The sequence below is a fragment of the Schistocerca nitens genome, chromosome 2, assembly GCF_023898315.1.
Source record: "Schistocerca nitens isolate TAMUIC-IGC-003100 chromosome 2, iqSchNite1.1, whole genome shotgun sequence".
Classification (NCBI taxonomy): domain Eukaryota; kingdom Metazoa; phylum Arthropoda; class Insecta; order Orthoptera; family Acrididae; genus Schistocerca; species Schistocerca nitens.
In genome coordinates, this window is record NC_064615.1 from 167,750,733 (window position 1) to 167,822,821 (window position 72,089).

A 72,089-nucleotide genomic window follows, 5' to 3' on the forward strand; every position below is an offset into this window, starting at 1 on the left:
TGGAGACTTATTTCGATGTCAGCCTTTTTTCGTTCCTGCGAGGAATTAAAGAGAAGGAACTACAGTTCGGTCTTCCTCTGTGAAACAGCTTTGGAAAAAGGTGTTTAGTATTTCAGCTTTATGCATGTCATCCTCTGTTTTAATGCCATTATCATCACAAAGTGTCTGGATATGCTGTTTCTTTCCAGTTACTGATTTAATGTAAGACCAGAACTTCCTAGGATTTTCTGTCAAGTCGGTACGTAGAATTTTACTTTCGAATTCACTGAACACTTCACGCATAGCCCTCCTTACTCTAACTTTGACATCGTTTAGCTTCTGTTTGTCTGCATTTAAATTTGGTGTGAAGGTCTCTTTGCTTTCGCAGTAGTTTCCTAACTTTGTTGTTGAACCACAGTGGGTTTTTTCCGTACCACACAGTTTTACTCGGCACGTACCTGTCTAAAATGCATTTTACGATTGCCTTGAATTTGTCAGTGTCGGAACAGAAATTTTCGTTTTGATCTGTCAGGTAGTCTGAAATCTGCCTCCTATTACTCTTGCTAAACAGATAAACCTACCTCCCTTTTTCTATATTCCTATATAGCCTACTTCCATATACAGGGATGCTGCAACGGACTTGTGATCACTGATTCCCTGTTCTGCACATACAGAGTAAAATAGTTCGGGTCTGTTTGTTATCAGTAGGTCCAAGATGTTATCTCCAAGAATCGGTTCTCTGTTTAATTGCTCGAGGTAATTTTCGGATTGTGCACTCAGTATAATGTCACTCGATGCTCTGTCCCTACCACCCGGCCTAAACATCTGAGTGTCGCAGTCTATATCTGGTAAATTGAAATCTCCACCTAAGACTATAACATGATGAGGAAATTTATGTGAAATGCATTCCAGATTTTCTCTCAGTTGTTCTGCCACTAATGCTGCTGAGTAGGGAGGTCGGTAAAAGGAGCCAATTATTAACCTAGCTCGGTTGTTGAGTGTAACCTCCACCCATAATAATTCACAGGAATTATCCAGTTCTATTTCACTACAGGATAAACTACTACTAATAGCGATAAACACGCCACCGCCGGTTGCATGCAATCCATCCTTTCTAAACACCGTCTGTGCCTTTGAAAAAATTTCGGCAGAAATTATCTCTGGCTTCAGCTAGCTTTCCGTACCTATAACGATTTCAGCTTCGGTGCCTTCTATCAGCGCTTGAAGTGTCGGTACTTTACCAACGCAGCTTCGACAGTTTACAATTACAATACCGATTACTGCTTGTTCCCCGCATGTCCTGACTTTTCCCCGCAGTCAGTCCTGTCGACGATGCTGCAGATGATGAGCTCTGCTTTCATCCCGCTAGCGAGACTGGCAGTCTTCACCAAATCAGATAGCCACCGGAAGCCAGAGAGTATTTCCTCCGATCCATAGCGACACACATCATTGGTGCCGACATGAGCGACCACCTACTAACGAAGGTTAAAGCCCAGATGTTGAATTGGCCAGAGATAACATTTACCATAGAAGGTAGTTGTAGCCGCATCGAAAAGGAAGTTCGATGTGACTACAATGTAACTCGGAAATGGAAATGTTAGCTTCAGTTGCTATCTAGTCCCTCTCTAGTACTATTGCGATCGTAGCATGCATGTAAGCGCTACTAAATTGTTTCAAGATAATCGGAAGTTTGAAAGTTCTGCGATATAGACTGAAGTATTATTCAGAAGTCATACTAAAGCAAAGTCATCTTTACCCTTAGCAAGATAACGTGATACGGAGATTCGTGACGAATTAAATCGTGTGAGATTTGTGATGAGACTTAGCCTTCGTGACACGGAATAAGCACGAACATTCAAGAACATTGAAAAGGAAAGATCGCCGACAGAAAAACAATTATTAGTCTCGAGTATGGAACAGACAAACGCAAACACGAAGAACTTACAATTGCACCGAGATGTCAGAAGTCGTCGTCAACGACAGGATTACTGATGCAAACGGAAGCAATTCCCTGAGTGAGAAATCGGTGTGCGTGCTCAGCGTAGGGACAATTCATTAGAAGGAACAATAAAATTGGATTCAAACTTTAATTATCCGTGTGGCCTACATAACTGAATAGACATTATCAATCATGTAGTGAAAATTGACTATTAGAATATTATGAAGTGAAAGTGAATTCACGATTATTTGACAGTGAACAGTCATCGATTTGTCCCAAGATTACGACACATTCTGAACATCGCTTAAGTGTATGTTATCTCTGGTATTACGTCATGTAGTTATTGAACACGCGACGTAGCGACGTCTTGACGACGGAATAACAATTTATTAACTTAACATCCTCGCAATTCCATAGTGTGGCCATGATTTGGGTTATGGATTGAAGATTCATGACTTTATATTAGTAATATTCAACATCCATTATCTAACCGGGCATAATAAAAAGAAGAACTATAGTTAGGCAGTTCGCACAAGCTGAAAAGTCTGTCGTGGACTCACAACAATAGAAAACTGGTGGTCCTCATTTCAGGTCAAGGGAGTCATCGCGTCATCGAGGGTTGGAATTGCTGCGTTTATTAGTGAAGGCGCAATAGCTTCTTGCACATTCTGACGTGCTGCTCTATCGAAATATTGGCATTAACCACGAAAGACGGTATCTGAAATATGACTAAACCACACCAGTAGTTTGCGTTTTTCTACTAGTTACAGAGTGGCGTTGTCGTGAACGACAGACGCCGTTCCACGCCATACCGACTGGGACAACCATCAGCACCGAGTCGTGTCAACTCTAAGGAGACGCTGACGTCATACTAGCAGCAGGGACCCAAACGTATGTTTCAGGCTTCTGCAAAAGCAGTCACACATGCATGTACAATTCGCTTCAACGTTCCCCGTGATTAAAACTGAAACTGTCTTACTCTCTTTACAAATTAAGCTGTAACACTGGGCGCTGGATGATGGAAGTGATTGTAAAAGGGAAAAATGCCTATACGGTCCCTCTCGTCAGCCACTGCGCGACGTATCAACTTACGAGTAGTTTGTGCAGACAGTATATACTGATACGCTCAATAAAGATCCTAAATGTAACATTCATATTTTAGGGGGAAAAAAAACACTCAGTATAGTGAAGGACTAGGCACAGCGACAGACTAACGGGGGGGGGGGGGAGGGTTAAAAAAGGGAGGGGGACAGAGCAGGAAACTCGCCCAGGACTTCTGGTTGTCAGGGGCCTCCAAATATCGACATCCTCGCACGACAAGAGCATTTTTAATAAAAAATCCCATTAAAGCCAAAATTTATTGAGTAAATAAGATGCATTTTTAGTTCTGTGCCAGATATCTATACAAAATATAAACATAACTACCCTTACCTATTATCAGGTCACGACAATTGTTATTGGGTGTGTTCTGAACTTTTAGCGCTTTTTCGCAAATGTTGCATTAATCTTAGAAACTGTAGAATGGTGACGAGTTGCCTGTTGGACGAAATTATTGTGTATGAAATGTTTCTTCAATACCTACGCCATCAACACAAGTGTACAGTAAGTACAGTTTAAGAAGACGTGCATTACTTAACGATGAAACGAAGAAATGGAGAAACACCTAACCGCACGGTCTAGGGCGCTTCGTCACGGTCCGTGCGGTTCCCCCCGTTGGAGGTTCGAGTCCTCCCTTGGGCAAGGGTGTGTGTGTTGTCCATAGGGTAAGTTACTTTCAGTGACATTAAGTAGTGTGTAGGCTTAGGGACCGATGACCTAAGTAGTTTGGTCCCATAAGACTCTACCACAAATTTCCAGAAAAAATTTTTACATTTCATTTTAAACATTACACTAATGTGAGCACCTGTCAGAAGCCTTAATAACCAAGTATTGCAGCGCGGACTGAGACGAGACATGCGGAAAGACAGTTAGTGACGTTCTGGAATGCACCGACGGGGATGTGGAGCCACGCCGACTCTAGTGCCGTAAGCAGCTGCGCTACATTTCCCCGTTGGGCATCTATGGCGCGAAAGGCCAGATCGAGGTGATCCCTCAGATTCGCGATTGGCTTTAAATCCGAGAATTTTGGTGACCAGGGGAGTACGGTAAACTCATCCTGGTGCCCTTCGATTCAAGCAAACGAGGTGTTTGAGACGTTGCATTGTCCTGCCAGTAGATGTCAACGTGCCGAGGAAAAACAAACTGCAAGTGGGGATGGACACGATCCCGGAGGAGAGATGCGTACTTGTGCTCGTCCACTATGGACTCCAGAGTGAAGAGAACAACCAGGGAATGTCACGAAAACAGTCCCCAAACCATAACGCTCCGCCCTCCGGCCAGGACGCCTCCGACGACTGTTTTCAGTTCACTGCAGCACAAATCGTGATTCATCTGAAAAGGCCACCTGCCGCCACTCAGTGGACGTACAGATGCGATTTCATGCAAATTCCAGTCTTCATCGCCGATGAAGAGCAGTCAGAATGGGTCCGTGAGCCAGGCTCCTCCCGCGGAGGCCTATACTTGCAATGCTCGCTGAACGGCGCTTGGGAAGACTCTGCTGGTAGCCCCTTGGTTTATGTGGGTAGTTAGTTGACCAGAATTGCACGTATATTCGACCGGTCACATCTCCGCAGCCGTCATTCACCCCTGTTATCTATGGCCGGTGGCGCAGCACAGTTGTCTTAGCGCCGGGTTTGCATAGCGCTCTTTTGCTACGCACGGTATACTTTAAGCACGGTGTCATGAGAACAATTTACAAAATTAGCCGTTTCAGAGATGCTTCTACCCTTCTACCGAATTCGAATGTTGACGCTCGTTTGGGTAATTTCCAAGAATGATCGCCTATCGAAGTCGCGGACCCCAAACGATACGTATCGAACGTGCGATTCTAAATCGATCATGCGACTCTAGTGGCGGGCGTTGTGAGTATCTTTACGCTGGTCAGTACCGCAACGACAAAATAAGAGCGTTACAAAAATACTTGTAATTACAGAGGTGACAACTTACCTTACTTGTCGCTGGTTTTGTCGTCATGTGAAAGGCCATTACGCTGGTCTGGATGGATAATTTGGAATAGTCGAACCATGTAATCTTTCTGATACTCGTTCGTTTCCCGCACTGTCCGCAAAGAAATTGTAACGGTATTTCAGCATCGAAACTACTCTTACGACATTTTACACACCTCGCACCACCACAATCTACACAGTCCCTCCTTTCGTCGTCCGGTAGTACTCCATATTTGCGACAAAAAGTTGAACAATTTTCTGTGGAGGATAAGCATGGAATTAGATTTTTTCCATGTGAGAGAATCCGCCAAAGAAACATCAAGAACACCAGACACTCCACTCATTACCGACATAAATCGTCTGGATTTTTTTTTGGTCATCAGTCTACTGACTGGTTTGATGAAGACCGCCACGAATTCCTTTCCTGTGCTAACCTCTTCATCTCAGAGTAGCACTTGCAACCTACGTCCTCAATTATTTGCTTGACGTATTCCAACTCTGTCTTCCTCTACACTTTTTGCCCTCTACAGCTCCCTCTCGTACCATGGAAGTCATTCCCTCATGTCTTAGCAAATGTCCTATCATCCTGTCACTTCTTCTTATCAGTGTTTTCCACATATTCCTTTCTTCTCCGATTCTGCGCAGAACCTCCTCATTCCTTACCTTATCAGTCCACCTCATTTTCAACATTCGTCTATAGCACCACATCTCAAATGCTTCGATTCTTTTCTGTTCCGGTTTTCCCACAGTCCATGTTTCACTACCATACAATGCTGTACTCCAGACGTACATCCTCGGAAATTTCTTCCTCAAATTAAGGCCGGTATTTAATATTAGTAGACTTCTCTTGGCCAGAAATGGCTTTTTTGCCATAGCGAGTCTGCTTTTGATGTCCTCCTTGCTCCGTCCGACATTGGTTATTTTACTGCCTAGGTAGCAGAATTCCTTAACTTCATTGACTTCGTGACTATCAGTCCTGATGTTAAGTTTCTCGCTGTTCTCATTTCTACTACTTCTCATAACCTTCGTCTTTCTCCGATTTACTCTCAAACCATACTGTGTACTCATTAGACTGTTCATTCCGTTCAGCAGATCATTTAATTCTTTTTCACTTTCACTCAGGATAGCAATGTCATCAGCGAATCGTATCATTGATATCCTTTCACCATGTATTTTAATTCCACTCCTGAACCTTTCTTATATTTCCATCATTGCTTCCTCGATGTACAGATTGAAGAGTAGGGGCGAAAGGCTACAGCCTTATCTTACACCCTTTTTAATACGAGCACTTCGTTCTTGATCGTCCACTCTTATTATTCCCTCTTGGTTATTGTACATATTGTATATGACCCGTCTCACCCTATAGCTTACCCCTACTTTTTTCAGAATCTCGAACAGCTTGCACCATTTTATATTGTCGAACGCTTTTTCCAGGTCGACAAATCCTATGAAAGTGTCTTGATTTTTCTTTAGCCTTGCCTCCAATATTAGCCGTGACGTCAGAATTGCCTCTCTCGTCCCTTTACTTCTCCTAAAGCCAAACTGATCGTCACCTAGCGCATTCTCAGTTTTCTTTTCCATTCTGCTGTATATTATTCTTGTAAGCAGCTTCGGTGCATGAGCTGTTAAGCTGATTGTGCGATAATTCTCGCACTTGTCAGCTCTTGCCGTCTTCGGAATTGTGTGGATGATGGTTTTCCGAAAGTCAGATGGTATGTCGCCAGACTCGTATATTCTACACACCAACGTGAATAGTCGTTTTGTTGCCACTTCCCCCAATGATTTTAGAGATTCTGATGGAATGTTATCTATCCCTTCTGCCTTATTTGACCGTAAGTCCTCCAAAGCTCTTTTAAATTCCGATTCGAATACTGGATCCCCTATCTCTTCTAAATCGACTCCTGTTTCTTCTTCTATCACATCAGACAAATCTTCACCCACATAGAGGCTTTCAATGTATTCTTTCCACCTATCTGCTCTCTCCTCTGCATTTAACAGTGGAATTACCGTTGCACTCTTAATGTTACCACCGTTGCTTTTAATGTCACCAAAGGTTGTTTTGACTTTCCTGTATGCTGAGTCTGTCCTTCCGACAATCATATCTTTTTAGATGTCTTCACATTTTTCCTGCAGCCATTTCGTCTTAGCTTCCCTGCAGTTCCTATTTATTTCATTCCTCAGCGACTTGTATTTCTGTATTCCTGATTTTCCCGGAACATGTTTGTACTTCCTCCTTTCATCAATCAGCTGAAGTATTTCCTCATGTTACCCATGGTTTCTTCGCAGCTACCTCCTTTGTACCTATGTTTTCCTTCCCAACTTCTGTGATGGCCCTCTTTAGATATGTCCATTCCTCTTCAACTGTACTGCCTACTGCGCTATTCCTTATTGCTGTATCTATAGCGTTAGAGAACTTCAAACGTATCTCGTCATTGCTTAGTACTACCGTATCCCACTTCTTTGCGTATTGATTCTTCCTGACTAATGTCTTGAACTTCAGCCTACTCTTCATCACTACTATATTGTGATCTGAGTCTATATTTGCTCCTGGGTACTCCTTACAATCCAGTATCTGATTTCGGAATCTCTGTCTGGCCATGATGTAATCTAATTGAAATCTTCCCGTATCTCCCGGCCTTTTCCAAGTATAGCTCCTCCTCTTGTGATTCTCGAACAGGGTATTCGCTATTAATAGCTGAAACTTGTTACAGAACTCAATAAGTCTTTCTCCTCTTTCATTCCTTGTCCCAAGCCCATATTCTCCTGTAACCTTTTCTTCTACTCCTTCCCCTACAACTGCATTCCAGTCGCCCATGACTATTAGATTTTCGTCCCTCTTTACATACTGCATTATCCTTTCAATATCCTCATACACTTTCTCTATCTATTCATCTTCAGCTTGCGACGTCGGCATGTATACCTGAGCTATCGTTGTCGGTGTTGGTCTGCTGTTGATTCTGATTAGAACAACCCGGTCACTGAACTGTTCACAGTAACACACCCTCTGCCCTACCTTCCTATTCATAACGAATCCTACACCTGTTACACCATTTTCTGCTGCTGTTGATATTACCCGATACTCATCTGACCAGAAATCCTTGTCTTCCTTCCACTTCACTTCACTGACCCCTACTATATCTAGATTGAGCCTTTGCATTTCCCTTTTCAGATTTTCTAGTTTCCCTACCACGTTCAAGCTTCTGACATTCCACGCCCCGACTCGTAGAACGTTATCCTTTCGTTGATTATTCAATCTTTTTCTCATGGTAACCTCCCCCTTGGCAGTCCCCTCCCGGAGATCCGAATGGGGGACTGTTCCGGAATCTTTTGCCAATGGAGAGATCATCATGACACTTCTTCAATTACAGGCCACATGCCCTGTGGATACACGTTACGTGTCTTTACCGCAGTGGTTTCCATTGCCTTCTGCATCCTGATGTCGTTGATCATTGCTGATTCTTCCGCCTTTAGGGGCAGTTTCCCACCCCTAGGACAAGAGAGTGCCCTGAACATCTATCCGCTCCTCCGCCCTCTTTGACAAGGCCGTTGGCAGAATGAGGCTGACTTCTTATGCCGGAAGTCTTCGGCCGCCAGTGCTGATTACTTATCAAAATTTAGGCAGTGGCGGGGATCGAACCCGGGACCGAAGACGTTTTGGTTATGAATCAAAGACGCTACCCCTAGACCACGGGTCTACCTTGGATTTCCCTAGCAACTGACAAACAATTTCTTGGAGTTTTTTACTTTACTTTAGATCACTGATAGTTGATCATAACGCCTGCCGCCACGGTCGTATGATCGATTTACGATTTACGTTTGATAGGCAATCATTCTTGGGAATTGCCCTCCTTGGATGTCAGATATATCGCTCCGTTTCGTTAATACGAACAGTTTTTCGTGTCCCTCCGGAACGATTTGTAAACATTCCACTGCTAGTGCTGCCACCTATCGTCTGTGAGTGATGGTTTCATGTTGACGTCAAACGTAGGTGGTGGTCACATTAATTTGACTGGATCGTTTATATAATATTTCTCATAATTTTAATTTCTTTAAGAAACTAGTTGTTGATTCGTGTGTAAGCACTTAATTTCAGCTTAGCTTATTCTTATAAATACTTAGCTGCAGTGAGACTCAAAACTAAATATGAATACATACGGTGTAAGCAAATTACTGTGACCACCGTCTATGTTCCATGTGAGGGAGGTGGCAGCACTCCGTCCATGTTTGTCTCAATGGAAAATGCACAAATCAGTATCCTCTGAGATTGCTGTTCTCATTTAGGTAGTGAGAACCACAAGAACGAGTCGACGTTCCAAACAGCAGCAAAAGAAGGACATGTACATTTCAGCAGAGTTGGCAGAAAGGGAAGAGTCATAATTTTTTGTAGTTATTTTCATATCATCGCTCTGACCTGTGGTCTGCCTTCATTGAGTGTCATACACATAATTATTTACTTCCACCCGTAACATAAAATTACTATCGAGTCCTCAAGACGTTAAAGGATGAGACATGATATCTTTTGAAAATTGTTTCTTGGTTTACGATAATCTTCCGCAGTCCCGGACCGTGTTATAAATCTCACGTCTACGACGGATCCCCGTCAGGAGCGCGTACACCTGTTAATACGTTTCCAGTAAGTACTGAACATCTTAATCTATTGGTATTGAGTACATCTTGCAGTGATGTGTTTCAGTTTTCTCATGTTAGAAATGAGAAGAAGCGATCGGTTTCAATTTGTGATGTGTTGGCAGAAGAGACAACACCGTGTTGCTAAAGGAGGCTGAAATGCACGCGTTTAAGCTCACGCAGACTGGCGTGAGGTCTGGAACAATTAAAGGAGTTGAGTCTAATAAATAAAGTACGAAGCTCTTGGAATACTTAACTTTAATCCATAATTGGATAACATCGCCCTTGTTGATACATGAATTATAATCTCAATATAAACTGGTAATGGCGCCTTGCTAGGTCGTAGCAAATGACGTAGCAGAAGGCTATGCTAACTATCGTCTCGGCAAATGAGAGCGTATTTGTCATTGATCCATTGCTAGCAAAGTCGGCTCTACAACTGGGGCGAGTGCTAGGACGTCTCTCTAGACCTGCCGTGTGGCGGTGCTCGGTCTGCAATCACTGACAGTGGCGACACGCGGGTCCGACGTATACTAGCGGACCGCGCCCGACTTAAAGGCTACCACCTAGCAAGTGTGGTGTCTGGCGGTGACACCACATTCCTCCGCCGCAAATCGGCGGACGGTTGTGTTATAAGGCTTCCGCCCGCCGTGGGGAGGACCCCATGTTGACGTATGCGAAGAGGTGGGGAGCGTAACAACAGGCGAGTCTGTGCCACCCGCACCCTGCCATTCGGTCCGAGGGGAGCTAGGAAACGCCTGAAAACCTAGTCCAGGGTGCACGCCAACATGCGGTGTATGCGCCCTTAGAGAGACTGGAGGGGCCGAAGAGTCGACCTCCATCGGGTCAGGGCACCCGACGGGCGAAGACGACATCTGGTCCGGAGCGGGCAAGAGTTCCATGTCGGAGGACAGCTGGTCACGGGAAGCGATCGGCGGTGCGTGACCCAGGGAGGCACCCGACGGTTGCAGCGACGCGTCCACGTCGGGCGTCGCCGGCGGGAGAACAGGCGGCGGCGGCGGCGCGTCGCCATGGGGCAAAATGGAAGGCAGCGTCGGTAACACCTGGGGATGAGGCGAGCCAGTAGATGGGTCCCCAGGGCGCTGACCGGACGGCACCGTCACTGAGAGCAGACGGGGAGCGAAAGAACCCAGGCGACGACAGAGGCGCAGCTGATTGAGATGCCGACGCACCTCACCAGAGGCCCCCAAAACCAGATACATAGCGTGGCCGAGGCAGCGAAGAATGCGCCCTGCGAGCCAACGCCGTGAACCTCGATAGTTGCGATAGTATACAACGTCGCCTGGAACAAAAGCAGGTGTCTGCCGCTGCACAGGAACCTGATGCGGCGGATGGAGCAAAGATATCAAGGTTTGATGAGGACGACCGTGGAGCAACTCAGCCGGCGAGCGACCATCTCGGGGCTGAGAGCGATACGAGGATAAAATGAGCAATAACGCGTCCTCCCGAGAATGCGACTCTTTCAACTTCAACATCAGTGACTTGAGAGTCCGAACCAATCGTTCAGCGGCACCGTTTGACTGAGGCGAAAACGGCGCGGATGTCAGATGCTGAATACCATTGGCCTTGCAGAATGACTGAAATTCTGCGGACATGAATTGTGGGCCATTATCGGAAACAATTGTCTGTGGAAGACCTTCAATGCAAAAGATAGCGGATAACGCTTGGATGGTGGCAGAAGACGTCGTGGAAGACATCCGGAAAACAAAAGGAAAATTACTGAATGAATCTGCCACAACCAACCATCGAGCATTCCAGAATGGACCAGCAAAATCGATGTGTAAGCGTTGCCAAGGCGAAGTGGCTTTCGGCCATGCAAAGAATTTCCGCAGTGGGGCGGATTGTTGTTCGGCACACGCCATGCAAGAAGAGCACATATTCGTAATCGCAGCATCGATTCCGAACCAAGTACAGTGCTGACGAGCAAGTTGTTTCGTTCGCACTATACCCCAATGTCCTTGGTGGAGAAGCCGTAAGACAAAGGACGTGGGACCACGACCCTGGACTGATCATTATCATAACGCAACAGCAAAACACCACGTCGCACAAAAAGTCTCTCCTTGTGAGCAAAAAATCGGCGAACCAAAGGAATCCTCGATCCGTGACTGTGACAAGGGCCATTGACTAGCAACAAAACGCAAAACGGTTGCAAGGACAGGGTCAGCAGCCGTGGCTGTAGCCACACGACGAAAATCGATCGGAAACGATTCGACCACGTCATCGGTTTCCGCATCAATGAACATGCAAGCAAGTTCGGAGGAATCGAATGCTCTATCCTCAGCAACAGGCAAACGGGACAACGCATCGGCGTTTCCGTGCATAGCAGTGGACCGATACAAGATATCGTAGCGGTACTGCGAGAGAAAGATAGACCAGCGAATGAATTTCTGCGCTGTACGTGGAGGTACAGGCTTGTTCGGATGAAAAAGCGACGTCAAAGGTTTGTGGTCTGTGGTGATGGTAAAGTGACGACTATACAAATGGTTCAAATGGTTCTGAGCACTGTGGGACTTAACATCTGAGGTCATCAGTCCCCTAGACTTAGAACTACTTAAACCTAAGGACATCACACACATCCCTGCCCGAGGCAGGATTCGAACCTGCGACCGTAGCAGTCGCGCGGTTCCGGACTGAAGGCCTAGAACCGCTCGGTCACCACGGCCGGCGACGACCATACAAGAAATCATGAAACTTAGTAACACCAAATACGAGAGCCAAAGCTTCTTTCTCTATCTGTGAATAATTTCTTTGCGCAGACGAGAGCAATTTGGACGCAAAGGCAATAGGGCGATCATGCGATCCATCATTGTGCGCTAGCACAGCGCCGATCCCGAAATCCGATGCATCTACCATCAAGAAAAGGGGTTTCTGGGGATCGAATGACGTAAGGCAAATATTGGAAAGCAACGCCGATTTCAAATGGCGAAAGGCGCGTTCGCATTCCGTCGTCCAGACGAACGGAACACCTCTACGGCGTAAGCGATGAAGCGGAGCTGAAATGGAAGAGGCGTAGCGCACATATTTGTGGTAGTAATTGATTTTTCCCAGCACACTCTGTAGCTGCTTCAAATTCTGCGGCGAAGGCAAGTCTCGTATGGCACGGAGGTGCTCTGGACTGGGATGTATGCCTTGGGCATTGAGTACATGGCCCAGATAGGATAAGTCACGAGCAAAAAACACACATTTGCCCTTCCGCAAGCGAAGACCATTTTGTCGCAAAACCTGAAATAATGTTCTGAGATTGGCTAAATGTTCTTCTTCCGTCTTTCCGGATATCACAATATCGTCCAGATAGTTTTCTGCAGTAGGGACCGACGCACAAACAGTTTGTAGATATTGGTGAAACAATGCAGGGGTGGATGCACACCCGAATGGCAGTCGTTTGAATCGGTACAAACCAAGATGCGTGTTAACCACCAAAACGTGCTGGGATTCTTCGTCCACCGGTATTTGCAAGTACGCATCTGCTAGGTCCAACTTCGAAAAACATTTTCCCGTGCACAGTTTGTCAAAAAGATCTTCCGGGTGGGGTAAAGGAAAAGTTGCAATCACTAGTTGTGGATTCACTGTTGCCTTGAAGTCCACACAAAGTCTCAATTTTCTGGAAGGTTTTTGCAATATTACTAAGGGTGATGCCCAGAGAGAAGCCTGCACACGTTCAATCACACCTTGTGATTCCAAATCGTGTAATGTTCTTGCGACCTCATCACGCAATGCGTGGGGAACATTGCACGCTCTGAAAAATTTCGGTTGCGCGTTGACTTTCAGTTCCAAATGTGCTTTATAGTTCTTAGCGCAACCAAGGCCCGGTGCAAAAATGTCTGCAAACTCTTCACATAGACGAGAAACACTGGCTGAAGGCACAGTGTGGTTCACTGATAGGACCTGATTTACTATAGACAAGTTAAACAACTGAAATAAATCGAAACCAAACAAGTTCACTGCAGAAGAAGAACGAAGTACGTAAAATGACAAAAGTTTTGTTTGTCTCTTGTATGTTGGAAGAAGGCTGCGCTGTCCTAACACAGGGATAACTTGTCCTGAACAACTATTTAACTTAACATTTGCCCAGTTGTTTGCACGTGTCCTTATTGATCAGTGAAACTGCAGCTCCGGTATCGAGCTGGAATGGGATCACGTTGCCATTAATGACCAAATCTACAAAAAGTTTATTGTCCTGCTGACGACAAGAGCGACTGTCTCGTGCAACGTGAACAGACACTGGTACAGAAGCACTTGAGACTTGACGCGAATTCCGGCGATGTTGACGCACACTATTTGTGGGACAAACACAGTCACTGTTAGAAAGAGTGGCACTGGGCGGAGTGGAATGAACTACATGAATGTCCATGGGCGACGTTTCACGAGCCTAAGTATTCTTGGTACGATTCCGGCGCGAAGCAAAGGGCCTGGAACGGTTGTGAGTGGCCGATCTAAGCTTTTTCTCGCAAACGCTCTGAACATGTCCTTTTTTACTACAGAAAAAGCAAATAGCTTGGCGTGACGGGCAATTCTCACGCAAATGTCTAGTAGCACACCGCGGGCATGATTTTAGCACTGCATTTGCTTGCTTGCGCGGCACACGTAGCGGAGAGCTTGGCGGCATCTGCGCGGACGGGCGTGAGGGCTGTTTACTGTTCCGTGCAGCTCGCCCGGCGGGCCGGATAATGTGACACACGACTGGCGAAGTTGCAAGTGATTCCTGAGCAAAGTCAAGTGTGTCTTGCCGATCCAATATGTCTATCACTTGTTGAAGGGAGGGATTGACTAGTTTCAAAATCTGTTCCCTTATACGAACATCAGAAACGTTCTGTGCAATCGCATCATGCACCATAGTATCTGAATAAGGGAGTCCACATTCACACTCAAAAGCACAATCCCGAGTAAGGCCTTGCAAAGTTGCAACCCACTCCTGATTAGTTTGACCGGCCGTACGTTTTGTACGAAAGAACGTATACCTTTTTGCAACGACATTGACTGATTCTTTGAAATATGCATCTAATGCAGAAAAAATTTCGTCGTAGGACAGAGTTGCTACGTCGCATCGGGGAAACAATTTCATTATCACACGGTAGGTGGACACTCCTACAAAAGAAAGCAAAAAAGGCTGCCACTCAGTACCTTGAATTCTGTAGGCGGCGAGATGGAATCCAAATTGGCGTGACCACTCCGTCCAGCTTTCCAGTGCCACATCAAAAGGACGAAAAGGTGGTGCAACAACGCTGTATGGCTGCGGTAGCGGTGGAGCGGCGGCTGCTGCATCGTTTTGCATTGCACGTTGACCCTGGACGAGCTGTCCAAGGGCATCCAATAAGGCCTGCGTCTGCTGATTCTGCAAGCGATAAAATTCGGACAGTACATCTGGAGATTGTGGCGAAGCCATGACACAAGTAATTTAAGCAAGTATAAAGAAGAAGACCGTTTTTACACTCGTCGCCATATGATGTGTTGGCAGAAGAGCCAACACCGTGTTGCTAGAGGAGGCCGAAATGCACGCGTTTAAGCTCACGCAGACTGGCGTGAGGTCTGGAACAATTAAAGGAGTTGAGTCTAATAAATAAAGTACGAAGCTCTTGGAATACTTAACTTTAATCCATAATTGGAGAACATCGCTCTTGTTGATACATGAATTATAATCTCAATATAAACTGGTAATGGTGCCTTGCTAGGTCGTAGCAAATGACGTACAGAAGGCTATGCTGACTATCGTCTCGGCAAATGAGAGCGTATTTGTCATTGATGCATTGCTAGCAAAGTCGGCTGAACAACTGGGGCGAGTGCTAGGACGTCTCTCTAGACCTGCCGTGTGGCGGCGCTCGGTCTGCAATCACTGACAGTGCCGACACGCGGGTCCGACGTATACTAGCGGACCGCGGCCGATTTAAAGGCTACCACCTAGCAAGTGTGGGGACTGGCGGTGACACCACAATTTGCTTTTTAAAAGTTCTTTTTTTGTCAGTATCTGTGCACCTACTTGTGATATAAACTGAAGCTTTTTCTGTAAGGGATGGATTGATGAACCTGTACACGCAAGCGAGGAAAACACGTCAGAAGCAGAAATCAGATTCCTGGAACTTAAATACAGACTGGACATACATGCGACACTACTAGCCTCCCATTGTGTCTTTCCTTGGTCATATCTGCTGGAGTGCTCACTTCTCGTGTGTTTCTAGTGTTCTTTTTTTTTTTTCGTATAGTGAACGTGTTTGCTTGATATGCGATGAATTGCAGAAAACTAACGGATGCAGCTTAACGTTAGTATTTTTTCATATTAAATCCTTAATTCTTACTTGAGTGGTATTCTACAAAAGTTCATAATACCATATGGGTCAATGGGCTGTGATCCTTGAGGATGCAAGATGACGAAGAGTGGATCATGGCGGTGAGGGCCTGTCGGGCACCACGGGCACTAATAAGACAGCGTTAGGGAATTAGATGTTTATTGCATTTAGCTTACAATCTGTTGCCTTCTCCGTGGGTGGCAGCAAGGGGGAAGGCTGCTGACACAGCACGCAGAGTGAAACGGGCTGACCTGGACGCTCAGCAGTCTCTGGACGCTGTCGCTGAGGTCACTGCAGATTACTTAGCGGACCGGTGCCACGCAGGGTAGCCGGGTCAGCGGACTCAAGGCGCTGCTGGAGCGGCGTCGACGACCGACAAATCAACTACAACTCACGAGGGAACCAAGTGTACAGCTGTACTGGAAGCCAGCACATGCGGTCCCGTTGATCCAGGTCACATTCCAAACAATCTAGCCCGCAGAACCGACGTGATAGACATAGCTATTGGGAAAAGTCTAAGGGTCGATTTGCGCCTTTACAGCACTTATGATCTTACTGAACAGTGTATTTACTTTCAAAATCTTTTCTTAAAGAATTTACTTTATTTACTAGCGATTCATCAAGAACATTAACACATTTAATCACACTACGTGAGCGTGGAAGTAGTTGCCAGTGGGTAACTGATGAACACAAATGCTTTCAACAAATGGAAATTATATTACTAAAACCCTTCTCTTTTTTTAAAAAAAAACATATTTGAAAATTATAATCAGAAAGCACCCTCTAAAACCACACTGGTGCAAATCTGCAACACACCAGATCACTTAAAACTAAAAATTTTAAGAACTCACACAAACACATAAACTATGCACCTCGTAGGAGGGATGGAAATGGTACAAAACACTCACATTAAAAAAATTACTTGCCACCGAAAGAGCAACTTATTTTTAAAAGAAAACTCCTATGGTGGAAGGGTGGCAACTTTATATACTAAAATAACCATTTAAATAAAAACCCATGAAATGCAGTCTTACATAAAATGTACAAACATGCTCTACATTACACATATACCGCCTCTCAAGATGATAGGCAAGATAAAAACATATTTCAGGAATTCGGCCTTTACGTCTTAAGCAATAAATTCGTTAACACCGGATCCGGCAAACATGACAAAAAATGTTCAAATGTGTGTGAAATCTTATGGGACTTAACTGCTAAGGTCATCAGTCCCTAAGCTTACTCACTACTTAACCTAAATTATCCTAAGGTCAAACACACACACCCATGCCCGAGGGAGGACTCGAACCTCCGCCGGGATCAGCCGCACAGTCCATGACTAGAATGCCCTAGACAACTCGGCTAATCCCACGCGGCCAAACATGACAGAGGCAGCTATTAACGTATGGCAGATTGACAGGGGGATTTCTGAACAACCCGAGCCGGAGATTGACTAACCGGCCCCTACTGCACATGGGAAAAGCAGAACACCCAATTCATAAGTAACCACCTTTCTGCAGGTGGGCAAAGGGAGAAGAATGGTGGGACGACCCCAAAACAAAGCGGCTGGTGACCTCACCAAGAAAAGAAGTAGAATTTAACAAGTAAATGACACAACATATCTCCAATCACTTAACTTCTAATAAACTGCGATTTCTGGCGAAGACCTGGCGCAGCGCCCCGAACGCTCTCCCGAACCGTCCGCTGCCAGCCACTTCAACGGACTCAGGAAGGCGCGCCGATGTCCCGTCTCACGGCGTCGCAGCTCGCACCGGCCAGCCCGATGTCGTGGTTTGACTCCTGTTGCTCTCGTGTCGACCGAGAAGGCACTACCCCTTTCTATACGGCACGGCCCGCTGGACTCACGTGGGGACCTCACATGCACCGACACTCAAGGCGGACAAGTCATCTCGTGTCTCAGTGCGCGACCGACCAACCGACCGATCCAACCGCCAATGAGCGTTGCCCGAGCAACTCGACCAGACTGGCGGCCTAACGCGCAGACTCAGATGCAGGAACTCAGTCCCGACCGGGCGACCACTAGCTGAGTCCTGTTACTGGCGGAGTGGCAAGACTCTAATTTTCTGGCTTTAAAGTTTGATCCAAACGACAGACATACTACCCAGCCTCACTCCGACTGACCAACTGCCCCTGTCGAGCATATAGCACCCCTTAAGTGCACGTCAGCAGGCAACCTTTCCCCTTTTCCACCAGAGGGAGACACCAAAGCTGCGATTGCCATAGCGGCGCCACCGCCAGAAACAGAGGGCGACTGCTTCACACTACGCGTTGCGGCGCGCTTTTCAAAACAGCAAATTTTACCACGGCTCACTTACGTCCGATCACAATGTGGTTGTCGGAATCATCACACTCACGCTAGAACATCTACGCCCTCCGCTACAGGAGACGACGCACCGGGACGTTCCTTAACAACAACGTTGGTCCCACAACAGACGTATAGACAACTGTCCTCATTGACGAGGCAGTCTCCGCATTGGCTGGGAAGATGCGAAGGGCCTACTGTCAGGCTACGGCCACAACTGAGCGGTGTGCATTCTATAGTAAAGAATTAGCAGCACCGCTCCTTGCCTTGATGAACCTTAAAAAAAGGACAAAAAAAACATATCTCTAGGGAGTTACACTACACAGCCGTTTAATTCCTCCAAGAAAAGTGGGAAGATATGATGGCTGTTCTCACCTTGTTGATTTGACCCGTTGAGCAAGGCATAACTTTTTTCCATGACAAAAAAAAAAGGTTCAGATGGCTCTGAGCACTATGGGACTTAACATCTGAGGTCATCAGTGCCCTAGAACTTAGAACTAATTAAACCTAGCGACATCACACACAGCGTTGACCGAGGCAGGATTCGAACCGGCGACAGTAGCAGTCGCGCGGCCACACCGGCCGGCATTCCACGAAATTTGTGATAAAAAATGTCTTGGCACATAAGGACACCGCCGAAGAAGGGGGGATAAGAATACGACGCCAGGCAGAAGACACCCGACGGATGGCACCACAGACGGAACCACTACTAACCACTCCGGTGGAAGTTCTCTGATTGTACGACGACCCGGCAACCACTCAGCCCCCGGAACTGTTGTCCCAGAAACCACTGGTGTTGATAACCCGCATTTTTAACACTTTCCTCCTGCTAGGATACTTCCCGTCCGACTGGAAGATTTCTCTTATAGTATAACGTACCTATACTCCATGTTATACGTAAGGTTTTATTGTGACACGTGTACCTAATGTTCCGCTATTTGTGAGAATGAAACATATAGCCGAAAACCAATGCTTATCGACAGAATGTAGATAGAATCAGATCGCTACCGCAGGAGTATTTGTTACTGCGTAGAACGACTGAAATGTATAAGATGGTAATGGATTAAATTTCACTGCAGTTAGCCTTAATTTTGAGATTAACTTAGAATGCAATGACAGTAATCACCATAACGATCACCAATGATAAGCAATGACAATCAATACTTAAAGGAAACTGAACTGAGTTACATAACTCACGATAATGCTGTCCGTTTGAAAATGTTCTTAACCGTGGCAAAAACTGTTTATCACTCTCTACTTATTACTTTGCAAAAGATTGCCTCTCATATTAATGCCGTAATAACTCTCACTGATGGCAAAAACTATGTTTCGGTACTAAAGTTACGTAGACGTACACACATGATATGATTTACAAAATACAAAACAAAATTGTAAAACTACTTTGACCTTATGAATGCAAGAATTATTTCGCCATTGAATATGAATTTCACTTTAAATCACATAATTGTAACTGATTGTCTGCAGTAGTAAAGAAATACTATGTGAGCAACTATAGTTACAACTGCATTTATTTACAATAATCACTCGACTGAAAATTAACTGCAGATTTTGCTAGCTTTGGCTTCTTTTGTCTATTTATTTCAATTGTAACTTTTTCGGAATTTAAGCTGAAAGGATAGGACTCTGGCGATGATTATGGACAAGTTTGTTCTTTGACTAAACACATCATAATGCGCCAAAACCAAGACACTGGTATGAGTACTACGCAACTGCAAAACTCTCGCTGGATCTTACTTTGCGATACGTTGTTTGTCGTGCGAAGTTGTGCTTATTATGAGATGCATTAGTGGCAACAGGCTCTTTTTGGTTAGCGAGCTACTTGGATAAATTTTGGGCCTCACAGTATTCTTCATTACTTCCAGATTCTTCTGGAACATGAAAGGAAATGAGTAGTGATGGTACAAGCTGTCCTCTGGCAAGCTTGCAGGGATTGTATGCAGATGAAAATGTAGATGAAGTTTATTGGCTGACATATAATGCTCCTTCAGAAAAAAATACACAGCTTCTAACAAAATAATATTATGAACAAATAATTCATTTTAATATTTCTGTGACCAGTTTAGTGTATCACGTGGGATCCCATACAGTCACGTAAATACCTTTGCAAATTTCTACGTGGGTAATAATACCTGTCGAAAAATAATTTACGAGCGAAATACAGCCCGTCCTATCGATACGGGTGCGTACGTCACCGCACAGTATTAACGCACTCTCAACAAAAATAATAATAATAATAAAAGAGAGGCTCCTGTCACAAATGTAGTCTCATTTTATCGAAACATTTTCATTTCCAATACGTCTGCCGGTGAGTACTCCATTTCTTGGGCGCATATTGCGTTTTGATGAATAATACATCTGAAAATTTCGATGCGCCGTGCATAAAGAATGCATGGGGGGAGGGGAGGGGGCGATGGAAGGGAGGATATCGCGTTTGAGGCGCGTGTCCTGTGCCCTCCCGGCGCCACTGTGCGGGTACGAAGCACTCTGCCCGCTGCTGGCCGCGTTATCTGCTCGGCCGCAGGTCCCTCCTGTACCGTGGCGTAATGCTGCGGTAAAAGCCGCTAACGTACACGTCCGGCCGGAATTTATTACGCGCCGGCATAAAGCTCTCTGACCGCGTTGCGTTAATGTCGTGATAATAATGTTTCTTCGTGTCCGCTTTGTCCCGCTGTCGGGTCGCCGCCGACCCAGATACGGGGCCCAGAATATGGCAGCGCGGAAAAACACAAGTCGGGAATTTCCTGCTTAATTTCGGATGGCCACAGCCAGTGCTGAGCTGTTACTATTTTATACGCTTTAGTTTCGACTGTAGTATTTGTCGTTTTTTGTGCTGCTAATGGGTAGCAACACCAGTGTAATCACCACGATAATTCATGTAGTGAGTTCTGTAATGTTTTCTCTCTGTTAACAATTACAGGCACTGTGTTCTATGTTTTGAACGTGAATAAATTATTAAAAGCTACTTGGACATTAACTAATTACATCTGCGCATTCATAGGTGCTTAAAAATTACTAATAAGAAGAATAAAATGTTGAAAGGATTTAGGATTTTATACTAATAGTATCATTCTTGTTCTAAAAGCAATAGTGGAGCATGCTGTAACTCTGTATAGGGAAAGAACGACCACCATGACCCCCTTTCCTTGCAGTGGTCTCCAATCCTTGATTGGATCCAGGGTCACGTGACACTTTCGTGCGTATTGGACCTTCCCGTTTCATCTGTGGTGTCGTAAGGGCTAAGTATTATTAACTTTTTAGACAAGTACTACTCCGACTGTGATTTTGGATGGAGTTAAGACATTAAACAGTTGATGATCTAGTAGTGATAGATGATTAATGAATTGTTAATTATCGATAAGTATTATTATCTGCCTCTGTTATGTGCTGTAACAACCAGTTTGAAATATCGAGAAGATTAGAATAAAAGCCGGGTTCACGAAACCGAAGGCGAGGCAACTTGAATTCTCTGACTTTTTATTCCATTCTTCTTACACACTGAAGAGCCTAAGGAACTGGTACACCGGCCTGCTATCGTACATGATATCCGCGAGCACGCAGAAGTGGAGCAAGACGACGTGACACGGACTCGACTAATGTCTAAAGTGGTGCTGCAGGGAACTGACACCATGAATCCTGCTGGCCTGTTCATAAATCCTTAAGAGGAAGAGAAGATGGAGGTCTCTTCTGAACAGCACATTGCAAGGCACCCAGATATGCTCAGTAATGTTGACATTTGGGGAGTTTGGTGGCCAGCGGAAGTGTCTAAACTCAGAAGAGTGTTCCTGGAGCACTCTGTAGCAATTCTGGACTTGGGGGGGGGGGGGGTGTCGCATTGTCTTGTTGGAACTGCTCCAGTCCGTCGGAATGCACAGTGGACATGAATGGATGCAGGTGATCAGACAGGATTCTTACATACGTGTCACTTGTCAGAGTCGCAGCTAGACATATCAGGGGTCCCATATCACTCCAACTGCACGTGCTCCACAAGATTAAGAGCCTCCAACAGCTTAAAAAGTCCCCTGGTGAGATGCAGGGTCCATGGATTCATGAGGTTGTCTCGATAGCAGTAAACGTCCATCCACTCATACAATTAGGAACGAGACTCGTCTGACCAGGCCTCGTGTTTCCAGTCATCAACAGTCCAATGTAGGTGATGACGTTCCCAGGGGAGGCACAAAGCTTTGTGTCGTGCAGTCATCAAGGGTACACGAGTGGGCTTTCAGCTCCGAAAGCCCACATCGATGATATTTCGTTGAATGGTTCGCACGCTGACGCTCCGGTTGATGGCCTAGCATTGAAATATGCAGAAATTTGAGGAAGGGTTGCACTTCTGTCGCGCTGAACGATTCTCTTCTGTCGTCCTTAGTCCCGCTCTCGCAGGATCTTTTTCCGGCCTCAGCTATATCAGAGGTTTGATATTTTACTGGATTCCTGATATTCGCGGTACACTTGTGGAAAGGTCGTACGAAAAAATTCCCACTTCATCTCTACCTCGGAGATGCTGTGTCCCATCACTCGTGTACCGACTATAACACCGCGTACAAACTCACTTAAATCTTGATAACCTGCCATTGTAGCAGACGCTTGTCTTATACAGGCGCTACCGACCGCAGCGCCGTATTCTGCTAGTTTTCGTTTCTCAGTTTTTGAATACGTAAGCCTATACCAGTTTCTTTGGCATTTCAGTGGGGAGACTGAAGTACATAGAAACGCAGTGGTAAGGTGCTTAAAAGCTGCGACCGAGACTACTGTCCATTGTTTATGCATGATTCTAGCTTCCACAACGAGCTACAAGCTTCGATACTTAAGAGCCCGCATAGTAGCTCGAGGTGCTCACAGATTGAGTTATATTTTTCCAGTTTTCTGGCGACTATGAACATCTGCGATTAATTCTTCAATTTGTTGTAATAGCATATCACTGCAGACTTTGCTTAAAACATTACAAAGTAAGTTAGAAATTACAACTTACGTAGTGTATTGATACGCAGACCTTATCCTTACTATGTGTTATAAATTAGTCGAGTACTATGACTAGCAGATGTAATTAGTTTGTTCTGTATGTGGGTAGATGTGGTGTTGCTGTGAATGTTGCACTGATCTACCAGTGCCGGCAGTTACGCATCTCATGACTGAAAAATAGTAACAAATCAGGGATTAGTTATGTTGCCTGCCCACTTGTGCACAAATAGGAGGAAGATCAGGACTAAAACCTATTAGTGTGAGGGATTACACATTGTAAGTTAAAAAAAATTAAAACAGCAAATTAATATAACGCATAAGTAGGCATGCGCATAGCAGCACGTGATGGCAAATGATGTAGGCCAGAAAAAGGAGAAAGAGGAGTCTCACGCTAGCTAACTGATACACAGGTACCCTGGAGAGAAGATAAAAGATACAAAATGTTCCAATATGTGTGAAATCTTATCGGACTTAACTGCTAAGGTCATCAGTCCCCAAGCTTAACACTACTTAAATTATCCTAAGGACAAACACACACACCCATGCCTGAGGGAGGACTCGAACCTCCGCCGGGACCAGCCGATAAAAGATACATTAATTAACATCCCAATTTAGAGAGTATGGCACCCGTTGGCAACCCGTTTTGCAAACACAGGTAAATCGTATTAAACAACCCCGCCTCTTCCCTATTAGGCTAAGTTGATTAAAGCTGTGAAGGACCCAAGCGCTGTGCCCTGTGCAGTTATTTGTTGGTCGTATTCTACACGGAATGACCGTGTACACGTTGTGGCATGTTGATGTTACTGTGTTTGATCACACACAAGGGACGGGCCATTTCCTTCAAGTGAGACCTATGTTACTTTCGGCTGTTATTATCGCTCTGTGAATGTAAGCGGAGCTTTATATCCTTCTGTACAAAGAACTATAACTGCTAATTCTCCGAGTTAATACATAGTGGGTTTGTAGTAATAATGAATAACTGTGTGAAAGTTGTGGTTAGTACATCTAGTATGTACAATTGAGTCAGAGGGATGCTATCTGATTGTTGTTGTATGCAGCGTTTCTGTGTGAAAGCTATTTTCATTTCATGATTGTTGTATTTCTTTCTTTGCCTTAGACTCTATGTTGTGAACAGTCTGTGCTCTTGTTGTTGCCCCAAATTTTAGTTGTAATGGTGTGCTGTACATTTCAACTTTTTAATCATTGTGCTGAACAACTTGTAATTAATTTATCGTGTTGATCTAAACCCTGGGTCATAGGATCTACAACCAGACCGCATATTACGTTCAGTTTCTTACTTGTCTAGTAAGAATTTTTTCGTTTTATAAAAAATGTTTGAAAAGTAAGCCACACCTGCACAACCTCTAGCCTGAACTCCACCCCATCTAAATACTATGCTAAAATTTGTAGCAGTGTGCTGTTGTGCACTGTGCTGACATGATGCCCACCTGACTGTAGTATTAGATTATAACTAGAAATTTGGTATTGTTTTCCTGTGTGCTGTTGCAAGTATGGTTGCCACTAACATTTGGAGCGTAGTGTGTCTGCATAAGGAGGAGCTGTCTTATGTAGTAACTATTCATGGGCAAGCCTCTATGACATCAGTGGTAGAGCTTTCTTAGCAACTATGGCGGTGGTGTGTTTGCATTTATTTAGATAATGTCGTCAATTGTAGTCGTTGCTTTGAGGACCACCTTTTTCATATCTATACGTCATCGTTCAGCCGGTTTGATTGTTAAATCTTCCAAGGTCACCCTTACCTGCGAGCAGATTTGGTTCTTAGCTCCTCTGGTTTCCAGGGACGGTATTCAGACAGATCAAAAGCGCACCTCTGTATTGAGAAAATTTGTCAGTCCTAGGAATAAAAAGGAGGTTGCCAGGGTTATTGGCATGGCCATTTGTTTTAGAAAATTCGCTCCCCACTTCGCTAGCTTTCTGCTCCTCTCAACAATCTTTGTCAGAAAGGGGAATCTTTTGTCTTGGGCCATAGTCAGCAATCCGCTTTTGAAGCCATAAAGACTGCTCTCGTTGAACTTCCTGTAATGGTAGTTCCGGATTTCCAGAAGAAGTTTATTGTTTAAACCGATGCGTAAAATGCTGGCATTGTTGCTTTTCTTTCCCAGAAATATTCAGGTGAGAGGCGCCTCTTAGCCTTTGCATCCAAGAGATTGGAGTATTACGTTTAAGAGTGTGAGGCCTTGGCTGTCTTGTTTGTTCTCAATAAATTCAAATCATATCTCGAGCACAGAGAATCTGAATTTGGCACTCAGGCATTGAGATGGGTTTTGTCACGCTCTAGGAAAACGGGCAGGATAGCCAGGTGGGATAATGACATATCCGCGTTCTGGTATAAAGTTCGTCATATTAGAGGCACCGACAATCTGTTGGTTCACACGGACAGATGGTTCAGATGGCTCTGAGCACTATGGGATTTAACTTCTGAGGTCATCAGTCCCCTAGAACTTTCAACTACTTAAACCTAACTAACCTAAGGACATCACACACATCCACGCCCGGGGCAGGATTCGAACCTGCGACCGTAACGGTCGCGCGGTTCCAGACTGTAGCACCTAGAACCGCTCGGCCACTATGGCTGGCTCACACGGTTACTCGCGTTTTTTGATGAGGGGGACTAGGAAATGGCGGTGGATCACTTGTCAGGCAGTCTGCCTCTATGTAGTGTTTTGATTGAGGTATACCAGCTCTTCACCGACCTCAGTTTTAAGCAGGATCAAAATCACCATTTCCGCCCAGTTAGGAAGCGACTCTTAGCTTGCGAACTGATTCCCGGTTATGTCTTACGTAAGGGAATATTGTGTTATAAAGTCGGTAAGAGTGCTGAGCCTGAAATGTGTTTTCCCGTTGAACTCGTTCCATCCATCTGTCATTATTTTCATAATCCCTTGGTGGGTGGACACCTGATTATCTGCAAGACATTGACTAAAATTCGAAAATATTTCACCTGGCTAACATTGTATAAGCATGTTCACCATTGGGTTAATGATTGTAAGCTTTACAATATTGGTAAAACAGATTTCGATTCTCTTAAGGGACTGCTACAGTCCGAAAGGGAGCCGGCTCCCATGGATGAATTATTTACTGCTTATGTGATTCCTCTTCCCCGTACTAAGGCTGGGACCCGTTAAGTTCTAGTGGTTGCCGATGTTTTTGTTCTCCCTCGTTTCGTTCGCTTGATTCCTAGTAGTGGAGTGACTGCCTCCCTTACTACACGCAATTTATCTGGTATATTTTCTTGGTCTGGAGCCCCTAACGCCCTTGTGAGAGGTAATGCTCCAACATTCCTTTCTAGTGAGTTTAAGGGTTTCTGTTTTAAACTTTCCTGACAAATTAAAACTGTGTGCCCGACCGAGACTCGAACTCGGGATCTTTGCCTTTCGCGGGCAAGTGCTCTACCAACTGAGCTACCGAAGCACGACTCACGCCCGGTACTCACAGCTTTACTTCTGCCAGTACCTCGTCTCCTACCTTCCAAACTTTACAGAAGCTCTCCTGCGAAACTTTCAGAACTAGCACTCCTGAAAGAAAGGATATTGCGGAGACATGGCTTAGCCATCTCACTCTGGAAACATCCCCCAGGCTGTGGCTAAGCCATGTCTCCGCAATATCCTTTCTTTCAGGAGTGCTAGTTCTGCAAGTTTCGCAGGAGAGCTTCTGTAAAGTTTGGAAGGTAGGAGACGAGGTACTGGCAGAAGTAAAGCTGTGAGTACCGGGCGTGAGTCGTGCTTCGGTAGCTCAGTTGGTAGAGCACTTGCCCGCGGAAGGCATAGGTCCCGAGGTCGAGTCTCGGTCGGGCACACAGTTTTAATTTGCCAGGAAAGTTTCATATCAGCGCACAGTCCGCTGCAGAGTGAAAATCTCATCCCGTTTCTGTTTTAATAATGCCGTCCAACATGTTACCACTACCCAAAATGGCCTTAGCTTTCCTTTTATGAACATGTTAATAGGAACTTAAAGGCCGCTATAATAATTTACTATGCACAGGCTCAAGCCAAATGAGATGCGTCCTTACAGTGGATTGACTTTGCCTTTAACTCGGCGAAGCTACAGGCCTCAAAGGTAGTCCCAGCGACATTGATGTTTGCTTGCCTTTTAATACGCCAATTTCTAATCTAGGAAAAATAATTAGTTGATCTTCTACCTGTGTAAGATTCTCATGTATGTATACACCCAAAAACTTAGTATGCTCAACACTGTCTACTGACTTTTGTTGACATGTTATATTTATTGAAGGAACTGTACTTTTTGCAGCAGAAAATTGGATGTACTGTTTTCTTTTTCAAAGTTTAGAGCAAACCCATTTGCTGAAAACCAATTAAAGACTTTTCCAAAGACCCTATTTGTATCATTTTCAATTGGAGATTCTTTTACTGGATTAATAATGATGCTTGTATCATCAGCAAACAGTCTCAGTTCAGCTTCTGTTTCAGATAGGGAGGGAGGTCATTCACGCGTATCAAGAACAGAAGGGGACCCATGATTGAACCCTGTGGAACACGTAATGTATTTTCATCCCAGTTAGATGAAGTGGCAAACTTATTTAAATCACTTGACCCACATAAGGAAACTTTTTGCTTCCTATTCTGTAGGTACGACTTAAACCACTCATATGCTATTCCATTTATACCATAGAACTGTAATTTCTGTAACATAATGTCATGGTTGACACAATCAAATTCTTTGGACAAGTCACAGAAAATTACTATTGGTGACGTTTTACTATTTAAAGACTCTGTTTTGTGAAGAGTGAAATTGTAAATTGCTGTCTCAGTCGAACAGCATTTTGGAAATCTGACATAATTATTGACATCTGTCGTGTCCCAATTTTTGTAGAGAGGCCTGACATAGCATATTTTAACCTGACAGGGAAAATACCTTGAGTTTGTGATGCATTATATATATGACTCAGAACATCAGCGGTAATTGCTTCACATTGTTTTAATATCTTACTAGAGATGTCATCTACTCCAACAGAAGATTTATGTTTCAAAGATTTAAAAATTTTACTTATTTCATAAGAGGTTGTTAGGTTAAACTTAATCTGACTAAATTTTTTCAAAACAGACTCTTCCATGTTCTGCCTGGCTTTTTGAACTGTTCTCAACAATTTTTTTCCTACACTTAAGAAATGGTTGTTAAATACATTAGGTACTTGTGTGCTGTTGGTTGGATGGTCTCATTCTCCTTAATAGTAATACTACCTACCTCAAAGGTTACTTTTCCTGTCTCCCTTCTAACAACATTCCATATTGATTTTATTTTACTGCCGGAGTTGTCAATTTCTTCTGTAATATACATATTTCTTGATTTCCTTACAATGTTTCTCAGTATGTTACAATTATTTTTATAGTGTAGAACTACTTCTGGATCTTTACTAGTTCTTGCTGTCTCATAAAGTTTTCTTTTTCTTTCTGAAGACAATGTAATACTTGTAGTAATCCAAGGTTTCTTTGAAAAGTGTGTGATGTTACTTTTAGTATTTTTCTTTAGGAAACAGTGATCGAAAAGGGATATAAATTTATCAAGAAATATGATGCATTTACCACTAGCATTGGCGCATTATATACATCTTCCCAATTAACATTTCTTAAGCTTTCTTTGAAGTGCTCTATAGATAAAGTGTTCAGCGACCTCACACTTTTACTTAATGTTTTCCAAACTGTACACCCTGCTAGGTTTTGTAAGTTAATCAGTTGTGCATCATGGTCTGGCAATCCATTTACCACAGAGAAATCATGTGTTTGTTTTACATCCTCTTTCTGTACTAATACATTAACTCTTCTATTTCACATTTTCTCTCAGAATTATTTATAAAGTTTACATTGAAATCACCACAGATTTTTAACTTCTTCTTCTTGTCTGACAGACAGCGTAATAGGGAGTCAAACATTTTTATGAATAGCTCCCAATATCCTAATAGGGACTTCTACTCTGTTACTAATATCAATACTACATTATCTAGCTGAAGTTCACATGCACCAATCTCAAAGTGCTGATGAACACCAAATTTGCTTACTTCTACAGTTTTGCATTTATACCCTTGTTTTATGAAAATGGCAACTCCCTCTCTACCCATCCCAGATCTACAAGTGAAAGATGCTATATTATACCCACATATACTGAAACTATCCATGCCCACAGTTATATGGTGTTCAGACAGACAGAGTATATCAATCTCATTCTTGTTTTGAGATCATCTAAACACACTAATAGCTCATCTACTTTATTTTTTATTCCCCTGATATTTTGATGAAGTAAGTTGATACTGCCTTAGCTTTACCCCTATTTAATCTACATTAAGTTTCTTTTATTCTATTTATCTTGATTGTCATCGCTCTGGACTTTGGCTTTAACCTAAGAAACCTGTCTGCCTGGACCCATTAACCACAGGGATCACCCCTTGTGTGACTGTGGACCCTCTTACCGTTTCTGCTAATAGAGAAGATAACTTATTTTTCCCTGTAATATGGCAGGCCCTATGTCGCTGACGATCTGTATCAGCCATACCATTTAAAATGTAGACTTTCTCGATTACAGTGGCAGCTTTTCGTCGTCTATGAGTAAGTTTCATTAATTTGAAATACTATATGGTACTTGAATCAGATGTGAACATTTTAATTAAACATCTGAGGGAATAGCAGTTCCACACAGATGTTTATCAACGAAAGTACACATAACAGTTGTTGTCTACAGTTTAGTACCACATTCTTTTAGTAACTCCTCAGTTCAAAATTAATAGGTCTGACCAAGAGTTAAAAAACCCATAGCCAGCAACTCTCTCTCTCGTGTCCAGAGAGTCCAGTATTTCGTGACCCCCTAAAGAAAATTATTCCACATTCACTCTATGACACAGTCTGACAACATTTACATAAAACAGTTCAGTTCTTGAACACATTACATACCTTCCTTGCTGCTTGAATAGCTGCTGTCGACCGAACTCTAACAACAGATCACACCTCTTCCATTTTCTCGTAAGTCACTTACGTGTGAAAGTGTAAATTATAAATTTGTGGCATCATGTCAGAAAGTGCATACGTTTTGAGATATTGCACAAATGCAAACCAAGAAAATAAGGGATGAATTTACTGAAACAATCTCTACTTTGATTAAACAGGCTTCACTAACTACAGCAAATTATTTACTATTGGTGCAGAAAATTCTTAGCAGTAACCTACACAGTTTTGCAGAGAAAGCGCGGGATCCTGTGTACTAAGTATGTGAGACGTATTTTATTTATGTGTGCATTATACAGGGTGTACCAAAAAGAGTGACTCGATTTTAAATAGACTTATTTATTAGGAAGAATGCCTTAAAACCAACCAATTGCATACTAAATTACTCACAAAAGAGAAAAGCTTATAAAAATGCACCATAAATGTTCACCATGTCCTCCATTGGCTGCACGGACGACATCTAGCCTATAGCGGAATTCATCCCAAACTGAGCATAAGGTGTGTAGCTGTCACTGTAGCTACAGCAGCTGATATTCTGGTTTTTCTTCAAACTGTTTTTAACACTGTCTAATGTTCTTTGGTGATGGTGGTTTAGCACGAAATCGAATATAAAACGCCAGCAGAACCGCGATCACTGATTAAGTACGACTAAATTCAATAACACAATACACCTTCTGTTGCGCGGACGCCATATTGCGCGAGACTGGCTGCACGCTCCAGGTCAGCGCTTGTCGTGACATCTAGCGGTTTTTTTCTGAAACTCTAGACCATACCGATTACATCTAGCGCTGTTTCAGTTACCTAATGACATTTGTCTCAATATTATTAGAAGTTAAAATCGGGTCATTCTTTTTGGGACACACTGCACACACATCAAAGAAAGGTTTGCATCACCCCAGTTCCCAGAACTCCTGAAGGTAAACATTGATTGCGGATATTGTATCACGGACACAGTCCCTTTACTGCGCAGAGGTGACACTAAACCCGCCCAAAGACGTAAACAACCATGTATGAGCAGCGCCTACTGGACAGAGAGGGTCCGCCAGCCGATCAATTCCAGTCATTCCACAAGGAAGGAGGTACATGGCTCATGCTGTCTGTAGTTCAGCCATGCCTAGACGGTCAATATGGCGGTTCGATCGTGTCCACATTGTCACGTTGTGACAGGAAGGGCTCGCAACAAGGGAAGTTTCCAGGCGTCTCGGAGTGAACCAAACCAATGTTGTTCGGACATAGAGGACATACAGAGAGACAGGAGCTGTAGATAACATGCCTTGCTCAAGCCGCCCAAGGACTGCTACTGCAGCGGATGACCGCTACCTACGGACTATGGCTTGGAGGAACCCGGATAGCAACGCCACCATGTTGGCTAAAATGGCTCTGAGCACTATGGGACTTAACATCTGAGGTCATCAGTCCCCTAGAACTTAGAACTACTTAAACCTAACTAAGGACATTACACACATCCATGCCCGAGGCAGGATTCGAACCTGCGACCGTAGCGGTCGCGCGGTTCCAGACTGACGCGCCTAGAACCGCTCGGCCACACCGGCCGGCGCCACCATGTTGAGTAAAGCTTTTCGTGTAGTCACCGGTTGTCGTGTTACAACTCCAACTGTGCGCAATATGCTGCATGATGCGCAATTTCACTCCCGACGTCCAGGGCAAAGTCCATCTTTGCATCCATGACACCATGCAGCGTTGTACAGATGGGCCCACAACATGTCAAATGGACCGCTCAAGATTCGCATTATGTTCTCTTCACCGATGAGTGTCACGTAAGTCTTCGACCAGACAATCGTCGGAGACGTTTTTGGAGGCAACCCGGCCAGGCTGAACGCCTTTGACACACTGTCCAGCTACTGCAGCAAGGTGGAGGTTCCCTGCTGTTTTTGGGGGACATTATGTGGGGCCTACGCACGCTGGTGGTCATGGAAGGCGCCGTAACAACGGCGGTACGATACGTGAATGTCATCCTCTGACCGATGGTGCAACCATATCGGCAGTATTTGGTGAGGCATATGTCTTCATTGAAGCCACCGTCGTGCACTTCTTGTGAATGACTTCCTTCAGGATAACGACATCGCTTGAGTAGAGTGTCCAGCTATGTTCTCCAGACATGAACACTATCAAACATGCCTGGAATAGATTGAAAACGGCTGTTTATGGACGACGTGACCCACCAACCAATGTGAGGGATCTACGCCGAACCGCCATAGAGGAGTGGGACAAACTGGACCAACAGTGCCTTGATGAACTTGTGGATAGTAAGACACGTGGAATACAGGCATGCATCAGTGCAAGAGTACGTGCTACTGGGTATTAGAGGTACCGGTGTGTACAGCAATCTGAACCACAACCTCTGAGGGTGGTACAAAATGAATTTGTGTTTTTCATGAGCAATAATAAGGCCGGAAATAATGTATATGTTGATCTCTATTCCAATTCTCTGTACAGGTTCCGGAACTCTCGTAACCGAGGTGATGCAAAAGTTTTTTTGATGTGTGTAACTTTTCGTCTTTAAGGATCGTAAGCGATCAGAAGGAACACATGCGTTGAAAGTGTAAAACGGATATATGTCGTAGCTAATGCTATATACATTGTAAGGCACAAATGCAGAACGTATTTTTCGAATAATGAATCCGCTACGTTTTTGAAATGATGTGACATGAATATGCTGGCCAATCACAAGATCAACAGATTTTTGTTGAGGTGCACTATGTTGATATCGTGGTCAGAGACGGCAGTTTGCATATTACAGTGTAGTATGTGGGTTGCGAAGTTTTTAAAAAGATCTATCATCTGATGCACATACAAGGTGTAAACAAACGGTTTGTAGGAAGCCGTCACTGAACTAAGATCGCGTAATAAGCGTGCTCCCGCTGGCAGCTTTCAGTCTATGGAGCTGGCGAGGAACGCGCATCTCCGATTATAAGAGGTACGCGCGCCACACGCAGAGGCGCAGTATTGCGCCGCAGGAAGCTGTCAGTAGCCTGTCATGTGCAGAAGTATTTGGATTGTTCATCATGTTAAAATTTTGCATCCAAAAAATGTGGACGTTGCGTAAATTATTGTTATATTCAAAACATTTTCGAACGGTCGCTTGGATGTTTTAATAACGCTATATCGTAATCAACGTTCATATTATGGACGTCAGTTAATTATATAATTAATACTCATAGAAATAATGCTTGTAGCTATACAAAACATTTTGAAAAGTACTGGGGGACTCACTGCTGTTGCCAATGCATTTAACTCTCAGCATGACGTAACATGACACATACATGCCGATTAGGCATCGGTTAGCCTGAACTTACTCGCTATACATTTGGAATCCTCAACTTATCCAAGGAAAACACAAACGCATTTTGGTCGAGTCGGCATTATATGATTCGCTTGATGACTGCGAAAGTGTTGACCCTCTTAGAACTATCGGTTGTCGAAACTTTTCGGCAATTGCAATATCAGCAGGAAATTGTGTACTACTAGGAAGTAAGTCACTGATGTTGCTGCTGCTTCTGTCCTCTGTGCATGCGTCAAAGAATTATCAGAATTATAAAATAGTGGTCTCTAATACGCACCACTACAAATGCAATTTATGTTTGCTTGTCAGTTGCCTGGTATAATGCGATAAAGCATCCGTTTTTGTTGCGTGTTACGTATGCGACTATTCGCTGATCTGTTTTTCTTTTTCGGAAACATATACAACTTCGCGATGAGATTTTCACTCTTCAGTTGAGTGTGCGCTGGTCTGAACTTCCTGGCAAATTAAAACAGTGCCCCGGACCGTGACTCTAGAGCTCTAGAGCACTTGCCCGCGAAAGGCAAAGGTCCCGAGTTCGAGTCTCGGTCCGGCTCACAGTTTCAATCTCCCAGGAAGTTTCATATACAAGTTCGTCTTTGATTGCCAGAGACTCTACATTACAGACAATCGATTTGTTCCAGAGGAATTTCCATTTCGGAATTTGAATGGTGCTCGAAGTAAAGTACTTGCTTCTGGCATTTTCGTTCTAGAGCAAACAACGCCTACTATAACATGGATACAGCTTCTGCGAACTGGTTAACAGACAATCACCACCGTCACATTTTCGACTCAGCTGGGTGTCATTGAAGACGTCACTTAATAGCATACGCTCAGCTACTCTGCCTCAGTCGCGTGTTTTTATGAAGGGTTTAGACAATTTTTTTCTTATTTTAATTTGCTGGCTTTCGGAATATGCCCACACAGCCGTCTCAACCGAGGGAATCTTATACTACAGATTGTTTTGACGATTGATGGCAGACATTTCAACTGATATCCTCGAGGTGTTTTACATAGAATCAACAAATGACTGATTCGACGTGAAACAAGATTTATAGGCAGAGGATACAAAAATGAGTGAAAAAGACGAAAATGTAACAGAGGATACACAGTGGTAGAATACTACTAAAACTCTTACTTCTAACACAATAAGAAATGATAACTCACCGTTGGTTCGCATTTGGGATCCTACTAATTCAATCCATATTAATGAATATATACCCGAATTAACAATTACATTTTCTCTGTGTGTCCTCTGAGAAATGTTTTAAAAGTGAAGACGGAGAATCTAATGTATGTGTAGGTGTATAAGTACCATCTAGAGAGAACAGGAGAACAGTTTACAACACCCAGAGTTGTGTATTATAGTCACATGTATAGATGCTCCACTTTTAAGAGGACACAGAGGATGCTACACTAAATACGAGTAATTTGAGCTAGTGAACCTGGGGTCAGAGAATCCAGCATAATGAGATTATAGGAATAAAATCACACTACCATGTACTTTTTTATTTACTTAATGAACGTAAACATGGTGCTTAGTAGGCTCTAATGCAGTTTTGATTCAATCGTGCGGTTAGCCAATTTCGACTAGCGTCATTGTCTAGCATGAAGTACACATATTACAAATGTGCTTGACGATGAAGAGTAGTCGAAATTAGCTAACCGCACGATTAAATTAAAATTGTATTACAGCTTACTACGGACCATGTTTAAGTTTATTAAGCTTTTGGAGGCTGTGGATTCCCACAAAAACAATTTCATTTTTAAATTTATGTTAGTTGGACTTAACTTCAAATACCATCATTGACACAATTAATGTACCATCTGTACTGTATCTTACAAAATGTGCTGAAACTGACGCCCAGAAACTTCAGTCCAAGCGTTACAGCGGGGAACAAGATTCTGACGCATCCTGACAAATATACCTGGTCTGTTTCGAATCACATCAAAGTCAGCTGTAATTCTGGCACCTAACTTCATCTCCGTAGCCACTGGCGTGTGATACACAAATGACTTTAGATATCCCCATAGGAAATAATAAAGGGATCTAGGTCAGGTGACCTCGCAGGTCATGGAATAGGACCTACCCTTCCAATCCAGCGACTTGGAAATGCAGCATTCAGATGGTTGCGGACATTCACACTGAAGTCAGGCGATGCATCGTTATGTTTCATCAACATCCTTTCACGTACAGCAAAAGTTTCATTCTCAAACAACTCAGGTACAGGGTGTTTCAAAAATGACCGGTATATTTGAAACGGCAATAAAAACTAAACGAGCAGCGATAGAAATACACTGTTTGTTGCAATATGCTTGGGACAACAGTACATTTTCAGGCGGACAAACTTTCGAAATTACAGTAGTTACAATTTTCAACAACAGATGGCGCTGCAAGTGATGTGAAAGATATAGAAGACAACGCAGTCCGTGGGTGCGCCATTCTGTACGTCGTCTTTCTGCTGTAAGCGTGTGCTGTTCACAACGTGCAAGTGTGCTGTAGACAACATGGTTTATTCCTTAGAACAGAGGATTTTTCTGGTGTTGGAATTCCACCGCCTAGAACACAGTGTTGTTGCAACAAGACGAAGTTTTCAACGGAGGTTTAATGTAACCAAAGGACCGAAAAGCGATACAATAAAGGATCTGTTTGAAAAATTTCAACAGACTGGGAACGTGACGGATGAACGTGCTGGAAAGGTAGGGCGACCGCGTACGGCAACCACAGAGAGCAACGCGCAGCTAGTGCAGCAGGTGATCCAACAGCGGCCTCGGGTTTCCGTTCGCCGTGTTGCAGCTGCGGTCCAAATGACGCCAACGTCCACGTATCGTCTCATGCGCCAGAGTTTACACCTCTATCCATACAAAATTCAAACGCGGCAACCCCTCAGCGCCACTACCATTGCTGCACGAGAGACATTCGCTAACGATATAGTGCACAGGATTGATGACGGCGATATGCATGTGGGCAGCATTTGGTTTACTGACGAAGCTTATTTTTACCTGGACGGCTTCGTCAATAAACAGAACTGGCGCATATGGGGAACCGAAAAGCTCCATGTTGCTGTCCCATCGTCCCTGCATCCTCAAAAAGTACTGGTCTGGCCCGCCATTTCTTCCAAAGGAATCATTGGACCATTTTTCAGATCCGAAACGATTACTGCATCACGCTATCTGGACATTCTTCGTGAATTTGTGGCGGTACAAACTGCCTTAGACGACACTGCGAACACCTCGTGGTTTATGCAAGATGGTGCCCGGCCACATCGCACGGCCGACGTCTTTAATTTCCTGAATGAATATTTCGATGATCGTGTGATTGCTTTGGGCTATCCGAAACATACAGGAGGCGGCATGGATTGGCCCCCCTATTCGCCAGACATGAACCCCTGTGACTTCTTTCTGTGGGGACACTTGAAAGACCAGGTGTACCGCCAGAATCCAGAAACAATTGAACAGCTGAAGCAGTACATCTCATCTGCATGTGAAGCCATTCCGCCAGACACGTTGTCAAAGGTTTCGGGTAATTTCATTCAGAGACTACGCCATATTATTGCTACGCATGGTGGATATGTGGAAAATATCGTACTATAGAGTTTCCCAGACCGCAGCGCCATCTGTTGTTGAAAATTGTAACTACTGTAATTTCGAAAGTTTGTCTGCCTGAAAATGTACTGTTGTCCCAAGCATATTGCAACAAACGGTGTATTCCTATCGCTGCTCGTTTAGTTTTTATTGCCGTTTCAAATATACCGGTCATTTTTGAAACACCCTGCAGAACTCTTTGCACGGATCTCAAGTACAGATGCCCATTCAGACGGCCCGGTGGAAGATGTAGCTCAATGAGATTGTCGCTTAAAATGCCGGCCCAGATATTCACAGCAAAACGTACTTGATGGCGTGACTAGCGTGAGGGTTCTTCTCAGTAATCACAGGTTTATTCCTGCTGTTCAGCAAGTAGACAAGTTTACTTCCACATCCCCTTAAGCTGGCTTCACCGACCCCAGTTTACTAACTCAAATTGTTCAGTGGAGAGTTCTCTATGTACTGCTACACTTTTGCACACTCTTACGGAAACGCCCTCAATAGGAGGTATATATTGACGTATATTTAACGGCTGAGCGCTTCTTATTCTGCAGAGTAGCCCATGGGGATATTAGTCAGTGAGCTGAGCTTTTGGTTTTTCCGGTGGCGTTCACAGTACCAGGAGGATGTGATACGCGTTCCGAGGAGGTCGTGGAAATAATTGGTTTGGATCTTTTTCCCCTCCGCTAACTCACTGAGGGGCAGCGCTTAGATTGAGCCGATAGAAGCGTTTTTTGAACTTCCAGTGATTAAATTTCAGTCGAGCTATAATTGTCGTTAAGTTTCTTTGTATTTGTGAATTACTATAACACTCCTGGAAACGTTGGTGAAATTGAAGTGGATTGAAGACTTGTTGGCAGGATAAGACTTGGGGAGTATTGAGGACCAGGACTGCCTCCACTTCCTGCCCTTTAATGGAATATGTTTTTTACAGACACAAATCAGTTAGATATGAAATTGTTGAAATAGAGCTGGCGTGACTGTCATATGCGAGATTTTGCAGATGACGTCCAAGATCGGCCTGAGTTTTTTTGATGATCAATGTCTTTAAGACAAAAATTTATCTACACTCCAACTGAAACGGTGTGCCAACAAGTTAACTGTGGTTTTAGTCTGTTCGAGAAATTTTTATTTATTGTGTAAAATTAAATAAACTTCATATCTAGAGTATTTTTGTTTGGATTTTATCCCTCTAGTCACTATCTTTCCCATAATATTGGTTCATCATTGAAATAACCGTTACAGAGATAGAATAATCAAACATATCATTAAAATTTTAAGTGAAATATTATACTGAGACATAAAATCTATTGAAGATGCACTAAAAGTAAATGGCATAAAAATTTGGTTAGTGGTATATAAAACAGATAACAGCAATAAATTTACTGATGAGGCTGACTTTAAAATCCTTAAGTATGTTTGGTCAATGAAACAGATGTGAAAATACAGTACTGTGGATATTTTTGAACATAGCAGATTTTGGTCAAACATATTTACCGACTTTACCATATTTTATTTTTTAATTTCCCACAATCTTCTTTCTTTAGTTTTTAGGTTTTCCACAATCTACAGTCATTAATCTTTGAAATTTCGCCATCTGCCTTCTTTAAAATTTAATTTCCCGCCATCTGCCTTTTTAAATTTTTAAAAGTCTTGGCATTTGCCATCTTTAACTTTTTTAATTTATCGTCTTATGCATTCTTTAATTTTCTTTACTTTCTCACCATCCCACATCTTTAATGTTTAAAATGTTTCACCATCCACCTTTCTTAATTTATAACTTTACCGCAGTCCGCCATATTGGTGACGTCATTGAGAAAGAGATGTGGACTGTGATATCTCAGTGAAGACGTTATTGATAAGTGGTGCGCTTTTTGACCTCCTGAGTACGTCACTGACTGGCTTACGTGACGTCACAAACGTAAAGGAATTGTTCTATGCCCCACCTACTTACAAATAAAGCGAAAATTCATGTTACTGATACTTAGAGGTAAAAGACGGAGCCGTTTTGCTTGTGACGTAACGGTTAGGACGCTGACTGCTCACTTGACATCACAGACGTAACTTCATAATATTCCTACTTATAAATAAAGTGAAAGATCATATTACTGATATTCGAAGATCCAAGTCAGAAGAGCATAGCAATGGTGATACATACGTCTTTGTCTGAAACATTACGTGTGCTCAATAGTTTTCTAAGTTAGACCTTAGCCTAGGAAAGAGAAGCATAGGACAATTTAGAACTTAGTGTGGAGGAGCTGCTTGTCTCTCGACTCATGAATGAGAAGTTTTAAAGCATGTGACTGTAGATCTATTACGTTTTATTTCGTAATAAACAATATTTTGGTTACCTTCAGTGTAATAATAAGGAATAAATTTTCAACTTCAGTGACGAGTATCTGCAACAGTACTTGCATTAGAGCCCGGCGGACGATACTATGGCTCTGCATATTACACGTATTGCTGTGACACTAAGTTTAATTCAAATGTTAATTTTAAAGGATTAGAAATACACTACTATCTAGAGTTTAGTCAATTCCCTCATATTTTTCTTTAATGTAGCAGCTAAATAGCACTAATTAGAACCAAGAAGCTAAATTAATGTTGTTTACTTAAAGAGATTGAAGACTTTTTATTATGAATCAGTTATGGTAGCTTCATATCTGTTGGATGAGTAACACATTTCTGATTATTAAAGAATTTAGGAAACTTTGAATTGATCTTTCATTTTTTTAATTTTTGTCTGTCAATTACTACTTTACAATAAAAATATATTTACCGGTGGCTCTCACATTTCTTCGCCTTACATTATTATGAGGCCTCATTTTTTTTATATAACAGTCAATGTCGGACTGACTGATTCACTCACTGACGTATCACCCTCAGCCAAAATACTAAAGACATAATCTTAAAATTGGCAGAGGACTCAGAGGGGATTCTTCCTCTAAGGGGGTGAAATTGGGGACGAAAGGATTTTTAAAAATACGTTGCTTTTAAGGCAATTTTGAAGCTAGACCTAAGAATATTGGCATTTGGTTTCTCAGTCGGCAATAATAATATACGCTTTCATCATTTTTGGAAGTTCAATCCCTATCAGGGTGAAAGATGGGATGAAAGAATTTTTGAAGCTAAATAATCCTTAAAGAATAAATAAAATAATTTTAAAGCTCCGTTTATGAAAACAGGAATATGACTTCTCAATTATTAAATTAAAAATGTTTCATTGGTCTGGGAATTGAAGTCATCAGGGTTTGAAATTGGGGATGGAACGTTTCGTGAAGTCATTCCATTTTGAAATCATTTTTAAAGATAAAGCTATGAAAATCTGAATTTCGCTTCTCGTCTATACATCAAAAAGTAAATGTTTCAATGTTTTTGAAAGTTTAGCCCCTATGGGGGGTGAAATATGGCATAAAAGATTTCCTGAAAATTTATGAGAATTAGTATCTGACTTCTTTGTTACAAATGAAGAAATACATGCAGCACAGCTTTTGGAAATTCAACGCCTAATGGGGTGAAATAAGTTGTGAAGCTTTAACACCAATTATCGGTAGATTTATGTATATTCTGTATAAGTACTCTGATGAAATTGTACTCTAGTGTATCTGCATAGTCAGATTCAGATGGTTCAAATGGGTCTGAGCACTATGGGACTTAATATCTGAGGTCATCAGTCTCCTAGAACTTAGAACTACTTAAACCTAACCAACCTAAGGACATCACACACATCCATGCCCGAAGCAGGATTCGAACCTGCGACCGTAGCGGTCGCGCGGTTCCAGACTGAAGCGCCTAGAACCGCTCGCCCACACAGGCCGGCTGCATAGTCAGGATCTTTGTTTCTATAAATACGTAAAAATTAAGTTACACTACAGACCATTAAAATTGCTACACCACGAAGATGACGTGCTACAGACGCGAAATTTAACCGACAGGAAGAAGATACTGTGATATGCCAATGATTAGTTTTTCAGAGCATTCACACAAGGTTGGCACCGGTGACGACACCTACAACCTGCTGACATGAGGAAAGTTTGCAACCGATTTCTCATACACAAATAGCAGTCGACCGGCGTTGCCTGGTGAAACGTTGTTGTGATGCCTCGTGTAAGGAGGAGAAATGCGTACCATCACGTTTCCGACTTTGATAAAGGTCGGATTGTAGCCTATCGCAATTGCGGTTTATCGTATCGCGATATTGCTGCTCGCGTTGGTCGAGATCCAATGACTGTTTGCAGAATATGGAATCGGTGGGTCCGAGAGGGTAATACGGAACGCCGTGCTGGATCCCAGTGGCCTCGTATCACTAGCAGTCGAGATGACAGACATCTTATCCGCATGGCTGTAACGGATCGTGCAGCCACGTCTCGATCCCGGGATCATCATATGGGGACGTTTGCAAGACAAAAACCACTGCAGAAACAGTACGACGACGTTTGCAGCAGCATGGACTATCAGCTCGGAGACCATGGCTGCGATTACCCTTCACGCTGCATCACAGACAGGAGCTCCTGCGATGATATACTGAACGACGAACCTGGGTGCACGAGTGGCAAAACTTCATTTTTTCGGATGAGTCCAGGTTCTGTTTACTGCATCATGATGGTCGCATCCGTGTTTGGCGACATCGCGATGAACGCACATTGGAAGCGTGTATTCGTCATCGCCATACTGGCATATCACCCGGCGTGATGTTATGGGGTACCATTGGTTAGCCGGCCGCGGTGGTCTCGCGGTTCTAGGCGCGCAGTCAGGAACCGTGCGACTGCTACGGTCGCAGGTTCGAATCCTGCCTCGGGCATGGATGTGTGTGATGTCCTTAGGTTAGTTAGGTTTAAGTAGTTCTAAGTTCTAGGGGACTGATGACCACAGCAGTTGAGTCCCATAGTGCTCAGAGCCATTTGAACCATTTGAACCACCATTGGTTAGACGTCTCTGTCACCTCTTGTTCGCACTGACGGCACTTTGAACAGTGGACGTCACATTTTAAATGTGTTACGACCCGTGGCTCTACTCTTTATTCGATTCCTGCGAAACCTTTCATTTCAGCGTGAGAATGCACGACCGCAAGTTCCTGGTCTTGTACGATCCTGTCTGGTTACAGAAAATGTTCGACTGCTGCCATGGACAGCACGTTCTCCAGATCTCACACCAATTGAAAACGTCTGGTCAATGGTGGCCGGGCAACTGGCTCGTCGCAGTACGCCAGTCACTACTCTTGATGAACTGTGGTATCGTGTTGAAGCTGCATGGGCAACTGTACCTGTACACGCCATCCAAGCTCTGTTGGACTCAATGCCCAGGCGTATCAAGGCCGTTATTACGATCAGAGGTGGTTGTTCTGAGTACTGATTTCTCAGGATCTATGCACCCAAATTGCGTGGAAATGTTTCACATGTCAGTTCTAGTATAATATATTTGTCCAATGAATACCCGTTTATCATCTGCATTTCTTCTTGGTGTAGCAATTTTAATGGCCAGTAGTGTAATTATGTGTCGTTTCAAGAAATGATATTGTAACTACACCTTCGTTTTATATTAATACTCTGTGAACGTAAAAGTTTGTAAAAAGTCTGTATATTCTGCTGGTCCGAAAATTGGGAAAACTATATGTAAAACCTGTAGTAAAGCTCCACCGCAACGGAAGTAGTTTGGCGGGAATGCATAAGGTGGACTTGGCGAGCGGGGTGCTTGGTTCTCTGTGTCGAGTGGCATATTCGAGTTCTGACTGTGATATTGAGTGGTCAGCGGCAGTCTTGGTCAGCAGTTGTGGTTAATTTGGATGTATAACTTGATTCAAGAAGAGCTTGCGAGGCTGCAAATTAGTTTCGGATGAAATGTAAAGTGGCCTATCGACCATAGCGTTATTACTGGCCCTCTTTTGTTAAATTTACGACTCCAAGAAAAGTTATATCAGGGCGTGTTTAAAATGAAATACCATCGTTACTTTACTGCCAGTTTTATAGCCACTGTTATTTTTGCCACAAGTGCCACCACCTCCAGCAGAACTGTTATCTAAATATGTACATCCAATGGAACCAGTATTACTAATAATTATTTCTTTGTGGACCTTATAACTCACGTGTGCACCCCCGTTATTATCCCCAGTCACATTGATAGATAGGGTTCTTTCCAAGTGAGTTAATTCCTAGTAACCTGTTATTATCAAACTGACTTTGGCAGTAAAACGTTTTGCAGTTTCATTAAATATGTGGAGTTTTAAGTTTGGTTAGTTCTCTGTACAGTAGTAAATGATTTACTCTACATAATTTTTCATCTTAAAATTTCCTAAAGTGTGTTCATGAAGGAAGCTTGTCTTTAAATAAGAAGCTACCATTAAAATAATCAATTATAAAAATACAAAGTGCTTATAGCTGTCTATAACTAAAAGTTATAAAAGAGACAGCAATGTTATTTCGGTTTGAACAGATTTGTAAACTTATAAATATTTCTTTCTTTGTATATGCTGTTTTAAAGTTGTTTTTCAAGTTGTGCAGTCGTTTAAAAAGCCAGTTTAAGTTTGTGTCCAAAGAGAGACCAGTTGGTAGGTGTCCTTGTTAGCTGCTAACTAATTTTGCATTATTCATTGCACTTGACCTTGTTACTAAAGGTGTTTGCCATTTTTTAATTTTCTGCGTTACCGTTTACAATTAACGATGGTTCTTAAACCATACAGCTTAAGGGACTACGTAAGCTACTTAACTTACGTGATTAATGAAAGTAAAAGCTCCTTCTCAGTAAGTACAGTAACCAATACAATAATTTATACTACACCAAAACGTTTCTTATAAATAATATCTCTACTGTCCTTTTGTATAGAATAACTTCATGTGGAAATGTCTGACGTCCTTAGTAATTGTACTATTTAAAATTAATGATCTCTTTTGTGATAATTAATTAAAATAATAGTAGTTCATGCTATTTCCAGTCAGACTTTGTTAGTAGGTTCATAAGTCGTTTAGCATTTGTTAATTATACTGTATAGTAGTTTTTACCAGTAGCAAGAATTATTGTGAGGCAGTTTGTATTCCTGAATTTACTGGCGATTCTGTGTTCTGCATAAGCGACAGATGTTGTGTTGTTTGCTAGAGCAAAGATTTTAGAAGAGGTTAGTTAGGGTATCAAGAGAGGTTAGTTTTCTTAGGTGAAGTTTATTTCCACTTTGCCATAGAACTAGATACAGTATTGGCTAATCAGGCTGGCGACCGCAAGTGTATATATACACTAAGTGGTCAAAGGTATCCGAACACCTGGCCGAAAATGACTTACTAGTTCGTGGCACCCTCCATCGATAATGTTGGAATTCAGTATGGTGTTGGCCTATACTCAGCCTTGATGACTGCTTCCACTCTCGCAAGGCATACGTTCAGTCAGGTGCTGGAAGGTTTCTTGGGGAATGGCAGCCCATTCTTCACGGAGTGCTGCACTGAGGAGAGGTATCGATATCGGTCGGTGAGGCCGGCACGAAGTGGCCGTTCCAAAACATCCCAAAGGTGTTCTGTAGGATTCAGGTCACCTGTGCAGGTCAGTCCATTAAAGGGGTGTTAATATCATGTTACCACTCCGCCACAGGCCGTGCGTTACGAACAGGTGATCGCTCATGTTGACAGATGCAGGAGCCATTCCCGAACTGCTCTTCAACAGCGGAAAACCAGAAGGATCACCACATTGTGGACCGTGATTCCTCACTCCACACAACGTTTTCCCACTGTTCAATCGTCCAATCTTAAAGCACCTCACACCAAGTGAGGCGTCGTTTGGCGTTTACCGCTCGACTATGAAATCCAACTTTTCACATCTCTCGTCTAACTGCCATAGTACTTGCGGTGGATTATGATGCAGTTTGGAGTTCTTGAGTGATGGTCAGCCTAGATGTCTGCATATTACATATTACGACCCTCTTCAACTGTCGGCGGTCTCTGTCAGTCAATAGACGAGGTCGGCCTGTTCACTTTTGTGCTGTACGTGTCCCTTCACGTTTCCACATCACTATCACATCGAAAACAGTGGACCTAGGGATGTTTAGGGGTGTGGAAATCTCGCGTACAGACATATGACACAAGTGACACCCAAACACGTGACCACGTTCGATGTCGGTGAATCACGCGGAACGCCCCATTCTGCTCACTCATGATGTCTAATGATTACGAAGGTCGCTGATAGGGACTACCTGGCAGTAGATGGCATCGCAATCGCAATTCACCTAATATGAAAGAAGTATGTTTTTGGGGGTGTCCGGATACTTTTGATATGATTATGTATAGCGTTGGTAGTGTTACAAAATTAATTACATAATAATTCAATGTGAAAGGTTTTTATTTATGTTGACTCTCAGACAGAAGATAACAGCAACAGATAACAGCAACCAGCCCCTTTTTAGAGTGCTATTTATTTATGTAAACAGTGCCGTTACCGGTTTCGAACCGACAGGTTCATCTTCAGAAGGCTAGTTCACATTTTTCCTTGGGGTGGTGGTGCCGGTGACAATTTCTCACCATTATCTTCCAGTGCAGACTGCTTATGATCTTGTAGCAGCGAAAACAGTATGAAGCACTTTTTTATATCTATATGTATGCACATAATGTAAAGCACACCTCACACAATAAGAATATTCATCACATGGAGATATGTGTACAAAGATGGCAATATTACAACCATAACAATGCATGTAGCACTTTTTCATTATGTACAGTCACAGTCAGGCTAAACACTTACCAGAAGTTTAACATTATCGGGGATTGCCAATTTGGTAATGGTGAGTAATGTTACAAAATGTATTACAAATTATTTCATTGTGAAAACATTTCAAAACTAAATCATTGAATGTTGATATTTGGGTTCTCCGCTATAAATGAAAAGATGCATGTTTCACTGCTTTTGGAAATGAAACTTCTGATGGGATTGTTTGAAATTCCACTTTTAACGAGATGAAATAGGGGATGAGAGGCTTATAAAAATATTTCGCTATTAAGTCAATTTTGAAGTTATAACAACCAAAACTGATACTTGATTTTTCAATCAGAAAAAAAATTATTTGTTTCAACATTTGTGCAGAATCGACCACTAAAGGGGGTACAATAGTGGATGAAGGTTTTTTTAAATAAATCGCTATTAAAGAACTACTAAATAGTTCTTAAGCCGACTTCTGAGACAGAAATAAAAATAAAATACGAGTTTCAGTATTTCTGGAAATTCAGCCCACTAAGAGAATGAAATTGGGGATGCAAAGTTTTATGAAATTATTTCGTGGCGAAAGAATTTCAAAGCTAAATCTATGAAAATCTGCCTTTGGCTTCTTTGGTGGAAATTAAATACAAAAATGTGTTTCAGTGTTTCTGCAAATTCATCCTTAAGTATGTGAAATAGGGGATGATTATTTTTAAGCAAATATTTCGTTACATTAAAAAAAAATTAAGCTAAATGTACGAAAACTTATGGTTCACATGTCGGTTAGGCAAGAGCGAAGTACGTTTTAGAGAATGAAGGTTTATCACAGCACAAGGACGCAAAAGGAATGATTAGTGAAATTCTTTACGTCTCCAGTTACGAGAATCACATTTTGGTCAGAAATACATTCGGAAAAGACCTTGCTTATGTGGTCTTAATTGGCACGAAAAGTTCAGAAGGTTTAGCAGTTTGTGACGAACATAAAAATTCGATTAAAGAAAAACAGAATAGAGTCTGTACAGCCCATAGTCTACACGAGCGAAGCAGCGTGCGCTTAGCTAGTTTGTTACAGTAAATACAGTATTACTGAAATTTCGTTTCGTCTGTTCACTAAACGAAATTTCTGAAATGCAGCTCTGCATAGTCACAATGGTCAGTTTTTGCGGAGTGTAATAATCGCTATTTAATAGGAAGAACACGTCTCAGAAATGTGCAAGGAAGTAAGCAATTGCGGAATTGATCTGTACTTGTTTATTCTGTAACTAGCGACCCGCTCAGTCTTCGCATGGCCCACCGACTTACTTGTAATATACAATTGTATGCACAAACATTCATCTTTAATCGATCTATCTATTAGAGGTAACAGCATAAAAACAGTATCAAAATACCTACTGTATTTCCTGAAATTAACCTTCATATATACAGACAAAAAATGTGGCGGCGGACTTCAGTTTATAATATGTAAGGATTGGTTTTCATCTATGTGTAACTTTCGAGATATTCGTGTAGCTGAAGTCATGTGTGTGCGTTTGTAGCTAAAATTAAATTCGTGTTTCGTCAAGGCCTTGAGAGCTAGTGCCTCTACCACCAAATTGCCCACGCATGACGGACGTGAAAGCGGGCTTCGGAATGAATGCAGACATCTGAAAGTACACCATACAAAGCACTGGGTTACGCGGTTTGCTAATTAGGGTGGCCACAGCTTGTAGAGTGCGTTCAGAGAGGCGGGCCCGTCCACTGCACTGGCCATCAAACGGCACCGCGGCAACACCGTTGCGTACTTACAGGATCCGGGCGCGTTCGATATGTCAGCGCCATCTGAACAGGAGGTGCCGAGAAGTCTTTACTGTCAGTACGCGGCTTCCTCCGACGACCTGCTTCACCTCAAAGTCAACACTACACTCCCTCTCCGTGTAACTGACAGCTGAGGGCTTTATTTGTTCGCTTTCTCCACATCGTTCTGCAAAGTGTCTACCCCGTAAATACCTACACTGCCTGACAAAAAAGAGTGAAGCACCCAGAAGACATGGTCGAATATCATTGTAGTTTCGTACACGAGAACACAATTGGTGGTGATGTACATGATTAAGAGTTGCACTTCTCTGTGATAGGTAGAATAGCCACCAGATGGCAAAATTTGTGTTTAGTGTTGATACAAGGCTTGTGAAAAGTATCATATTACAATATGCTTCAGTTTTTATTACTTTAACGAAGAAACCATCGAACTGTAAGAAACTCCTACATCACAATATGCATATGTGATATCAGTGGTAGTAAAACAGTATGAATAACGCAAAATAAGTATCCTCTACATTACATTCATGTTTTTTGAGAAACAATGTATGAAGAAGCTGAGACTTCCTCTTCTGGATACCTGATTATGTTTCAGATCTCGATGTAGTAAGAGGTACACTATGTGATCAAAAGTATACGGACAACCCCAAAAATAAACGTTTTTCATATTAGGTGCATTTTGCTACCACCGGTACTCCCTATCAGGGACCTCCGTAGTCATTAGACATCGTGACAGAGCAGAATGGGGCGCTACGCGGAACTCGCGGACTTCGAAAGTGGTCAAGTGATTGGGTGTCACTTGTGTCATATATTCATACCCGAGATTTCCACACCCCTAAACGTCCCTAGGTCCATTGTTTTCGATGGGATAGTGAAGTCGAAACGTGAAGGGATATGTACGGCACAAAATCGTACGGGCCGACCTCGTCTGTTGACTGACAGAGACCGCCGACAGTTGACGAGGGTCGTAATGTGTAATAGGCAGATACCTATCCAGACCATGACACAGGAATTCTAAAGTGCATCAGGATCCACTGCAAGTACTATGTCAGTTAGACGGAAGGTGATAAAACTTGGATTTCATGGTCGAGCGGCTGCTCGTAAGCCATACATCACGCCGGTAAACGCTAAACGATGCCTCGCTTTGTGTTACGACCGTACAGAATGTACGATTGAGCAATGGAAAAACGTTGTGTGGAGTGACAAATCACGGTACACAATGTGACGATCCGATGGTAGGGTGTGGGTAATGCGAATGCCCGCTGAACGTCATCTGCCAGCGAATGTAGTGCCAACAGTAAAATTCGGAGGTGGTGGTGTTATGGTATGGTCGTGTTTTTCATGGAGGCGGCTTACACCCCTTGTTGTTTTACGTAGCACTGTCACAGCACAGGCCTACATTGATGTTTTAAGCATCCCTTCAATGACTGGCGTGCACAGAGTCCTGACCTGAACCCTACATAACACCCTTAGGATGTTTTTGGAACGCCGACTTCGTGTCAGGCCTCACCGACTGATATGGATACCTCTCCACAGTGGAGAATTACAAATCACTATTTGTTACTACTGCTGACGTGTACAGAAACAGAAACCAGATGGCAGTTATAAGAGTCGAGGGGCATGAAAGAGGCGCAGTGGTTGGGAAGGGAGTGAGACAGGGTTCTAGCCTCTCCCCGATGTTATTCAATCTGTATATTGAGCAAGCAGTAAAGGAAACAAAAGAAAAATTCCGAGTAGGGATTTAAATCCATGGAGAAGAAATAAAAACGTTGAGGTTCGCCGATGACATTGTAATTCTGTCAGAGACAGCAAAGGACTTGGAAGAGCAGTTGAACGGAATGGACAGTGTCTTGAAAGGAGGATATAAGATGAACATCATCAAAAGCAAAACGAGGATAATGCAATGTAGTCGAATTAAGTCGGATGGTGCTGAGGGAATTAGATTAGGAAATGAGACACAGAGTAATAAAGGAGTTTTGTTATTTGGGGAGCAAAATAACTGATGATGGTCGAAGTAGAGAAGACATAAAATGTAGACTGGCAATGGCAAGGAAAGCGTTTCTGAAGAAGAGAAATTTGTTAACATCGAGTATAGATTTGAGTGTTAGGAAGTCGTTTCTGAAAGTATTTGTATGTATGGAAGTGAAACATGGACGGTAAATAGTTTGGACAAGAAGAGAATAGAAGCTTTCGAAATGTGGTGCTACAGAAGAATGCTGAAGATTAGATGGGTAGATCAAATAACTAATGAGGAGGTACTGAATAGAATTGGGGAGAAGAGGGGTATGTGGCACAACTTGACAAAAAGAAGGGACCGGTTAGTAGGACATGTTCTGAGGCATAAAGGGATCACAAATTTAGCATTGGAGGGCAGCGTGGAGGGTAAAAACCGTAGAGGGAGACCAAGAGATGAATACACTAAGCTGATTCAGAAGGATGTGATTTGCAGTAAGTACTGGGAGATGAAGAAGCTGGCACAGGATAGGGTAGCATGGAGAGCTGCGTCAAACCAGTCTCAGGACTGAGGACCACCACAACAACAACTGACGTGGAGATCAAAATAGTATTTTTACGCTCAAAGAGCCTACAAATAGTGATGATGTTCAATAGCCACGAAGGCTGACGCATCAAAAGGTCATGATACGTGACGGCCTAGATATTCGATTGACGATGATTCAGGACAGTAGAAAATTTGATTGAATCTCAATATATGCTATACTATTAAAACATTCATCGTTCCATCTCATCTGTGCCGTCTTTTTGCGAGATAAACGTTTATTCATGCATTGTAATATTTTTATAAAAATCGAAATATTTCACTCACTTCTACCTTCGGAAAGAAAAGATACGTTATACTTGCTAGGGTATATGAGGGACGTAAAAAAATTGTTCAAATGGCTCTGAGCACGATGGGACTTAACATCTGAAATCATCAGTCCCCTGGAACTTAGAACTACTTGAACTTAATTAACCTAAGGACATCACACACATCCATGCCCGAGGCAGGATTCGAACCTGCGACCGTAGCGGTCGCGCGGGTCCAGACTGAAGCGCCTAGAACCGCTAGGCCACACCGGCGGGCATGAAGGATGTCGACTGGGGCAAGTACTGAGTGATCACTCTGAAGGACGCAGAGATGCCACTCACTCGTAACAGCACCTAACTGAGTTTCAAAGAGATTTCATTGTGAGTCTTGCTTTTGCAGGCTGTTCGAACGAGCAGTATCCAGATTTGCGTGGCATGTAGATGTGACAGTGGCCGGATGATGCACTGCATAGGGAAGTGAGTGCAGTCGTATTCGTCGTCAAGATTCTGACCGACAACGTATCACAAGAGCAAGTTAGGATAGCTTTATCGTGCACAAGTAAATCATAATCCCTTCATATCAGCGCCTGCCACCCGGGAAGAAGTAACTGACTCCCGGCTGCATTCTGTTTCATTCTCCACTAACAGTCGAAGACTAGCATCTGAATTCAGAACAACAAGGACCAGTCGCAATAGATGTGGACCATCTTCTCTCAGAGGAATGTACAACGCCCTTTCGAGACCGTTCCCAAGCGAATCAGCAAATACATCCCGACTAGAGAGGGAGCAATGTCCTAGTGACAAGCTGGCTCGTACTGCCAAATTGGCCGGCCGAAGTGGCCGTGCGGTTAAAGGCGCTGCAGTCTGGAACCGCAAGACCGCTGCGGTCGGAGGTTCGAATCCTGCCTCGGGCATGGATGTTTGTGATGTCCTTAGGTTAGTTAGGTTTAACTAGTTCTAAGTTCTAGGGGACTAATGACCTCAGCAGTTGAGTCCCATAGTGCTCAGAGCCATTTGAGCCATTTGAACCATTTGAACTGCCAAATTCTTTGTGAATTTTCTAGACGCTACAATCACTGAAATAAAATTACATACGCTCTCAACATATCAATATTCATCTCGTTCCCTCCTCCCATTCCGTTCCACTTTTTTTCCAACATTGTGTATAAATTCGACTCACCAGATTATAGAGTTCAGTTATTTGCATATTGCTCGCATTTACACTAATTATTGCCGCTCGGAGTTGCATATTGTACAACTTAAAGTGATTAAATCTAACATATCATGCATTTAGCGCTTAAATGTCGTCCTTACTTTTACTCAAGCCGGTACCGCGCGACTGCTACGGTCGCAGGTTCGAATCCTGCCTCGGGCATGGATGTGTGTGATGTCCTTAGGTTAGTTAGGTTTAAGTAGTTCTAAGTTCTAGGGGACTGATGACCACAGATGTTAAGTCCCACAGTGCTCAGAGCCATTTGAACCATTTACTCAGGCTGTACCATAAATGTCTTTGGTTCAGCACTCCCTCCCGAATTTGCGACACATCCAATCTTGCAGTCTTAGTCACACCGGTCCCCGTTAGATCGAAGTTAAGCGCTATCGGGTTTGGTTGGCAGTTGGATGGGTGACCATCTGGTCTGCCGAGCGCAGTTGGCAAGCGGGTGCACTCAGCCCTGGTGAGGCATAGCGAGGAGCTACTTGAGTGATAAATAGTGACTCCGGTCACGAAAACTGACAGTAGCCGTGAGAAAGGTGTGCTGATCACATGCCCCTCCATTTTCGCATCCAGTGACGTCTATGGGATGAGGATGACACGGCGGTCGGTCGGAACCATTGAGCCTTCCGAGGACTGTTCGGACGGAGATTAGTTAAAATTAGTTTTTTAATTCAATTTTGTGTAATCTGTGAAGTAACAGGAACCCCGGTGATAATGCTTAAAGCTGTCCACACCTCAGTGTTATTCGTTGTATCATTGTATAAGTCTTACGAAATGGCCATTGTTCCACTACTTTATACACAGTGGTAATAAATGAAACTTAGAGTCACCTGAAATCAGAGTGAAACTCATGGATCATCTAGCTCGTTACAGAAATCTGCACGAGCGCTCCCAGCTCATGTGGCGTCATCATTATTTCCGAGAACTGTAGATCGTGCCACTGCTACCACACAGCCGCGAGCTCCAAATTTTGCAGAATCTGTCGGAGATTTGCGTGGCCCGAGCATTCCTGAAACGATACGACACGAGAGCTCTGTTGAATGAATTGAGAACACTGGGAGAGTAGCCCCAAAGAGCAATTAAAATTAAAATTTTATATACGAAAATAATAGTATTGGTGAGAAAAGGAATTCATGGGAAAATCTTGTAAGTAGCATAGAAAGGACAGTGTTACGTATGATTCTATTATCACCAACTGAAAATTTAGCGCTGGAACAGAGACCTTTGTTTTGACGTCATCAGTCTTCTGAAGTCAATACTCTTCCGACTGTTCACTGCAGCCCTCCACAAACTCATCCCTCGTGGCATCTTCATCATCTCAGAATAGCGTTCTCACCCTGCTTCCTCATTTATTTGTTGCACACATTCTAATCTCTGTCTTCATCTGCAGTTTTAACCTCACCAGTTTCCTCTCGTTTCATGGGAGCTGTTCTCAGATGTCTCACATGCCGCATCCTCAGTTGTTTATTGAACGTATTCAAATCTCTGAATTCGTCTACAGTTTCTAACCTCTATAGCTCCTTATGTTTTACATGCCCTAGCGTTCTGTTACTTCGTCTTGTCAGTTGTTTTTCGAATATTCGTGTTTTCGCCGATACTGCAGAAGACTTACTCATTCCCTACTTTTCAGTTTCCACTAATTTTCAACATCCTTCTGTAACACCACATGGACGCTTCGATTATCCTCTTTTTCGGTTTACACTACCATAAAAAGCTGTGGTGCAAACGTACATTCTTAGATATTTCTCCCTCGGATGAAGTCCGATGTCTGATACTAGCAGAATCCTTTTAATCAAGAATGCCCCCTATCCCTACGACAATCTTTTTATCTCCACCGTGCTTCGTCTATCATGTGTTATTTTGCTTCCAAAGTAGCAGCATTCCCTAGCTTCGTCTATTTCCTGGTCTCCAAATTTGATTTACGATTACCTCTAATCTCATTCTTGTGGCTCCTGATTATATTTACCTTCCTTCGGTTTACTCTCGCACCATATCTGTATTCATTAGACTGTGCTTTCGGTTTTACACGTACTGTAATCCTTCTTCACTTTTAATGAAGGTTGCAGTGTCATCAACGGATCTAATCATTGATATCCATGCACCGTGACTTTAATCCTACTCTTTAACGTTTCTTTTACACCTGTCAGTGCTTTTTCAATGGATAGACTGAACAGTGGTGTCAAAAAATTACATCCCTGTTTTACACCCTTTTCAATCCGAGCACTTCGTTCTTGATCTTCCATTAGTGTTCCCTCTTTGTTCTTGTAGATATGTACATTATCCTTCTTCTTCTGTTGCTTACTTGCATTTTTTCAAAAATTTTATATTGTCAGCTTAACATGTTCGACAAATTCTGTGAATGTGTCACTATATATCATATGTCGTCCTCCCACTATCAGTCGGAATTGCAGAACAGCATCTCTGACGTCATTAGCTTTCTGAAACCCAAACTGGTCGTCATATAATAGGTCTTACACTTAATTTTCCATTCTTAATTTTTCTGTGTATTATTCGTGTCACAATCTTGGATTCATGATGATTATGCGAAAATTCTCGCACTTATTTGCCCTTGAAGTTTCAGTCGTGTGTGTGTGTGTGTGTGAGAGAGAGAGAGAGAGAGAGAGAGAGAGAGAGAGAGAGACAGTTTTACGAAAACCTGATGGTATGTTCCGTATTCAGATGTTCTGCACACCAACCTGAATAGTCGCTTGGTTGCCACGCCTCGCAAATGATTTCATAAATTTTAATGAATGTTATCTATTTCTCCTAAGATTAAAAATATGTAAAGCTGATTACTCAGAGACTATCCTCTATTCCTGCGGGCGACTGGCTACATTAATGAAGACGGCAAGTCTCGCATGCTCGGTGGAAGCTGAGATCCAAGACAACAAAACAGTCGGAACGTTTCTAGTGGCTTCATTACATTTCCTAAAAACACAGTGATTCCCTCATAGTGTTCAGAGCGTCCTCTGAATATCTGACAAGGTAATAACAGTATCTGCCGTGCTCGTGATGGTATCTCCCGAATGAATTATTGTACACAGTTAAAGTTTCACATTTATATCAGTGAGAGTCATCTATTTTTCTCTCTGTGTAAAGAGTGGTATCCAGAGTGAAAAAAAGAGAAAATCATGAACCGATAACGTCACACTTACAAGTTCAACGAGAAGCTATTGATGTGACTATTAGTTCCACGTTATCGCGTTATTTGTATCAGTTATAAAGTCAGTCAAAAACATTGCTAAATACTGTTGGCATAACAACGGAAAGGAAAAACGAAATTGTAGAAATTATTTAACGACGTTTAGAGAGGAATATTGTCTTGTACTCATATAAGAACTTCGGCGACCCCCAAGCGTTTACGACTTTGTAATGTATCGATGGATAATTCCTGCAGATCCCAGCAAAGTGGCTTCTTGCACCGGGCAGATGTATATTTTATCAAAGCCAGTGGTTTTCAAGTGCACCACTAAGTTCTTCTAGCTCTGTTAGCAATTTTTTCCAGGAATCTATCTTCCTGAACTCAGAGGCTCCGCATTAATTTATTTTTGACATTTTTTACTTGTAGTCCTACCAGTTCTTTGTCGCCAGCACGTAGTAATTTTAGCGGAAATTCCAGTGGATCCTTTTTGTGCCACAGCGTTATGCCTCGCCCTGTACAAGACCGAGCTATAGTTTTCAAATGGCTCTGAGCACTATGGGACTCAACATCTGTGGTCATAAGTCCCCTAGAACTTAGAACTACTTAAACCTAACTAACCTAAGGACATCACACACATCCATGCCCGAGGCAGGATTCGAACCTGCGACCGTAGCAGTCGCGCGGTTCCTGACTGAGCGCCTAGAACCGCTAGACCACCGCGGCCGGCTATAGTTTTCCAGCAGCTAAAGATGTGATCGATTATTTCTCCAATTTCTTCGTAGAGTGCACTCTTTCGACCTTCTGTTGATTTCTCGATTCTGATTTGATAGCGTTAGTACTGATGTGTTGTTCCCATGCAGCAAAAATCACTGCTGCAGATGGCTTCTCCAGGCGTTCGGTTGCACTTTCCGTTATTGATTCCTGGTTTGCTGTACTTTGAGAAGCTTTACTCTGACTGAAGTCAACAACACAAAGCTTCTCAGTCACAGCAGATGTTTTGGCTATCCTTCATATGCTTACGTCTCTTCTTCCACTATCTGCTTCACTTGAAAGACTTCTCCACTACCAGTTTCCCTTGCTAAGTACAATTCTTCAGTTAGTTGCATATTCCATAGCTAATTTGAACGATTCTTTTGTCGAAATGATGTTGAAAGAGTCAGTTTACAGGATATGTACACATGATTAGTGTTACATTAATGAACACATAAGAATTTTATTCCTACTCATGCAGCTACAGTTAAAATGAAGACTTTTTTGATTTTTTCACGTTTCCGCGAGGATGAGGCCAAAGTATTGTTTCCCTTGTTGGTGCTTCAGCCATTCAGATTGCATTCAAAACATTTTTGCTAATCCCCCTTCTCGCATTCCCATAAATTATGTTGTTCATCCGAAAAATATCTAATCGTTTGAAGTCATCTGACTTGGATCAGTTGATGGAATGTCCACTGGCATTTCAGTGCCTTCACTTCTGAGGATTTTGGCCTTATTTAGCGCCAGTTTGGCTCATTTGTCTAAGCCGCCTTTCATGCTTCTATAATTGTTGAAGATTAGGGCTGTACTCGTCAGAGACTGGATTTTAGTTTCACTTTTTCTGCATAGCCTCGGTCATCCATGTATAATAAGTAAGATATATTCTGGAATCTCATAGTCCTATTTTGTGTTCTACTGATGTCCTTTCTTTCTTACGTGGTGTGTACGTTATAAAGTATTCTATCACATTGTTCATTGACAAAAATATCCTCTTTTACATATATTTATGTAAGTTAACTAATCTGAACGTTACGAAACTACATTTGGCGCAATTCGAGCGCAAGATCATTCAACCTGTGATGCAGTTGGAGGCCATGAATATTTCCATATTATAGTTTCTTACAAAATATGTCTATGGAATTTTATATAATTTACGTCTTACAATCTGTGTATGAACATCTTCTTCCGGTTAGCGTAGCGATAACACAGAAAGGAATCTGAATATTTCCTGTCAAACTCAGTCACTCAACCCACAGTGCACGATGAGAGATCTGGCAAACCAATTGCAATGAAATTTTGTATCACTTTCTGCAGTGGTAATAGTTAACGAAATTTAATGTAATATCTAAGGCAGTGTCTGAAATACAAACGACTTTCCATGACAGTTAATTTGATGATATGCTACTCCACTTCGTCAGTGAATAACTTCAACTAAACATCGTTAAACAACCAAGTAAACAGCACTATGGTTACAAAGCTAAAATTACGTAATTCTTTCAATTCCAGACAGTGTCTGCTATTTCATTTGTTGGATGCCATTATTTTAATTTGTTGTACTCTCTGAGTGAATTAAGGGATTAATTTAGCAAGAATATGATGTATGAATCTTTGCAATTGTTGACAACTAAGTGTGCATTGAGTTTGGGAATCAGTTCGTGCGACCTTGGTGTAAGTCACATCCATAAGTAGAATGTGATGATTGTATAGTGGCTAGTTTCCAGTATTTTAGTGAAGTGGTCCTTACTTTGGTCTTTTAGACGAGTAAAGATGGGTTTATTTTTATTTTATTTGTTTAGGAATATATTAATCTGGATTTGTACTAAAACTGATTTCCGAACTGAGATTGGATGAAAGTCGGAGACTGTCAGGTTGCATAAACTGAAACAGAAAGCTGCCTGACTACCATTTTATTCTGTCAGTCAGAGGAGAGATCGTTCAAACCATTTGGTAGACAGAGAGGAATTCATCCGTTCGTCTCTGCGAGTCAGTGGCCCGCTGATATGAGATAATTTAGCACGAAGCTCTTATCATTATTCTGAAGAATTTGAGAAATTTGTTCTACGGAGAATCAGTTCAATTTGTAAAGATTTGTGACTAGTCATGGATGATACTTAGAGTATTTTTATTGTCAATGGAGACTTTGTTCCTAAGGGTATGAATTCCGTTTTGCATGTTGAACTGTCACAGCTGCGATCATTTTGTCCTAGGATGTGACGAGGAGCGTAGTATTGGGGGAGCATTATAAGCCATTAAACACAGCATGAATTAACAAATTAACTATTAACTGACAAAAAGTTTCTTCCTGTGAAAAACAGGTCGTAAGTTCATAGCTGGCTTCTAGTGAGAGAGAGTGCGTGCCGTAAGTCTGGAAGAACTGGTACAAACTGTGGTTACTACCGTACTTTCATTTTTGGAGTCGTGTGCTACGGCAACGTCGGTAGCAATCTTTGTAGACCCAGAGTGGTAACACAGAAAAGAGCTTCATTCAAGAACTTTTCTTTATTTAGTAGATATATCTAAAACTAATAAAATGAAATTGCTAGATTTTCGGAAAGCATTTGACAAGGTACCTCATTGCGGGTGTTAACGAATGTATAAGCGTATAGAATAAGTTCACAGGTATGCGAGAGGCTCGAAGACTTCTTAAACAAGAGAACCCAGTAAGTTGTCCTCGACAGCGAATGTTCATCAGAGACAAGAGTCGTCACAAGTGCCCCAGAGAAGTGTGATAGCACTGTTGTTCTCTACATACATAAATGATTTGGCGGACAGGGTGGGCAGCAGTCTGCGCTTGTTTGCTGATGATGCTGTGGTGTATGGTGAGGTGCCGAAGTTGAATGACGGTGGGAAAATACAAGACGACTTAGAGAGCATTTCCAGTTGGTGTGATGAATGGCAGTTAGCTCTAAATATGGACAACTGTAAGTTAATGCGGATGAGTAGGAAGAACAAACCAGTAATGTTCGGATACAGTATTACTAGAGTCCAGCTTGGCAAAGTCATGTCGTTTAAATATTTGGGCGTAACGTTGCAAGGCGATATGAAGTGGAACGAGGATGTGAAAACTGGGGTAGGGTAGGTAAATTGTCGACTTATTGGGAGAATTTTAGGAAACAGTGGTTCACTTGTAAAGGAGACCGCATACAGGATGATGGTGGGACCTGTTCTTGAGTACTTCTCGAGTATTTGGGATCAGTAGCACGTCTGATTGAAGGCAGACATCGAAGCAATTCAGAGGAGTTTTGCTAGATTTGTTACCGGTAGGTTCTCACGGTGATACTTAGGGAACTCAAACTGGAATCCGTGGAGGGAAGGCGGCGTTCTTTTCGGGAAACACTATCAAGAAAATTTAGAAAACCGGAATTTCAAGCTGACTGCAGAAAGATTCTCCTCCCGCCAACATACATCGCGCGTAAGGACCACGAAGATAAGATACGAGAAATTAGGGCTCGAACGGAGGCGTACAGACATTCGTTTTTCTTCGCTCTGTTTGCGAGTGGAACAGGAGGGGAAATGACAAGTAGTGCCACGCACGTTACGGTGGCTTGTGGAGTATCTACGTAGCTTCAGATGTAGATGACGGAACAATTACACTGATGAGCCAAAACATTATGCCCACCGGCTTAATAGCTTCTTTGTCCGCCTTTGGAACGAAATACATCACTCAGTGCTTATATCAGGTATACGACGATACGTTGGTAGGTTTGTGGAGATATGTAGCATCAGATGTCTACGCACAGCTCATGTAATTCGCGTAAATAACGGAGAGATGATCTGCGTACGTGGTGACGGCACCCGATAGCGACTCACGTAGGTTCCATTGGATTAACATCCAGCGAATTTGGATACCGAGACATCATCGTGAGTTCACTATAATGTTCCTCAAATCATTGTAACTCACATGTGACACAGGGACAATTACATTGCTGAAAGATGACATCAACGTCGGGGAAGACATCAGGCACGAAGGGATGTTGGTGGTTCACCGCTGTCAACGTGTCTTCGATTACTGTCATACGTCCCATGCAAGCGCACGAGAATGTTTACTATGTATCGTATATATGTTAACCGAGGGCCTAGAAACGACGGGGAGGCTCCGTCCCCGCCGCAGTCGGTCCACAACCCCACAGCGACCACCGCAGTCTACGTTACCCCTCCGCGGCCCTAATCGAACAATTCTTTCAGGGTTATGGTGCGGTTCGGCCCCCGGTGAACCCCCCAGGGAACGACTCACAACAGACGAGTGGAGCCCCTATGTTTGCGTGGTAAATTAATGGTGGTGTACGCGTACGTGGAGAACTTGTTTGCGCAGAAACCACCGACGTGGTGTATCTGAGTTGGGATAAGGGGAACTAACCCGCATTCACCGAGGCAGATGGAAAACCGCCTAAAAACCATCCACAGAGTGGCCGGCTCACCGGACCTCGATACAAGTCCGCCGGGCGGCTTCGTGTGGGGGACCAGGTGCTCCTTCCCAATCCGGAAAGCCGTGCGTTATACAATGTGTCACATAGCAAAATACTGCCCCCACCAGCCTGCGACCGTGGCGCGCTGCACGTTTCGAGCCGCCGTTCTCCTCGGAGACGACCATTGCCTTAGTCTAGCAAAAAATGTGATTCACTCGAAGGACCGACACGTTTCAATTGATTGACGGTCGAATCCTGATGGTACCGTGCCCACTGCAATCGTAATTGACGATGTCGTCTGTTCAAAATGTGTACACGGAGGGATAGTCTGCTGCGTATTCCATGTTTAACAAGTACGATATACAGTGTGCTCCAAAACACTTGTTCGTGCATCTGCATTGTGCTCTTTCGGCAGAGATCCCACCGACCGCCATCTTCCCCGCTTTACAGAGCAGACAAGCCTTCAGCCCCACATCCTGTGAAGAGCAACGGACTTCCAACTATTTAGTGCCTAGTGGTAGTTTAATTGTCCTTCTAACTCCTCATTAGACGCTTACGGTAGTAGCACGTGAGCATTCGATCAGCCTCGCCGTTTTCTATATCTTAGTCAGCAGACTTTGCGTAATAATAATCTGCACATTGTCAGAGTCGCTTTTCTCAATGGATTTCGCCATTTGCAGCCCATATCTTGGTTTGGGTGGTCCCCCGTCCGTTTCTGCTCTCCTTACATACTTTTGTTACCGCGTCATGTGCCCGCAATGCCACCAGGCGCCATCGAACTGCGCTATGGATGCTAGTCATAATCTTTAGGCTTATCAGTGTAATTCCATGCACTCTGTTGGCATGTGTAGTGCAACTAGTTTTTCAAAGTTTGTGTCAGAAATGTGTTACTATACGTCGCTTCATAGCAGATCATGCTTCTGAAAAGCTCTCCAAGATGATAAAATTCGACATTAGCGGAATGACGAAAATGCCGCCCTGGTACACCAGGATGGTATTTTGAGACTTGACACAATTTCATGAGTACCATACACACCTTACACTGACACACAAACACACACACACACACACACACACACACACACACACACACACACACACCTACATACTTACACACACACACACACACACACACGAATGCATACAAAAGTATATTTGTTGCCTTTTGAGTACGCGACTATTTTCAACTTGAGACAATTTATGGCTACTTATAACTCCATGGTACTAGAGGGAGCTGTAGAGGGCAAAAACTGTAGAGGAAGACAGAGATTGGAATACGTCAAGCAAATAATTGAGGACGTAGGTTGCAAGTGCTACTCTGAGATGAAGAGGTTAGCACAGGAAAGGAATTCGTGGCGGGCCGCATTAAACCAGTCAGTAGACTGATATGACAAAAAAAAAAAAAATATAACTCACTGTTGCAGTATTATAACTACTACTTCTGTGTGGTCATCATGGCAACTCCTTGTTAAAATAACATTCCGAACACCTAAATCGATTAAGGATTTATCAGCACAGGATACTAATCTGTGGGCTATTCTGACACTTAGGGCAGCTTATAAAACTGTACTATAGGCCATGAAAAATCCCTGAAATTTCCGTTTCTCTATGTAACCATGTACAATTTTAATCATCGATTTCAAGCATAGTTAGTTTGAGGGAGCGTAAATTTTAAAGTGCTCTGAACACTTACTGGCCTGTCACAAGCAGTACGACATTTTAACCTCTCTCTGTGGGAGTATTATGTTTGAATTTAGTATTTATTTACTCTCGTCATCGCATTCAGCAGAAACAGTACACATCAAAAACATTACTACAGTTGAAATACAATGATTTATATATTCGCAGAAGCGTTCTTAAGTAAAGTTTGATGGTTATTCTTAAGTTAGTTTTACGAAATTCGAACAAAATTATGAGAGAATTTAAAATAAAAGTGGAAGGACATGGTACTGAATAAACTTTAAATATATAAATGAGTTAGCATTTGAAAGAATCAATTATTTGATAAACTTGTGAGTTAACGAGGATTTCGCTCACATTTAAGGATATCGCCAAAAGAGTCAGCCTTCAGGAAATGTGAATCGAATCCTGTTGTCTAGGACCGAATGCCATAAAGGGCGCAGATTCACCACGAGATGGGGAAAATCACAGGCTTCTATTGTCTATTGAGGCCTAAGCGCTGTAGTGTGCGAGTGAGACAGACGAGAACCTACGTCATAGGGAAACCGAGTAGAAGGCTTTTGTCGCCAAGTAGACGTAGCAGTACTAAATATGGCGGGCCTAAGATTGCCCATATAGGGAAACATTTAGGAAAACTATTTAATTCTGAAGTAGTGCAGGGAACTAGGCCATAAATTTTCATGGTGATCCCAATAAAACCTGAATATTGAACATATCTATAATAGTTTAGGATTAACTGCTAAAGTGAAATTAACAAGTTTTGTAACAAAGGCCTGTTTGATAAAATCTGAACGCTTTGGTCGATCTTAACGATCGGTATTTCATGTAGAAGCGCATAATTAAAATGACAAATTTTGTAAATATCCACTCTGTAACTTTTTTTGTTTAAAAGATATAATAAATTTAAATTACCAGTACGTTCAGTTAAGCGTCAGACCTTCATTTCCTCCACACAAAACACATTGAACAAAGGGAGCATGACACGTTATTTAATCATTAGGTAATAGAATATTTCTTATTAAGTTTAATGCATAATAGTTATTTTTGTTCTTTATTTATTTATCAGATAGCAGAATGGTGCAAGGCTACTGGCCGTGACATTCAAAAATAAGAAGGAAATTGTACTGGCATATGTGAAAGAATTTAACGTTTATTATGTAATGGATATTATTATTACTGTATTCATAACGTGAAAGTGGTCAAACTCTTATTATTTAAACATCTTAAAATTTTTTATTTTTATTTTATTTAGGAGAAAGCTGTCGGCCTATGCTTTCAGTTACACGTCTATTGCAAGAAGGCTTTTTTCGTTAATATGCAAGAAACGCAATATCTCTAAATTGCTCTAGCGTTAATGAATGGACTGGCAAAGAACGGAGGCATCAAGCTGAATGGCAAAAGAAACCTGTGGTGGCGTTTGAAGACAGCCGTTGATCTTTCAGGCTAAGTCCTTCATCTTCTGTTAATCACACTCGTGGACAGCTAGAACTTGAATCTAAGTTGCACGGCATTTTCTTCTCCGTAAGAGACGATAGCAACGAAGCTTAAACGACGAAACAGGCCTAGTGCAGTGAATTTAAATTCTTATCTCGGCCTATCTTAACTCACCGGCAAAGAGTTTCACCCTCGCTCCGACCCTACCGCTTAAAACAAACAACGGAGGGGAGAGACACGGGCAGAGTGGCCGAGCAGGGGCGCAAGGTTTATGCCCTGCGGGGGCCGTGATATCTGAAGAAACGCACAGTGGGGGTGGCGGCGGGTGGTCGGTCGGTGGTTGGAGGCGGTAGGCGGCTGGCGGCACGGGGAACGGACAGCGGGCGGGAGGGAACAGCCAGCCAACTGGCGGGGGCGCGGGGCGCAGGCGGCAGCGGAAGATACACAGCCTCCGGGGGCGGTGGGCGGCGCGACACACAAATTAAAAAATTCCTCATGCACACCGCGGAGCACATTTACACGGCCAGATTCCTAACGGGCCGGTGATAAAACGTCGACCGCTGCAGCCCCACTGCGGCCGACCAGCGACAAACAACAGCCCCGCTGCTGCCGCAGAGGCTGCGCCAGCCGCCGCCCACTGCCTGACAAATAGCCCTTCACTTGAAATTTTCGTCACACTTTTCCGCCTCGTTCTTGTGAAAGGCTTTTTGGCGGTTTCCGCCACTGCGCAGCGATGCGAGTGTTGTTACTGGTGCGTCATTCGCAGCGCTGGGTTCGTTTGCGAGATGAGTTGCTCTCTGTGTTTCCTGTACGACGTTGCATTTAATCATCACGTCCGAAAAAACGGATATAAAGTAGCAGGTCATAAACTGCGTCAAAGCAACGAATTCCAGGCGAAAATCGTTACTCATGCTGTATGAAGTTACGGAGGTACGCACAGCCTTCCCTATGTGTTATTCCGCTGCAATTATGCTTTTCTTTGAAAGTGTTCACTTTTCTGTAGACAGAGTAAGAACGTTGAGGAGATGTTTTAAGATGTATGGCCCCTCTAGTAGGCACTAGTTCACTTAAACAGTAATTTTTAACGAATTTGCTTTAGAAGAAGAATTTTAACTCGAATCTGATACACATCAGCTGTTCCGTTACTGTTTTTTCTTTGATGATCGCATCACATCATTCACACAATCACATAATTATATATAAATGCCATAGCAGAGAAGCAACTTTGGATTGGTGTACATTATAATACTCACTCTCTCCCAGTCTTTCGCCTTAAATTTCAAGATACCGTAAATTCGGCTAAGTGTTCAAATATTCTGTGAAAAGGTAAGCAACATAAGTAGGAGTTTAATATAATGGCACCAGGAAACATGGCTGTATTATGACTTGCAGAAGAGAAAAAAAATGATTGAGTCATCCACTCTAACAACACAATAACTTTTGCCTAATTTTTGGGGAATAAGTCGGACATTTCGCAGACTCTTAAGAACTGTATCACATTCGTCTCAGAGACAGCTCGAATAGATGGCATATTTTTAGGTAAACTACCTGGTGTCCTCTTGTCTAAATCTCTAACATCTTCATCCAAATAGTGGCGCACTTCGACCTGTGCGATGCAAACACGACGTTCGAAGGGTCGCCCCTCTGGAGCAACATACCATCGTTACAGGGCTTTGTCCCATATGAAGACGAGTGAAAAGGATTATATTTAAGCTGTACGTCCGAACTGAGGTACGCCATGGCCGCGTGGCCTACTATACTAACAGCAAAAATGTATTTTACCTCTTCTTAATGTTTTCAGACATTTCACTACGCTTGTTTCTCATTTTTGTAGTATAGGCACTATAGCTAATAATAATAACACACACTCACATACACACACAGCTTATAATAATGTTTCATTCCCCTTAGTATCAAGTGTTGCATTATTCAGCACACAGTGATTATCTTCATCGGCACACAATGTTGTTGAAATGGGCAGCATTCCAAAGGTGACGGTCTCACCGAAAAATAGGACTACTGCGTTTCGTAACTGACTAAAACTGTGTACCTGCATGGGACTCGAACCACTGGCTGTTGCTATTCTAAGTCAGTGCTCTTACAGATACGGTGCTTAACATTTATGGAGACCAGAAAGTAGGTTATACACGGCGAAACCGAAATACGACAATATTTCTGAGCTGATATATATATATATATATATATATATATATATATATATATATATATATATATATATATATATCAGCACGACACGTTTTGGCATCATGATGCCCTCATCAGGTGTATTAAAGTTATATCTATAATTTATTAAATATAAATATCTTAATCTGATAGTGACAAGTGGTGTCGAGGCGTTTACTTTTGTTCTCTGTGTGCCAGATATACAAATTTCCAGGAAAAAAGGATTAACTCTCAGTTTCTAACACCGTTGGCGCAGCCAGCTAATAATCATAACACTTCTGATTAATGTACGTGTGACAGTAATGTAATAAAAAGGACTGAAGAAGTAAATATTACTTTACAAAAAATATTTTTGAGGTTGTTCAGGGATATTTGACTAATATCTTGCTAGAAAGAACTCTGGTGGCTTGTGTAGTGTGTGGTTCATTTATTTGTAAACGTTAATCAAGAGAAATCGCCTGTACAGATTTTTACAAACTCTAATTGTCAGCTGTAGTGGGCGGTTCAGAAATATTATGATAAAATCAATACGTAAGCGTAGCGCAGACGCTCTCATGCTTAGCTAAGGTTGTGTAGTTTATCTGTTTCCGGTTGGTTTCTACCGTCTGCCTCACGACCACCACGAGTCATGGAAGATTTCGGTTAACAGAACGACGCTTATGATATTCGAGTTTTTGGAATCTATACCTTACTTTCCTGTCTTTAAATGCCTAATAAAAGTATGAGCACATACAATGTCATTCATAGCGAGTCTGGCTGGCCTGATGGAAACGATGAGTTTACCCATCTGCGTAAACAAGGATACAAATTAATAGCACAATAATATCATCTGCGTAAACAATAATTTTTAAACCAATTTTAATATCGTATCTTCCTCAAATATTTTGCATCAGCTTTCAACATTTACGTTTTCTTTGCCGAGGAGAAGAATATTAGACCGCTAATTTCCAGCAGCACTCAAAAGGAACAATGTAGCGAATATAACAATTAACAAAAAGAGTCCAAATGAAACACTACGTAGTTAAAAACTGAAAATTTAGTGGGTAATAACTGACGTTCCGAAGAAGAGAGGGGATTGTTGTGTGACGATTTTTAATGTGGTTGATCTGCGAATCCTCAGATGTATTATTATTATTGTTTCAGTTCAGGACTGTCTGTACACAGATGAATATAGGGAATATTCGTTTTGTCAAATGCGTTTAGCTTCAGTTGACTAAGACATCATCAGTGGCCTAAAAGACATGCAACTTTTCATTTCTATGCAGCACCTACAACATTCATATTCCACTATTAAGCATATAACCTACAAACAGTTCCGGCCTAGTCACCTTTTGTTCGAAATATGCTTTGTTATTTGCTGTAATTATTTCCTGTGTATTGCTCTACAGGTTCTTTGCTGTACCGCTGGCGAAGCAGCTGGCAACACTACATTACAATAAACAGGTTAACTTAGCGGAAAAATATGCGTGAGATTTGTATTTCGTGCTGAAAATCGTTTTAGTGCTGTTGGCAGAATTACAGCTTCACCAGCAGTACCGGTATAGTAAGAGCACATGTCCACGAATAGCCGGCCGCGGTGGCCGTGCGGTTCTGGCGCTGCAGTCCGGAACCGCGGGACTGCTACGGTCGCAGGTTCGAATCCTGCCTCGGGCATGGGTGTGTGTGATGTCCTTAGGTTAGTTAGGTTCAAGTAGTTCTAAGTTCTAGGGGACTTATGACCTAAGATGTTGAGTCCCATAGTGCTCAGAGCCATTTGAACCATTTTTTGTCCACGAATAATGACACACATACAAAGTAATGAAACATATTTTGATCGAAAGGTCACAACAGACTTTAACTTAAGATATAGAGCGGCATAATATTTCAGTTGAACGTCTTGCATACAAACGAAAATATGTACGTTTAATCAGGCCTCTGACGATGCCTTAATGAACAGAGGACAAACGCTTCCGTGAAAAAAAAATTAAATTGTTTCAGAATCGAAATCATTAATTTACTAAAATTTTTCTATGAATTGGTATGTCATGTTCAATGCCGGTAGCTCTGAACACCGTAGTCTATCGTCCTCTGTTCAGCTTTACAGTGACGTCACGTACGATAGTTAACACACTGCATTTGCAGTGCGGAGTGAACTGCGTTTTGGCAAGGTGAGATGGTGCATTATGAGGCCATTGTAGGGCCCAGTAACCATAGCGGCCACAATTGCGCACATGGAGTCCAGCTAACGTCGTTTCGTATTTTACAGCTGGACGCACTGCAATTACTTCTCTGTTTAATGTATACTCTGCTGACGTCTATTTCATTATGAGCGAGTGTACTGCCAAATTGTAGGCCGAATACGATGCAGGAATGATTTCATGACCACTGCGCACTTTGTAACTTCGCTTTTGTGACTAAATGACAGATGACGGCTTTTTGGGGTGAAACAGAAAATTCCTGGTGGTCGGAATTTGAGCTTTGTTGCGAGAATTCTCTCGAACAGAAATGCCACACCGTCTTCCGCTTCTACTAATAACGTCTGTATCATTTATTGGTCATGCAGTATGTATATGTTGTCGTTCACTATTTTTAACGCTATAAGAAGTAAGGATATAAGATTAAGAACCGAAAAGTTGGTGCCTCCATTTTTGTTAAGGTCCAAGATAATAATACGCAGAGGAACAGAGCAAAGGTCAAAAGTTAGAGATATGACAGGAACGATCATTCGAACCAAAAAAATGAGATCTAAAATATGTACCTTAAGAGTTATGAGCAGTACATCTTCGATACTGTGGAACACAGCTCTTCTACCCAGAGAGTGCTCATATCTCTTACGGTATGGATTTTAGAGCATGTGTTTAATAGAATTTTTCACTTCGAATGATTGTTCCTGTTATATTTCTGAACACTGAATATTTCTCCCGGGACAGCCTGCACATAACAGCATGCATCAGTATCGTTGCCTTCTACAAACCTTTGATGTTAAGTCAAGTATGCTATTATAAATTTCTAAGGCCCTTACTTCAAAACTGGGGAAAAGAGTAGGTACTTCCTGAAGAAAAGAACGCACGACGGACAATGCAAAAGGAAGGTAAAAGTCAAACATCACAGACGAAGAGGAAATTCCTGGCAGAACTAAATCTCCTAGCATCAAACACAGCCCTTAATTTGAGGAATGAATTCCTGATAGAGTACGTTTGGAATACAACGTGGTATGAAAGTGAGTTAGTAACTTCAGGAAAACCAGGAAAGAGGAGACTGCACGTGTTTCAGGTATGGTGCTACAATTTGTTACATACGAAATGGGAGGTTCTCTGCAAAATAGTAGAGGAAAGAAATACGTGGAATGCACTGACAAGGAGAAGGGCAGGGTGATAGGACGAGTACTAAGACGTCAGAGACGTCAGTAATTTCCGTGTGGCTAGAGGGTGCTGCAGACGGACAAATCCATAGGGGGAGTAATCTCAAATAAACGGAGTATTCTACAAATACCTGAAGCTGATGGCTTTAATGGGTTCACGCAGGGGAGGAAGCTACTGCAGGCCGCAACCAAACACTGAGAGGATTGATGACGTAAGACAGTGTCCTGCGACACACTCAGTCATTAAACCGTGGAATACTCAATGTGCAAATACATTACCTTCCGGTAGTGCGAGTTATGTATCATCTAAAGGTTACCGTAACATTACGCTTATCTAGGCGAGACACAATTATGACTATAAAACATAAGATCTGTGTGTTTTTGGTGGAGCTGGCCTTTAGCCAATAGAGAAGAAGCCAATGGCGGAACACTGATGGACATGATAAATGGAGACAGACATTTTTCTGGTGGGTAAGTCAAGGGAGATATTCTGAACACTTAACGTTGAGATCTGGTGGAAGGCAGACATGGGTTATTCGGTCAAGTAAGTGATTGTTTCTGCGCTGTGTACGGTCGCTTCAATACTTTTGCTTTTGAAGGGACTGTAATGTTCGCATGGTACGAAGTGGTCTAGGGCCGAAATTTAAGTTTCGGCTTGCATTACGGAGTTGTGAAAATACAGAATATGTGTTTGTACTTGTTATCTCTTGTGTGTGATTGTGTAAATCTTAATGCTGAACTCTGATGTATTTTGATATGGCGAATATTTCGTGTATTTTGATCACGAAATGGACGTAATTTTTCGCACGTCTTGGATGACTGTTTGACTTGGGGATTCTATTACCGTTTTTCTAACACTCTCAACAGAATTTCACAACAATTTAATTTTCTGTCTCTATTACAACTGGCTATCGCAGCAGCGTTTTCCGTTTGTTTGAGAATACTTTCTTGGATAAAAATTATTTAACAGAATTCTCTGGTGCCGCACACATCAGTTACAGAACTTTTTTAATTATTATTTAGTTATCTTTCGTTTCGTTAATTCGCAGTTCTAGCCAATTCATAGACAATTTTACTGCAGGATCACAGCTGCAGTCTATTATTTGCAGCAAGTTAGCTGCTGGGCTTGGTGGTGGATGTGTGCTGTGTGAGACTCGACCGAAGGACATTATCGAGCTGCGTTTTTAATTTTTTTTTAACAATGCTGCACACTGCCCAGTTACCTAAGGTACGAATAATACCAGGTAAATTTGCAGTTGGTGTGATCGTATGGGATATTGGTTAACGAAACAACTCAGCAGCATAACCTATAAGTAACGTTGCACTACGGACAAACACCTCCTTTCAGGTTAGCAGAACACACCATTATTTTCAAACAAACCACAGCAGATCACTAGTTCCAATTTTTAGTCTTCATAAAAGTCGCCTGTGATCCATGTCCGATATATTTTCTGTAAACATAAAACAGCCATTTTGAAAGAAGTAAAAATATATAGATCGTAAACACAAATACATTTCTTGCAAAACAGTTCCAGGCATTATTTGTTTATTTACTAGGTTCCATGGGATTATAAGAGCCAAACAATGGTTTCGGTCGAACGAAGCAGAACTTAGTTTATTGAATGCTGATCAGAAAATTTATTAACGAAAACAGTAAAACACAAATAATTGTGGATGATTTAGTGATAGTTTAAACTAAAAGGCTCTCAACTGTGAGGAAATCCAGTTCATAACAGAAGGAGTGTGCTATAAGCAAACGTATCAATTTTTAATCCATGGTGTGAATCACTCGGTCTTTTCAGTATTGCTGGATATCCGCTTAATAGTGCACACCTTTCTATACTTTGCTTAAGGGAATGGTATCCAAGTGCCTATTGTTTTTCCATCTAATGTTCACACTGAATAAATTCAGCAGTTTCTTCCAAATAAGCCACTACTGTCAAGAACAAATCTTATGGTGGAATTCGGCAGAGCTAGAGTTCAGAGACTTCTGAATAATGTCCTGCACGAATATAGCGAATTAACATTGCAGATCAATTTGACTGCTCTTTACTCTAATAAGTGTATGAAGTTGTCCCAAAATATAGCGCTATACCATGTAATAGAGTGAAAGTAATGAAAATAAACAGACTTTTGTTTTTCAGTGTCAGAGAAAGTGAACCTTTATAGTGAATACAGCTGTATTCTGTCTCTGTCCGAAATGTTGAACTCGATGTTCCCAAGAAAAGCTTCAGTCTATCGTCAGCCCTAAAAATTTAAAATCGTCGACTTCACTGACTTATTGACCACCTTTTTCGCATTTCAGGGAGCTCCCGGGTTCGATTCCCGGCAGGATTGGGGATTTTCTCTGCCTGGGGACTGAGTGTTTATGTTGTCCTCGTCATTTCATCATCATCTCATCATCGTCATTCGTGATAGAGGCTAGATTGGACTGTGAAAAACTTGGATTGCGTAAAATTTGGGACCCTGTACGGACGCTGATGACCGCTCAGTTGAGCACCCCACAAATCGAACATCATCAGGGAGCTCCGTTTAGGAATTTCTAAACACTTCGTGTTGCTGCTGTTAAACATAAACTTTTCGCTTAAAGCTACATATGTTACTGACTAGCCTATAAGCTTTATAATTTAAGCCGACGAACGGAACACTATGAATCATGCAAAGGACGGAGAAACGAAATGAAACTTCACGCATTGAAAGAGTATGTAACGTTATTTTAGTGATCACTGTATCAGGTCAAATTTACAAACACCTTAACAGAATGAAATAACATAACTACGACGGTGCACTCCCTCTGGTATGGATGTATGCACTGGTTCGGCTGAGAAGGATGTCATAAAGCCATTGTATCCCATCCTGAAGCAATCTGGCCCATAATGGTTGTAATTGACCCCTGATAATTTGTCCAAAATGTTCCCGCACATGTACCATCAGGAAGAGAGCTGGGGATCTTTCTGGCCACGGGAGGACTTAAAAACGACTCAGATAATTCATAATAACCCGTGATATGAGCATTGTCCTGTATAAATATGGGACCACAGAACTGCCGCATGAGAGGAACACTTGAGAATTCAGTATGTCCGTGACGTTCCACTGTGCCGTACGAGCTCTCTAATTAACTACCCGACGTGTCCTGAAGCTATATCCAATGGCTCCCCGCACTATGACGGCAGTGTTAACATGGCTGAGCATCCACAAATATGAAAGACTGAGACAGTTCCACAAGACGCGGTCGTACTATCCGACGATGGTGATCTGGGTTAGTGTAGAAACGCAGTTCGTCACGGAACGTAATGTCGTAATGTGACATAGTTCGTCAAGATTCAATGCTTCCCGGTCACGGAAAAAAAAGGTCAACGGAGATTTGTTATTAGTTTACAGGTTGATCACCATTTCCTCAATCATGGCTCAAAATGGTTCAAATGTCTCTGAGCACTATGGAACTTGACACCTCAGGTCATCAGTCCCCTAGAACTTAGAACTGCTTATACCTGAGTAACCTAAGTACATCACACACGTCCATGCCGGTGGCAGGAATCGAACCTGCGACCATAGCGGTCGCGCGGTTCCAGGCTGAAGCGCATAGAACCGCTCGGCCACAACGGCCGGCTGCTGAACACATCA